Raw genomic sequence first — 59,559 nt, 5'->3', positions numbered from 1 at the left:
CATTTGGTAACGTGAATAAAAATTTTAACTGAAGTTTTATTAATCAATAAAGTCACTTTTGCAAAAAACAATGTAAACAAATATCATTTACTTAACCGATTATATTAAACAAATAAATGGTTGATTATGAGACTACTAATTTTCATAAGTATCGTTCATTTGTTTGATGTAATCAACTTAACAAACGATTTTTATTTCAATTAATAATTTACAGAGATAATCTTTATTGATCGATTAAATTTTACACAGTCAACAATATAAAATCACACAACTAAAAATATTAAAATAAAATAGGGTATGGACATGTGTATCTATACTGGTACAGACATAAGTATTTTCTATAATGAATAACCTCGACTTTGTATTTGATTCGTCATAGTTATTACGAGATGATTTATCCAAATCTACGCATTGATGAGTGATATTTCAATGTCCAACTACAATTTGGTGATAATTTTATTTTATTATGTTCATAAATCATAATAACTACGATGGAAAACCTAATCTATTATTATTGGTAATTAAGAACCTACTTTTAAATATAGGCCAGATAACGCAAATATGTAAAACTCTGCAAAAGCAGCACGCAGAATTTCCTTAATCATATTTATCCAAAGAAAAAAAAACCATCATCATCAACAATGTCATGCATCTTAATTAGTACCATGTGAATGTCATTGTCCTCACTAACAAGGGCAGCAAACTTAAAAAAAACAAACATGATATAAACACCCACGTACTCAACCACTCTTTACATGTGCTAGCCGCTAAATCGCCATGGAGGCATTAGCTTGGTGCCTTCACTGCCTTGGTCCTCTCTGACCCCTTAGCGGATGTATTCAGTCAAGATTCTAATTGATTTCTTATATTCAGTGGATTTTTATAGTTTTGACAAATTATGCGGATTGTTATAAGTCTATATAGACTTTAACAGATTCTGTCACATTATATTGACTAGATTTGTTTGGATTTCAACCGATTTTCTCATGTACATTTGAAATGTAAGTGTCCTCAAAATTCTTGGGAGCCATATCCACGACCTGACTTGTAGTGGTGAAACTAGACCATGTATGCAGATTAAAGAAGATAGTGAATTTCTCAGCCTCTCTTATTTTGAGAGACCATAACATAATTTAAGGCATTCTCTTATTTGAAACATAATATGAGGCATTATTTGACTTCTCTTCTTTGACTGGAAGCTAATATGAGTATATGACTATGGCATATATCAATTGACAAAAATAGAATAGAATATGAGACATTATTCGACTTCTCTTCTTTGACTGTAAGCTAATATGATGATTATGGCATATATCAATTGGCAAAATAGAAAACACCCAATGCTAAATCATCATAGTTATAAACCAACAGCTAAATTACAATATATAACAAATTCAAAATTGATCTTTCCATTAGACCTAGAAAGTTAAATCAATTCCAATTGAATCAATTTCACAAACTAAACAAGACCCGATTGGTAAATCAATAGTAAAGAACCATATAGAAAGATAGTTAAAAGAAAATCATTATATGCATCATCAGTTGAACTAATAACCAAGACAAATAAATAACAAGCTTTTGACCATATATTTTGTCTTTGAGAGGATAGTGGTCGAATGAAGCAGATTTGGGTACCCTATGATTGATGAAGTTTAAAGAGGATAAAGTTATTGTGGTGAAACAAGGTGACCCAAAATGAGAGAGAAAAAGAATACATCAAAATCCCACCTATGGAGGTTAGATTTCAGAAGGGATTTGGTATGTATTTAAAGCACCCTAAAACCCTACAAAATCAATCATCTCTTAAAATCCTTCAAATTCATTGCCAATTTCAATATATACCATCATATTTGTAAGGAGTTTTCAAAATCGTGATTGAATACCATCAGATTTGTAATGATTTTTTAAAATCTTGATTGAATACCATCATATTTCAAAAGAATATTGAAATACAAGAAAATCTAACAAAATCATGAATGAATACACCCCTTAGCTTATGAATTGCCAGATCGTATATGTCATTCAACTACAATAGAATGGTGGGTGCTAAAGTTAATATACGTAATTACCAAAAAAAATTATATACGTTGAATTTATAATTTTAATATTCAAATACACTTAGATCCAACTTTGGGATGTCGAAGTAATATGGTGGGAATAGTATTATAGATAATCACCTTGATATATATGGTGCAATTATATATGTGTCAATCACAAATTTTATCTTGTGTCAATCACCTTAATTTAAAAGTCCTCAATTAACCTTTAATAAAATGATGCTCGTTGGAAAATCTCTCTCGACTCTATATGTACCAACTACCAAATATATATGGGAAAAAGGATGTACATCTAAGTTGTAACCAATGTTTAGACGGAACCAATCCCATTTGGCCATTTTCGTCTATCGATACTCCCTTAACAATTTGCCCTATCTCTATCTCTGTGTATAAGCTCAGGTTGCTTTCAAATCTGCATAATATTATTCTGTAGGCATTGGACAACTCTAATCCCTTTCACATTAACCAATAGATATAATTTTTTTGATGCATGCAATGCCAATGTCAGATTCATGCCATTACCAGATTACTAGAGTTACACAGCACCTGTCGAACTATAAATTTATACTTCTTCCCTTTTTTTTAATAAAAGTCATTTTAGGTTTTAATTTTTGTTTCAATATATAAGTCGTTTTAACTTTTATTTTATAGTATTTCCTAATTTATCATTGAGCCACAATAATAACAAGAATTTTATTATGGAAATTTGTATAAATTATTATTAATTTCATTATGAATTTGTGGAAATGTATATCAATGAAGTCTTAAATATGAGTTAAATTGTTATTATAATTATTTCTTAATATGCGTGAAAACTCTTAAAACGATTTATATTAAAAAAATGGAAAGAGTATATAACAGGAGGTTGACTGACAAATCAATGCAGACTAAGCCCTAGATTTTGTCTGTAACCTATAGTAAGAAAAGAACTGTACCAATTTTGAAACTTTAACCATACCATAAAATTGGGATTCAAATTTCATATTACCGCCCTATGAAAACTTGCCACATCAACACGAAATTGACCATGGTCAACTGTAATTAAAGAGCTCATTAATTAAATCTTATATTATTATTTTAAGTTGATAATATTAATAGTGATTCTCTCTCTTCCTTGATGAGCGCAAACCAATGAAACCCATAAATCCAAGACGCATGAAACATATTATATTTCAATTACTGAGTTTTCGTAATGGATGCTCCAAACGGAGGATTGATTAAAAACTAAAACAACCCCATTGCAACATGCAAGAGATAATTATTTGAGAGAAAATGTCTCTCTAGTGGCTACTTTCTTCTCCCCATTTTCACAACGATGAATCAGACAAATGCATTTTATAGATCCAATCCCACTAAACTCGGAATTGAGATTTTTGGGTGAATTAATTCAATTACTGTATTTTATTTAGCACCATTTTTTTCTCTATATACAGTAATGAGATAGACCTAAACTGAGATTTTTAGTCGACAGTTTACCACCATCTCCTACTCCAACCTTGACACCGTCGCTGAAGACCTAGCAGAGAAGGACATTTGCCTCTCCCTAATGGCCTAATCTAAAATTGTCGTCCTCTTTATCATCTCAGTAGCTGGAGAGGATCTCAATCATGGTTGACCTGGTCATGCTATTCATCAGTAGTGGTGGCAATTGAGAGAGAGAGATATGAAGGCGTGGATTGATAAATAAAAGGAAATATTAATTAATGAGCTTAATAATTACAGTTAATTATGGTTAATTTCGTGTTGATGCGGCAAGTTTTCATAGGATTGTAATATGACTCCCTCTTAACTGTAATATGACCCCAAGAGGGAGGGTTGAGCAAATTTGAATCCATAAAATTGAGGACGACTAGGGCACTGTACGTACCCAAATTCTAATAAATTGGCTCTTAACCCAGACTTCTTTTTATAATGAATCTTAACCCATAATTTAGATGGCCCGAATCGATATTTTTGCAGAAAATTTTCACGGAAGATCACTATCTTACTTAAGGTATGTAATTAATAAATTGGAGTAATTTTCAATATATTACTATACAATTCATTTGATCAGTTCATGGTCCTTGGTTTGACAATACAACAACAACGAGGGCCATATTGTTTTTTTTTTCGATAAAGAATTGCCATATTGTTATATAATCGCTAAAAAAAATAAAGATAACCAATGCCTTTAAATATGGTCATTCAAATCATGGCATATGGTGCCCGTGTCAATTAGTATGAGTTAATAGGTGAGTCAAGGATTAACCCATGCATTGGTTGGGTTAGATAAACTCCACGTCTAACCCACCCTAATTTTCTACATGTGGATGGAGGTTCCAATCCAACCCTCGAACTGAACCCACCGTTTTGCAGCATTTGCTCTAAATCCCCTGACAGTATTTCCCGGCAAGCTGCAAAGACATGTATATAATATGATCGAAATTCTGATTTCTAAACCATACAAAAAGACCATCATGGTAAACATGTAAACAAAGTAATAAACAGAAAAATCTGCGGAGAAATTAAAATGGACGGATCATGTATCAAAAGGGAAGACCAAAAAAGAAACCAAACAAAGCGAGGGTTTCGAATAATAGAGCAGAAAGCTTATTTACTAATTATTTGGTGATCTAATGTTACTAAGGGTTATAAAATTGCCCTCGATATTTGTTTTATTTATTCAATTACCACTGATATATAAAAAAGCTGAGGCTCCATGGTCTCCCTTGGTCTTCGTTTTCAGAGGAAGGAGCATGCTCCTCTCTCTTCTATCTCCGAAAACAAAATTGCTCTCTCTTTTTTCTCTTTCTAATCGGTTCAACCGAGGGATTGCGCTCAGGTTAGATTTTAATCTATCTGATTCGTTTTTTCTTTTCGTTTTTGGTTTCTATTGTTTGGGACTTTAGGTAGATGCTGTTGCTTGGATCATTTGGTTGGAAGAATGGGCATGGTCTACAATTTTAGGTCTACATGTTGGTAATCGTTGGTGTCATATATTGCTTCGAATTTGGAATCTATTGCTTAGTCTTTATGTGTACCAATTGAGTCATGTTTCATCCTTCTCATAAACCTTCTTGTAATAAATGATAAAACATTATCAAACTTTATCGAATTGAACATTTCGTTAGTGTTCCAATAACGTTAAGGGTGGATCAAAGTAGTTTACAGTTCTCATAAGTTTATATGTTAATGAATTTATTTCATATAAATTAATAACCATATATGAAATGGAAACAATTTACCCATTCCATTGGTTTATCCTGCTATGTAGTTAAAGTAATTTGGTTATATTGCAACTCAGACTTGAGTCTTCTATGTTAAGTATTGAAGCTATAATTTCTACTTTAATCATATTCACTATGAAATTTAGAGGTGCAGGTGCATTATAGAAATTTAAAATTTACTGTTAGTTTCTGTCAATTGATTGAGCATTCCCATTTTGTTTTGCAGGGTTATTGAATAATGTGGTGTCAAGATATATGTTACTGTGTTGAACCTAGGTATCACTTATGTTATGTCATCTCAAGGGTTATTTTCAGCTTTTTTTTTTCTTGAGCTGTTTAGTCAGGAAAGTTTATGTATTTCATTTGTGTGTTTATATCATTTTTATTTTACTATCCTGACATGAACTTGGTTCGGCTCTATGGCTACTGATTTGAGCCTTAACAACAGTAATTAGTAATTCTTGGATTGTATTTTTATACTCTCTAATTTCACTACATTAAGAATGCGTATTATATAGCAGTATTCAAATTTCGTGAGCATATTTTTTGCTGACATGGCGGGTTTTTGGGGGTAAAAATTCATGAAAAATAGGTCATTGAATAAATGGATATTTCCCTCAAACTATTTTAGATATAAGTTGCTGGACTGAGAAACTCCTTTAAGATAGCTGTGAACACTTATTTTTATAGCAATATATTTAAGTTATTCTCTCTTTTCTTTGCTTCTTTATACTTTGGCTCTCCATACAATTACATAATGCGCATGTCCTGTATAGATGAAGACAATGATGCAACTGTGCTACTAATAGGAAAACAACTAGAACATTTATTTGGTTATAAGTGTGCTGATGACCAAGAGAACATGTAGAATTGAAGAAAGGTTTTGATTTTAGTGTCATGGTGCTTACAGGCATTTCAGATGCACACTTTTTTATGTAACTTCAACATGTAACGGACCACTAATCCCTTATGTATATATACTACAACATTCACTTTAGCTACAACTTCTATCTTCATGTTTTGGTCCATTTACTTATTTTGTTAGCGGTATTAACCCCGCAGCGGAGCGCGGGCAAAGTTCCTAGTTAGTTTATTTTATTGTGATAAGAAATAGTGCAGAGAGCTAGCTAGCGGCATGGTTTTAGTTGCCTCAAAGGCTAGCCTTTGAATTATTTGTAAGACAAAGAACCCTAGATCGAGGCATTGAGCTCAGCTATTGCTTCAATCCTTATCGTTACACTACACAAAATTTGGCATTAGACACATTTAAATGTGGCTAGAATGTGGGTGTTACCCATGTGGCAAACCCCCTAAAATCTCACAAAATCCCCTAAATGTAGCTTGTTAATTATAAAAACATTCTAGCCACATTTAAATGTGCCTAATGCCAAATTTTTTTGTAGTGTTAAGTGTAGTAGGCCTACCACTTGAGATTTGAGTAACACTAACATGAAGATATGAGATACATATCATCAACATTCAACAAGGCTATAATCACTTTAAGGATAAGGTGATTAGATTTTTTGGGTTGTTTTTTTTTTTTGAAGAAAAAACGAATTGTCATATAATAGAAAATGTAATATACGAAACAACATAAACAAACTCCCACTCCATTTTCGGAAGCAACGATAATCCATGTTAAACAGCGACAAACGTGGCCCATGGACCAACTGTATCGATACTGTCCCAACTTAACCACCTCAGAGGTGTTGAGTTTTAATCACATAAGGTCTCTCTACAATTGGGTAATATCCACACACTTATAAATTTTATTTTATTTGTCACTTCTTAGATGTGAGATTTCTCCTCTCCAACACGCCCCCTCACGTGCAACCTAATTTTTAGGTCTGCACGTGACAGATTAACATCCCACACACTTGGACGAAAGAAACCAAGGTCTAGTAACCAACGACACTTGGTGACTATTCAATCAGAAACCCTCTGATGACATGATAATGAAACTCAACTTGGACCCACGACAGATTGGAGGCGCGACTGGAGAGAGACTCGTTCTGATGCCATGTTAAACAACGACAAGTGTGACCCGTTGATCAACTGTACCGATACTGTCTCAACTTAACCACCTCACGAGTGTTGGATTTTAATCGCAAAATGTCTCGGTACAATTTGGTATTATCCACCAGTTTATAAACTTTATTTTATTTGTCATTTTTTAAATGTGGGATCTCGTTGATTTCTTTTGTTGATTGCGGAGTTAACATTTTTAAGGCCTTAATCTTGCCATACTGATTTTCTGAAATTTTCATGCATGCATGGCGTTTGAGTATTATGTCTCTTAAAAATACCAATTATATAAAAAGACTCTTTCCAAGTCCTAAAGCAACAACTAAATATGTATTGTCAGACCATTTTGCAAGATAGTAATAAGAATTAATCACTCCCGACAAATTGCAAATATATATAAATCAATGATTTAAACTCTAAGTTATACGTTAAACATTAATTTATTTAAATATTACATTAGGATATCACAGTTCCAAACACATGCCACTATTTTAATTTTGATCATATGGAATGTGACACTAAAACATACTGGCTGTCCTTCTCTCGAAATAGATAATCTTGTCATTTGATTTTTGTTGTGAAAATATAGCCACCATATGATTTAATTGAATTTTTCTTTGTAGTCTTGGCTAGACATTAAATTATTTTCGATTTTATCGGTATGGAAATTAAGTAACTCAAATCATAGATTCATAGAAGTACTTTAATCACGTACATAAGTAACTGGCGATTACAATCAACACCCAGTCACCACACGTGGATCGAAATTGGGTCACTGGGGGTGGGGATAATTATAAACACATGATCAAGTTCACTTGACTTGTAGGCCTGTTTGGTTTTTAGAAATGAAAGTAATACTTTGATATTTCTTATGGGAAGAGAAAGGGAAGGAAAATGAAATTTACCCGATACTTTACGGACATTGCGATGCTTGGTAACTTAAGAAAAATTATCAATAAATAAATAAAATAATAAATTATGAGTAATAAATGTAAAAAATAAAGATGAGAAACTGATTATATTAGATTTTAGATGGAACTATTTTCCCACTTTCCTTTTCTTCTTCTTTTTTTCCCTTAATTACTTTTCAGCGAAATAAACGAGAGCTTACGGATTTACTTTGATGCTGGATTCTGCATTACCTTGATTCCGTGATACAGAGGAAACCTAGAAACTATCATATCCGAAGCTTAGCATGTTCCCCAGAAAACAAAAACAAGTTGAAAGAAATCGCGATGTGAGAGCTGCGTGATGAGATCAGCTTTTTCAGGGGACACGAGAGAGAGGTACGTGCGTTGTGGGAGACTGGGAGCAGTGTGATTAGATAGATGAGGGCTCACAGAATCTAACCTGGGTTTGTGAACTGATGACGTTGCTGTGTACTCTTACGTACTGCTCTGCTTCTAAGTTCTAACATTCTTCAGATCCTTCTAGCTTAGTTTGGCCTGTTCTCATCCTTTGATATATGGCTTCATTGATTGATCAGTGCAAATTTTATAAATACGAGGGAAACTAGAGTTACAAGATGAAAGCTTTCTATATTTCTAGACAAAGAAAGAAAATGAAGAAGAAAATCTTTAATCGGGTAGTTTAGACCTGATGAATGAATTGTCCTAGCCGCTATTCAAACTAGAAAATCGAGAAAAATGTCTTAGTAGAGTAGTAGACCAAATTTAGAATTTAAGCTTCCAAACTTATAATTGGAAATAAAGGAATCCAAATAAGTCCAAAACTAAATCTCAAGCCTCAAATTAATCCATCCATATAGACCCGAGGTGTCGCGTAATCATAGATGGATGAATATATATCATCCAAAAAAAAAAAGATGGATGAATATAACTGTGGATGCAAGTAGTAGATAGGCGGATGTAGGGTAAGATAAACCTAATTATCTAGAAACCTGAACTCAGTGCAGACGGCTATGCATGGAAGTATATATTGATATGTTTGGAACATTTGTTAGGTACATCAATGGAGGATCTGCTTGGAAGATTTTACTGCCCCCACTCATTGTTTTCCATCTATAATTCTCTGCATGATATCATTTCTTCGTGTAACGGAACTAATCCGTTAGAATCCATTAATGACAATTTTGAATCCACAAAATAGAGTTTCTCGAATCCACAAGAAGTTATAGAATTTACTAAGAAAATTGAGAGAACTCAAATGTTTTATAATATGAAAGATGTCTCATTCGGCCACAAGAGGTGAATTAAATATTAAAACAAATAAAATCTAAAATAATTTTAAAAAACATTAAAAGTTGTTTTTGAAGGCCTAAATGATGTCGGATGCCTGTAAAGGCACACACATCGTGGAAAAGTGACGAGTTTTATTTATGGAGCCGTTCTCTTTCTGAAAATGTATCATACGCCATATTATGAGCTCGTAGCTCAACCATGAACAGTGTCAGCCTTCCCTTTCTTGCATCGGTCCATTTGTTCTATGTCACTTCATCTCCTATCCTTCTCGCTATGTTTATGTTTTCAGGGCAAAAAATCCACAATGGCACAATAAATATAAATACTGATATATATATATATATACACATATGCAGCACCGGCCTCGCTAGCTACTTCTTGTTGTACTTGTACATATACATAAATTGTGTTTTGTGACTTGAAACCACACTTGAACGTACATCATTACATAATTACTTAATGTGAACGGTAGAAATTTAACACTTACATGCATGAAGTGATCGATCAAGTTATTCAATGATCGATCGATGATAGTATAGTGTTGCGAGTTCGCAACTACCATAGTTAAAAATGATCAAAAGCGATCCACGACAATTTGATTTTACGCTTAACATGTATCTTTACAAACAAGATGCAATTAAGTTGTTCGGAAGAATATATTAGAAATGATCGGAGGAAGGCTTAGTTTGGTACAGCTGGGCTATGGGCAAAATTGTTTTCAAAGCTGTTGTGATTAAAGTTACTTTTGAATTTGCTGTGAGATGAAGCAGTTGGGGTGTTTGTTAAACTGTTTTTATAAGTGTTGTGGTTTTGCATAATTATCATATTATACATGAAATCATGAATGCCCAAAACGTAATCCAACAACAATTCGGCTCTTAACCTCAAAAATTGGCACACTAGAACACTCCTTGTTGATCTAAATTTTCCATAGTCCTATTTTGGATCCCCACATTTTCAGCACGCAGAGAATTTTCAACCCTAAAAATTAACACACAGACTCAAAACTCATTTCGAGATTTCAATTTAACTACACTAAAACCAATCCAAAACAACGTACAAAAATGACGTCGCAGTTTCACCGGTGACGTGGTGGACAAGCCGGCCATACGCCAAAACATGGTTGCAATTGAGCCAAACCGAACCAGAGGATCTGAGAATCCCGATGAAAAAACCATAGGCGCCACCACTGTGCGTCGCATAAGTCATCAATCGAGGAGGAGTCACCGAATCGCCGTGGTGGAGTTTTGATCCAATCAAAAACCCTAGAAAATGGAAGATTTGGGGGTTCAGTTTGGATCTAAACAGGGAGCGAATAATAATGATTAAAGAGAAGAAGCCAATCGAGGAGAGGGTTAGGGGGGATGAGAAAAAAGTGTGTGTTGTTATTGAAGAAGAAGGAAAAGATAAGAGACAATAATAATTTTTTCGAATGACTAAAATCTTAGAGAATCAATGCGTTCAAAATAGATTTTAGATCGACTCAATTCCCAGAATTCTAGCTTTTATAACTGGGCCAAACTGGGCCAAAATAAGCTCCATGACAAAGCGAAAATTCGTTTATAAACTTTCTCATCTCAAAAGAAATAATCATTTTGTTCCCATACGTGAGCGAGTTCTACCATAGAAATGGAATCGCAGAATATTCCATGGACAAGCAAATCTGACTACAAGCTATAGGAATGACTGGGGATGGTTCTAGGAGCTTCGCCCTTTGCAGTTTCTGTACGTAGAGTCATCTAAGCAAACTTTGCATCTTCAATTTGTCATTCCCATATTACACTATTGCAGCATGAGAGTGTATATGTTGATATTAGAAAAACAGTGATATATTACATATATAATTTAACAAATTGAATTATAAATAATTATAAAATAGAAATTAAACATGTAACTCTAATAACGAAGAACACGAAAATAAATTCAACTAAAATACCGAACGATTGGTGATGGAAGAACTAGTCGAGACGTGTGTGATACCACACTGTCCTTAAGACGTTTACGCCTCCTCTATCAGTGCAAAGATGCTTAGCGCTTGTCTCCCAGGATATAACGACTAAACAATTCTAGGAAGTTCCACCACTAACTAGAACCTTCAACGAATTCGAAAGGTACCTCTTTCTATCACCAGAGAATAGCTAAGAACTTTGAGAGTAGGAGAGGATTGTGTTTCGAATGAATGATTTTACAATGAAAGGATGGTAGATATTTATACCATGAGGATTTGCAATCAACAATGAATAAGATGGTTGTTATAGAAATCAAAAGATCATAACATATATGAGTTACATATGTTACAAGCACTGATTTCTATTCTGTTATAATTATCCATAACACACAGTTGTTACAAAAGAAGAATTTGAACAGTCAAGAGAATTTGAAATGTCAAAACCGAATTTTCGGAAATGCAAAAAGAATCTGCGTTCTGACCCTCAATTCGGTGTTGCATTCGTGTCCGCAGGTCGCACATGCATACACGAGTTTCCCTTGTGACCTGGGATTTGCACCCTCCCCTCCCTGCGCGTGCGCGAGAGGGTATAAGGGGGTTTACACACTTTACAATCCATACACAATAGATTCTATATAAAGTTTCAACACTTCTCTTTTCCAATGTGGAACAAATACATTTCTCTCATTCTAAGTAGCCATCTTTGAGTGACAATTTCTTATTCACCCACAAACCAAATTAAACAAACAAACATATGATCTTGTAGCCCTCATTATGGAGAACTCAAATCTATGTTCATCTTTGATTAATTATAAATTTAATTTAATTTAATTAATCAATTAAAATATAATTTTAAATGGTTTATAAACCATTTTTCCAACTATGAACACCCAAGCTAGTTTACAGTAACAGTGGCGATCATCACGATCGTCCTCGCTCAGTTGGTCCAGTTAGGTAGTCGATTCAAATGAGCTGGAGTGCTGGTCCCGGACACCTATGTATGCATCAATAGGAACATGCATTCAGGGTCTCAGATACGCATGATACGCACAATTTTCAATTTTGGATACATATTTATATTTCTCATCTATTGCTCATTTATTGCATGCATATCTGCATGCATATCGAGTACTAGTAATTTTCATCACCATGGTTACAACTTAATTAGTAACTAATTACAAGTTACACCACAGACTCGACGCACACTCGAACTCCATCAATTAGAAAAATCTTATACAAACAGATTATGTATGTGTTCGGGGTTTCTTTGTCTCAAGGTGCCAACCAACCTGTGTACCAAAAAAAAAGGGTGCCAACTAACCTGTCCACACTTGATTAATATTTAATGCTTCATAGCTAGCTTTGCAGTTAATTAGTTGTATTTTTAATACTACACCGTGTACTTTGCATGATTAGTTTGTTAGGCGGAATTTGTTAAGAGACATACACTGATGACAAACCAGCATCAATAATTGGTGGACTCTAAGAAGAGGCGTCTGATTTTTTTGTTCTCTTAAAATTACGATTGATCGGAAACAATTTTTTTTTATAATCTTCTTGTTTACAATTTTTAAGCACATATAGGTTATATATTACACCGTCTTATCCCTCATGCTCGGTTCCTGTAAATAAAACTTATAATTACGGTTTATAAATACTTAGAGTATATACACCGATATTGTAAATAACAATGTTTAAAAGAGCAAAGACGTGAAGTTGGGCGTTTTGTCGAATCCTCAAGCCTTTGAAGTATTAAAGCGCCGAGGCAAAACTTTTGTGCTTTATAAAAAAAATTTATAATATAATAAAATAAATAAATAAATTTAAAAATATAAATTTTTGTCCTTCAATTTCTTCTTTATTCATCATTAGAACCTATTAGTTCCACGTTCTTTCATATTGTTGTTTCATTTTAACGTCCGTCGCCTTTCGCGTAAAGAGCCTGTGAGATGAAACTTTAAAGTGATATTGAAACGCCTTGTCTTAAGGCACGCCCTTTTTAAATTTTGAGGCACAAACATTGGTAAGTAGGACAGTATACAGACGACTATATAAGCGGGTTTGTAAAGTACGTGCATAAATGGAGGAGGTTCTTGTCGCAAGATAGCCCTAAAGATCTTGCTGTCCCTACTCACAGTCACCTGTATAAATTTCTACTCGCACGTACAGTCTCTTTCTTTCTGCTAATTTGGCTTGTCTATAAATCTATATACTAGGGAAAACTGGCAAAGCCACAAAAATGCTGGCATGCTGCTACGAATTTGATCCTCTTCTTCTTCTTGTAAACTTAAACTGAATTGTGCTAATTGAACAGTACAGATCGCACATGCACGTACATTGTGAAAATAACGTGAATATGCATTAGACTTGTATTTCGGCATTAAAATTTGACATTTGCTTGCACGCACAACTCATTTCTGTAAAATTGTAAGGTGGTAACAAGTATAGACTCCACTTGACTCTATTTCATTTCATTATCCTTAAATTATTAAGTTATACAATAGATTCCATATATTCATTAACTATTGAAGAAAAGTACCACGACTTAATGATCGTATATGTATATGATCTCGAACCTGCGAGTTGGCGTACATTTTTCCTTACAACTCAAGAGGGACGTCCAAGTCATAAAATGTCTTGTTAAAGTATTCATCTTCGACATCATTTTACATCATCTTATTCCAGAAAACTTGATTACAAGATATATAGACGTTACATGCATGAAACTATTTATGATTTCAATCCTGAAGACAATTATCAATAGGCCTGGCGAAATTGCACACGACACGATCGATAACGACACGAACACAAACAAAATTATAAGGATTTGGTTTAAGGTTTATAGATTTGGTTTCATATAGGGTCACCACGATAAAAACACGATTTGTAATGGTTTAGTTTAGGGTTAAACCGGTTATACGATAAAACACGTTAAGATAAGGGTATTTTATACTTTTAAATTTTATTGTCTACTACATAAATGACACCTAGGGCAACTCTTGCTTTTCTTATGTTTTGTTAGTAATAATTACATCTCTTGATGTGTAATTTTAATTTTAGACTAAGTTACTGAAGTCATTATGACTTTTTTAAGTTTGTCAAATTGGAGTTTGAGTCTTTGGTTAATTGTGAATTTTATGATATATTTATTTGTTATAATTAATTAATTATTTCTTAAACTATTTTTAATGGTTAACATGATAATTTATCGTTTGGTTATGGTTTATCATCAATTCATCATGCCCACAATAGCTTAATGATTTTTTTTTGTGTTGCACAATAAATATACAAAACAAAGTTAAAACGACACGGACATGACACGGTGTTTTACCAAGTCTAATTATCAGGTATAAAAGAATCGAGTTGAGGGCTTCTAATTTAGTCAATGCGCATCATGATATGTATCATGTATGCATGCGTACCACACTAGTTTTCAAATCGATTCAGGTTTAGATCACAGACATGGAGATATCCACATAGATCATTTACTGAACAATATGATTAAAAATATATCTCACTCGATTATATGTAATTTTAGAGTTGACTATATATATAGAAGTTAAAATTCAAGTTATATGTGACGTGATAAAGAAAAAAGTTATATGTGACCTCTGGAATTATTCACTTTTACTCAGGGTGGAATCATTTCCCATCTCATGTAAAATTCTAAGTCCATATACATAATACAGGACAACTAAATTGATATCTCAGATTTTCACAGTCTGCAGGTTGTGAACTTGTGATGACATCCTAAAGGAAAAACCGGGGTGCCATTTCAAAAGGATAATCATTAGGCATTCTCCGGCCCTGTACACCTTTCTGCACTTGAAATTTCACATTTCCTATGAGATCAATTATATATGCGGCTATGCTTATTAAGGAATAAGGATATGATCAAAATTAAAGGTCAACCAAATGACCCACCATGCATGACCTTAGTAAATAGCAAGCATCACCAACCTCAGAATCTCAATTCTAATACTGGTTGAAAATACGTAAAAAAAAAAGGATGCTGTCTAACTTTATATATCACCTTGGTCTTCTCCTACTGCTACTACAGTACTAATGAATCATGCTTATCGCCCACTCGTGCATACATGCAATCTACACCCATCAGTCAGCTCACATATATATTGGGGATTCAGTACTCGAAAAAAAGAAGAAGAAAGAACACCATGATTTTTCTTAAAGGACCTTAATGATTAATGTAGGATATAGTGATGTAAAGGATCTTTACTGAACAATTGTAATGGGAGATCGATTTACATCCTAGCTAGATCCTTGAAAAGAAAGCAGTGTCCAATGTCCACAGAGTACAATCAAATTCGTCTTAAGAAATGAGAGTTTTTAACAAAAGTTGAAGACGTAACAGTATAATAAAACCTACATTGAAGACTGAATATAGCTCTTGGAGAATATCCAATCTGATCGATATATGGGAGAGTCGTCTTCTCATTTCATTATCAATTAGCGGCAATTATTCCCGTATCACTCGATTATTGTTGGAATATCAACAATGTAAGTATATATAACTATACATGAGGTTTTTCTTAAAACCAACAAACAACATGCAGCTATTTAACCAGAAACCTGCGAAGGTGACATCAATTACTCAATTGTAGAGCAAGCAAAGTTTGTTCCTCTACTCCATGTTTGATTATCAAAATATCACTTACTCTAATTTTGCATATTATAACATGAGAGTATCAAAATATACATAACTTTGTAACCCTTGCCCTGATGCATGTAGAGGGGAGGGCGACTGCGTTCCGATCCGGTGGCTCTCGCATGGCCAGTTTCACAAGAGTCGTTACTCGTTAGCTAGCATATAATAGAGAGAACACTCTCCTAAGCTCCTGGCTATGCATAATGGATTACTCCAGTACTGTAATCCTCCATGCCTTCACAGCTTCATTAGCAGGGCTGAGATTTAGAATTAGGTGTCAAATAGAAAAAGAAAAAAAGTTTTGGAACATGCATTAGCAGCCCAAATAAAACCCATTGTGTGGAAAGTTTTCCAGGTTGGGCTCGAGCCTTTAGTCTATCACATAAATATGAATCATCGATAATTGTCTTAGATTGTACGATGTGAACCTTCTGCAGCTAGCTTAAGAGAACGTACTTTTACACCGATCGACATACATGTAGCATTACTCCACTCATGAATGTAATATACTATCAGTCTCTCTCTCACTCGAAGACTTGCACCATCATCCTTATTAACCTTTTCAGTTCATGATTGAAGCATGCATGCATGCTTGTTTCCAAAGGGTGGCATAGTGACTTTGATCGCACTCCTCACTTTATTAAGTTATTGCATTGCCAGTAACTTTCTGCAACTACCAGGTTAGACAATGGCAAAGTACGGTATTATTCATAGAATGGGCAATCTAGAGAGATGTTTTGTTAAATTATGTTGATATTATTATGTCGGTGTTCGTTAGTGGACTGGGGAAGTTAAAAGAAAGAAACGAAATCATTCGAAATCCACCATTTACCATGAATAAATTTATAGCCTTGCATATGACGCAGCTAGACTTTCGAAGAACAACAAAATTAAAGGGTTCACCGGTAAATTGCAGACACAGAAAGCTCCAGTTTGTGAACCCATCTCTTTTGATTTCTTTTGTCTTTTAAAGTGGAGAGATCTGAAACAAAGGACATGCTTGCATATTGCATGTCTTGTGAGAAATGTTTATCCGATCACCAGCACTAAAACTAAGATCAGAACATGTATTACTAAATCATACTAGCTAAAAGTCATGCAGTAAATCATCAAAGAGACGATACTTGTTCAAATCTCGGGCACTTCAAGAATCTTCGCTTGACAATTTTTTCCTCCGTGTAACATGGTTTAGTCGCGAACGTTTGTTTCTGACAGGAGTACACCAGCCGTGAGCGTGACCATCAGCCATTTTGGCTTGTAATCTCTTGTACTCTCTCGACCTTAAAACTCCCTCCATAATGTTTATATCTTCGCGAATTTCATGCCTGGAAAGAGATGCCAGACCAGGAAGTATATCCTTCTGAAAATCTTTCAATCTCCTTCCCCTTCTCAACTTTAAACCGACATCCTTCGCTTCTGAGAGACTTACTTCAGAAGGATTTGAAGACACAGAATAATCATCCACACTGCTTTCAGTAAGTGTTAGTGTCATCAACTCAAAAAAATCACAAGAATACTGTTGTGTCTCACTCTCCTTTTCGATCTTATTCAATTCTCCTACTTTGCCAGCACAGTCTTCATAACAAACGGAGCTCTCCAATGACATTTTGAAAAGTGCTTCAGCTGCCTCTCTGGTCAAACCATCCATTGCAGCTGATTCTTCTTCCCTGTTGACGAATTTGTGGTTAGATTCACTACTGTCAGAAGATCTTTGGTCCTGCTCACCCATAGATGTTTCTGAAACTTGAGACCCTACATGTGTTGCTGAAAACTGATCAAGAGCAAAAGGGTTCAAGTTTCCTAATTCAACCCCAGATAGTATACTGTTCGCACTACCTAAATCATTATCACCAATGCAGCTCTGCTTACTTGCAGAAGAAGATAAATTCCCATATCCATCTTGATTCGTTTTTCTCATATGACCAGAATATGGAAATGCAGGGTCTTCTATATTGGTGTTCTCCAAATTTTCTTCATTAGAAGTTGCACATGAATGAGTTCCACTGCTTAGAAGTTTCATGACGAACCCATCAGTTCCATTTTTAGGGCCATTCCTGCTGCAGCCAACTGCTTCACAAAGGTCTGATTTAGCTGTCTCCAACGCTACACGGTTCATTTCACATTTTGTGAATGCGTTAACTCTCAACTTCCTGCTCATATATTCTGCCTTCTCATTTCCCCTAGTGGATTTCGGGGAAGAAAGATTTTCACCACAATCCTTTTTCTCAGTAGAGAAACAAACAGTGCCATATTTTATCTTGTCAGCTAACCCACTGAAAGCAAGGGTTGAGCTCGCTGTTGAAGGATGGACTGGCATAGGATCATTTGAGAGACAGGAAGAATCATCAGGCTGGGTCTTATTAAGGTCAAAAAGCCCTGCTTCATATAAACTGAATTTCTGGCTCCTGGTGGATAACTTGTTAATTGAGATACCTCCAGAACATCTATTTAATCCTGAACAAAAGAGACAAATACAAAAGTGCACATGCTTAGAAGTCCAAGAATCGATAAATGGTCATGCACAGGCAATGAAACTTACCGTGATCTAAGGGATTCCTGTCACTTTCATCATCTTCTAAATCAATGACAATTGGTGAGGAGGAATGAGATCCTACATCAAACAAATTTCTCTTGGTCGTCCCCTCCCTCTTGCCGTCCTCTCGAGTTCTCAGAGAAAGCTTCAGCTCCACTGGATCTGTTAATTTAAAACAACAAAGTAAACTCCTCAGTTCTAGAGACACTTTCAAGTGCTCACAGTATTGTTCAGAAGATGCTAACCAATTTGTTTGTTGCACGGATCCAAGGGATGTCTAAGACCAGCAGTCCTCGGCTGAAACTTATCGCATACATTCTTGTGTCCATCAAGCAAGTCCTGCCATGCAGAATGTGTCAAGTAACTTAATAGACAAGCACAAGCGCACACATGAGAACCATACATCAATTTTTTTTGAATAAATTAAGACTAGATATAAAGTCCTCTCTCCTCAGCAATTAAAAGTGCAGGATCATAACGACTGAATTGGCTATATTTCTCATCTGTACCAAAAGACCAAATAATTTCTGATATATGACTTCTTGCTGCAACATTTAGGTAGTCAGTGCTTGTCTTACCCTTTGTTCATCTCTAGTAGAATTTGTCCAATCGGACAGATTTGACTTAGCACTCGCGTTGCTGACATTGTATCTATGATACTCTTTACAGTTGAGATTCTGCATAAGTGACCTCTGTGTCCTATACAGATGGTGGAGTTCACGAACCTGAACAATAATAAACAGTATCAGCAAACTGAGACAAATAGTACATGGAGCAAGGAAGAAACATTTCATTTATGAAAACAACCGTATGGGCCTAAGTTTCCAGATAACAGAACATTCAAGTATTTATAGAATGATGAGCGCATTGATCCAAATTCTGCAAATTCTGGTTGTTGAGACAAAACTCGTAATACCTGGTCTTTAAATACCCGCTCCTGCTTCACCATTGTGTTCCTCAAGACATCTTTCACAGAACCGGTATTCGCTTGTAGCGAATTTAGATCAAAGTCTCCTTGCATCAACATTTTCCTCCTGAAATCACCATCAAGATTAGATTTGCATCTCTATTCGATCATACAAAGCATAGGAAAGCAAAATTCCCAAACTTTAATTACATGCAGTACAATACACACACCACAAACTATATCCATTTTGATCACAAGCTTGTAACAGTAATACCACAAAGATTACAATCACCAGTTTCACACAGTGAAAACATTGTTTCATTTCTACAATCTGGGAAAATGCGGCAAAAGTTTATGTAAGAAAAGAAAATGGCCCATCAAAAAGCACAAAGTTCTTTCGAGTACAAAGAAAAAGAAAAAGCAGAGAAGATGAAAAAAAAAGCTGAGAAAACCTTACTTGGTAAGAACTCAAGGAAGAAAGAATCTGGGTATGAACAGAAAACCAGCCACTTACTATTGTAGCTTACAACAAACAGTCCCCAGGAAACAGAAATCCCACACAGCACAGATTATGAAGTAGCTTACAATCCAAATTCCAAAAACAGTCCAGACCCCAATGTATGCAACTAAGTAAATATATATGGAAAGAAAGCGAGGTTACCAAGATGTAGAAACCCCAACCCCAAAAGCAGAGAGCTTTCTTCACAACAAACTGGTATCTGCTTCTGCTTCTGGGGGCTTCGGCTTCTTCTTGAAGGCTCCACTAAATTTTCATTCTTGCAGAGAGAGACTATGATCCAATGATATCTGAGAGAGAGAGAGAGAGAGAGAGAGAGAGAGAGAGAGAGAGAGTCGGATCACAATGGGGTCGTCAGAGAGGAGTAAAGATAATTGTGAGAGGAGGATGGAGAGTGAGGAACAAGCGCTGGAGGAATGCGCGTGTGCCCGGAACCCAACATCATCGATGTTTCTCTTTTTGCCGATCTTTTTCCTTTATATTTCTGTCTCTTTCTCTTTCTCTTTCTCTCTCTCTCTCTCGGTCGTTGGGATTCTCTTTCTTCTTTTTTGTTTTCTTTTTTTTGTTTTTGAGATAATGGAGAGAACTATTGGATTTCTGGTTTAAGGAGGACCAGTCAGTTGGTCACATTAGTCAGATTGATGCTGCTGCGGACAGTTTCAACTGCACCTTTGTTACCCCAGAAGCCTTGCTCTATTGTACTCAACTTCCTTCCTTCCTTCCTTTTTCACCGTCTGATCATCTCTCAAGTCCCACTTTAAACCTGATTATATATCACGACCCTATATATTTTCGTATTTATGTATAAATTTCAGTAATTTTGGTTTCAAGTGTTGGAAGATACATTATATATGGGCGGGCCAACTATTGCGAAAAATTATTATCAACCATTAGATAATGGTTTCAAATGAAGAGACTCTATATATTGTCAGTTAAATCAGTCCTGCCAACTATTGATCCAATCTCTAAATTTCGTCAGTTTTACACTTTTACTCGACCTGATTAATCTTCAAGCATACAATTTGACGTGACGACCACATGTACATAGAGATTGACGGAACATGTATCATGTACATACCAAACAATGCCCCTAGACACTAATCAGTATACGGATGCCGTAACGGAAGTTTGAGAAGAGTGGAAGGGAGGAAGCGGTTGTGCCGTTGTGCTCTAATCAGTGAAATGAATTAGAGTAGGCAGCGGATGGCCAGGATTGATGGCTCAAAATTTTAGAGTAGATGTCAACAACAGGCTGTCCTAGTTGTAGATATATTTTATATGTTGCAGCTTGCACATCCCACTTGTCCAACAAATGGGATTGGCTTGCTGCCCACATTTCTTGTGCAACTGGAAATGCAGAGGGGTTGCAAGTCATCTTCACATTTATTTAGTTTAGGAGAATCTGGTGGGTACGGTCATAAAATAACACAACAATAGTTAGACATTTATATTGATATATCACAGTAGCTGCCAAAAGTTCTGATCCAAATACTATTTAGTCTACCGCATAGTTTTATCTTTTGCACGCGAGAGGTTGTGAGTTCAATTCACGTCATATTTGTTGTAATAATTGAGTTATTTACCTTTTTTTTTTTAAGTTCTCATACAGTAGTAAAGATTTTTCTCTTCTATTTCTCAACAATTGAACAAAATTAATTAGCCCTCGTCAGTGAATCCGTGATTACGTGATATGTCGATGAGTTGAGATATTAACACTGTGGACATCACAAACCATATGTCAAAACTAAGACCTCCAAGTTTCGTAGATTAACACTTAGTCAACTCCAAATTTGTAGACATCATACCACATATGATTGTATGAAATATACTCAATTTTTGTCTAGGCTGCCAAGTAGCCTACCCAATAGATGCCCCCTGATCACTAGCATCATATTTGAGAGGTATAGATGAAGACTAAATGACAATCGAAAACTTTTGTATTACCCCAAATTATAAACAATACTAACAAATTTAAGATAGACAATAATTTTTCTTAATTTTATATTCTCTAGTTTAACCAAATACATGTATACATATGTAACATATCTAACACAAATGTATATATTACATAGAAAACGATAAATATGCCCCTTATAGACTATATTACATAATAATCAATGACTTTAATTGAGAGTATTATATTAGATAGATATGGAGCTACGTTGCTATTTACGCATATGGTAAACTGTTATGCATCAAAGGTATTATTGTGATGCTTAGGAGCGAAGTTGACTTGAGTATATGATAATCCTTCATATATTAGAGTTGCTGCCAAGTTGGTCAGTCGACATTACTGGCAGTTTGATTGCGTAGTAGTCTCCTTTATTGGCCTATGTGACCAATATTTCAGCCTTAGGTATATGAGTATATCTCTAGAAGAAATGTACCCATTTCAAGTGGGTTGAACGCCCGGATGAATACTCTATTAACTCAAATTAGTTTTTATTTTTTGATTAAATAATACAACAATGAGAATAATTCTAAGATTAATCACTACTCACAAAATGGGTGTTCATCAAATGACATGTGTTATTGGTGTTTGCATTCATGGCCCCGGTTGCCTTTCACTCCATATCAGGATTAGCCCACACAGTATCCGACCCATGCCTAACCCAGACCAATCATGTCCAGGTCGATGCATATTTTATCGGATGTACCAGAAGGGACCGGTCGATGCATACATTGGTCTACACCTCATTCCAAGTTTCCAACCAATGATATTAACCCTTTGCTGCATATGCTGTTAGGTATATTCAGACCTCATGATTCAACCCAAAATTCAAAATCTCCCAGATTTTTTTTATATATCATCCGATATTTTAAAAAAAAAAAACGATATATCTTATGAATAAATGTCTTATTTTTTCATGTATCTGCGATATTTCTCCGATAACATAAAATATCTTCGATATTTCTCTGATATTTACGATATATCGGATATATCTTCGATATTTTTGAGAAATATTTACAAGTTTTCACTTAAATTTTTTAATCTCAATTTGAGAATGTCTCGGACTCTCGGAAATGAGTTTTTTATTATTATTAATCACCTCAAGGATATCAAAAAGATGACTAGAAGAATAGTCTCTCAATCGGCTAATTTTTAATTTTTCGTAAAAGATAACTGGATGATGAGTATATGTTCAAGTCTTAATACTTAAGAGTCAAGTCATATCAGTGACAAGTGCTCTCATTGACTTTGAAGGAATCCAAAATAAAGGGTCGTAGAGTAGTCACATGAAAACCATAAGAGGATATCCAAAATTCTAGATGAAAATGGAGCTTTTGAGTAATTTCAGTAACAAGTGTTCTTCTCGAGTAATATAGAAAGAGTAGCAGTCTTTGTCTCCTTGATGTCCCTTCAAAGGATATCTAGATAAGGAGTGTTCTAATCAAGCACTATTTAGGAAAGTAAGAAAAGATGAATTACATTATAGTTCATTGTCTCCTTGAAGTCCCCTCATACATTCACATATTGCTAGCAACCCGTGAATCCATCATGGAAGGATGACACAATTGAAATTTGCCTCCTATGCAAAAGTTGTAAATGTAAATCAAGCATGATGTGAATCTAATATGGTGGTGGTGGTGGTGGTGATGGTAGTGGTGGAAGTCGACAAGGTGGTAGAGATACAATGTTTGAATATGAACAATCTTATGTAGGTGGATGATTTGAGCAGTTTACTTGTGAAAGTAATTGTGATCATGAACAATTGTATATTAGTCCAAGACTCGAAGCGAATGAGTCAAAAGATGTCATTGGGTTGCAACTCGATTACTCGAAGAGATTTGCAAATGGTGCTCAGTTTAGTACAAAACTACAAAATAATCAACAGTGGACAATTATGTAGGATTTGATTCCCAAAAATAGAATTATTGGGGGCATTCCGAGAATTGAACTCGGGACCTCTCGCACCCTAAGCGAGAATCATACCACTAGACCAAATGCCCAATTTGATGTACCACCTGTCGATCTCTTATTTGTCTGTTATGTAAAGTCCAGCCAACACTAATCAAACTTGTTGGTTAATTATGAGTATGACTAGTATTAAGATCATGAGCCATATATACATGTCTGAGATTCATCATTTCTTGAATAATAATAATAATAATCTGTGCCCCAAATATCGTCTCATTCCTGCGTTTTATCCTTAATTAATATATTATAGGTAAATTACAGTACATCGGCAGGTAAATTATAAGGCTCGATCTATCAAATCTTTGGTTTGAATGAATTTGGATATATTATCTACCGGATAATATAATTAAGTAATATTTTGGTTCAGCTACTAAAGTTCTTCGGCTGCTCGAGCTAGCTGGTTAACGTTATATATGATTAAGATTCAAACAGCGAAACTTAGGATGAAGATTCGGCATGCTCACTTATTTGGATCAAACAAAGGAAAACAATACAAAAACCAAAGAAGTATACGTTCATTTAGAGAATCATCGGCCACCGATTTTTGTAGTACAAAGATGACTTTACAAATGACAGATTTAGATTATATACATTTTTTTTAATTTTGAGAAATACGAATTGCATCAAACAAGGTACGTAATTCGTAAATATTAAACAAAGACGTGAAGCATAATATATTATCAAGCAAGACTGGCGCTCTTTAGCATATTTGTGCCAACAATGGCTGATGCTAGCTCTGCTCTTTCGGCTGCAATGCATAACATATCTCGCCACGTAGCCGTGATCGGCGCAGGTGCCAGCGGTTTGGTGGCGGCACGTGAGCTCCGGCGGGATTGCGGGAAGGTCACAGCGTCGTAGTGTTTGAGCGAGGGAACCAAATCGGTGGTATGTGGGTTTACACTCCTGAAGTGGAGTCCGACCCGCTTGGTCTCCTCCCAAACAGAACCATACTCCACTCGAGCATGTACCAGTCTCTCAGAACCAACCTTCCCAGAGAGATCATGGGGTTCCGGGACTACCCATTTGCGGCCAAGGAAGACGATGAAGAGAGAGACCCGAGAAGGTTTCCGGGTCACAGAGAGGTGTTGAAGTACTTGAGTGACTTCCCTAAGCAGTTTGGGATCTGTGAGATGGTGAGGTTTGGGACTGAGGTGGTCTACGTTGGTTTGATAGAGAGTGGCAAATGGATGGTCAAGTCGAAGAGCAAGACAAGTGATGAGGGTTTGGAAGAAATTATTATGCTGTGGTTGTTGAAAAATTCTAGTATACATCAATGTATGCTATATATCCTACATCCGACGGTCGATATTGTTTTATGAGTGGGGTCAAAAAAATAATATCCGTTGTCAACCGTTGAATGTGAGATGTATAACATACATTGATGTATACTAGATTAACCGGTGATTGTTTGTTTGTCGTGGACATTATATTGTGCCTCGTGTTACAGAAATTCCAGATATGAATTAACATCAATGATTTATATTATATATAGACTTGTTATATTATGAAAGTATACTTGTATTGACTGAAGGGATGTCAAATGACAGACCTTCCCTGATCGTTGTGACCATCTCATTGTTTTTTCACTATTGGTAATCTTGATATCTCCCTATAGTATTTACTATTTCCCTCCAAAAAGGATTGGGCTTGAAATGGATGAAACTTGTGTGATATATACTTTACCTCAGTATAAAACAAAATCGTGCTGCGTATACTACTATGAGAAGATGTTTTCTCAGTGCCATGCTTGATTCAAGTTTAGTATTCAGTATTCACTTGCATGTTAGATTCCAATAGTTCCTGTGAGGTACTAACAAAAAAAGTATAAGACAGTATCAGGAATCATCCACGACTTCAAATCTCATCCTAAAGACTAGCCAAACTACCAAAGTACCAATCTCTTTTACTAAAGACTAGCCAAACTCATCTACCATGCAACTGGCCTCCCTCCAAGTGGTAGTGATCGGCGCCGGAGCTGCCGGTCTAGTCGCCGCACGCGAACTCCGGCGAGAAGGCCACAAAGTCGTAGTCTTGGAGGGAGGAGACCAAGTAGGTGGCACTTGGGTCTACACTCCAGAAGTGGAGTCTGACCCAATTGGGATCAACCCAGATAGAGCTATGGTCCACTCGAGCATGTACCAGTCACTCAGGACCAACCTCCCACGAGAGGTCATGGGATTCCGGGACTTCCCATTTGTGGTCAAGGAAGGAGATGAAGAGAGAGATCCGAGAACGTTTCCAGGTCACAGAGAGGTGTTGATGTACTTGAAGGAGTTCGCTGAAGTGTTTGGGATATGTGAGATGGTGAGGTTTGAGAGTGAGGTGGTGTTTGTGGGTTTGGTGGAGGGTGGGAAGTGGAAGGTGAAGTCTAAGAGCAAGAGAAGTGAGATTGTGGAAGAGATTTATGATGCTGTAGTGGTCTGTAATGGACATCACACTAAACCTCGTTTAGCTCAGATTTCAGGTATGAATGTCATTTTCTTTTTTATTTTGATATTCGTTTTGGTTCATTAGGATTTGGATACTGTACTGGGATTATTATTTAAAAAAGTTTGTGCCTTCATGTTGGTTTAACAACCCTGTTGGTTCTGAGTTAGGCTAGTCGGTAATACAGGGAGGAAATTGCTTTATGTATATTACAATTCGTGAAGATATTAATGAGAGGAGCTTTTGAGGTACAGAACTGAATAGAAAATGAGGAAATGGTAGAAAAGCATGCGTTAATGAAATTTAAGTTAAAGAGAGGTTTAAGAGGATTCACTTGTAGCTAATTTATGAAAATGATACTAACATTTACTCAGAGATGAGCCAGGTTATTGTAACACATTTGCAGCAAATAGAGTAGTCTAGCTATCTAGGTAGTGCTATTTGCATTACCAGTTTCTCATTGTTTACTCCTATAAGTGTCTGAATTATTTATTTGGAGTGCCTGATGGAAAACTGAGAGTTGAGTTGAAAGGGAATCGGAATTTGAGTCTTACTTTTTGTCCTCCAGGCATCCATACATGGAAGGGGAAGCAAATTCACAGTCACAATTATCGTACTCCCGAGCCATTTAGAGATCAGGTCTGTGCTCCTTTCTGCAGCCTGTAGAAACTTATGCATTGTGTTGTCTAAGTTGATGATGTCACGTACGTGCAACAATGCAATTTCTCGTAGTGGGGAATCATAGAGTACTTCTGTTTTTGTGCTCTTTCACCTCTTTAGTAGTTAGCTAATTTTGGCTCGTTCCTGTTTTGTGTAGGTTGTAATTTTGATAGGCAGTGCTGCTAGTGCTGTTGATATTTCTCGTGACATAGCTGGAGTTGCTAAAGAAGTTCATATTGCATCTAGATCTGTTGCTGATGAAACCATTGAAAATCACCCTGGCTATGATAACTTATGGCTTCACTCGATGGTAAAACAATTCACGAATGGACTATGTTGATCAGTTTGTGAAGGAATTTCAGTTTCATTCGAGCTCTTATATCATCTAATTCTACCGCAGATCCGATGTGTCTATGAAGATGGTAGTGTTGTTTTCCAAGATGGAAGTGATGTCCGTGCTGACATCATTCTTCACTGCACAGGGTATGTGCTTGATTACTCCTTGTTACAGACTTACCTTCATGCTTTAGGTAGCACCGTAGCAGAGTCCAATTAGGAATTCTAATCTTATTTGTCGTTCATTAAAGGTACGAATATCATTTTCCTTTTCTCGAAACGAATGGCATTGTGATTGTGGATGACAACCGTGTTGGTCCGCTGTATAAGCATGTCTTTCCCCCAGTCTTTGCCCCTTCACTTTCCTTTGTTGGCATACCTTTTAAGGTGTTTATCGATCTGGAACTACATGCTCTGATTATGGTTGGATCTTTTGGTTCATTCTTTTGATTGTTGAAGCAAGTCTTTGCATGCAATCAGGTTGCTCCTTTCTTCATGTTTGAGCTTCAAAGCAAGTGGATAGCTGGTATTTTGTCTAATCGAATTGCACTTCCATCCCAAGAGGACATGATGGAGGATGTTAAAGCTTTCTACTCTTTACTTGAAGCTTCTGACACACCTAAGCGATACACTCATAGTATTGCTGATCATCAGGCAAGTTCATTCTCCTTTTCTTTAGCAAATAATAAATTCAATTTCTATGATTGTCTGCCTACATTCTTCATTTCTTTCATCCTTACTGGAAAGTTCTTTCTTTATCAGTTGTTGAAGGGAACCATCTTTGAAACAATTTCTATATGAAATTTTGTTCCATACTGACTTGGCTGGATCCACACGTGATAAACAAAGACTATTTAAGCACAAGTCTCTTGTCTAAACATAGACTGCCAGCTCCTTAAGAATTGACAAATGGGGTTCTGCAGAAGTTTCATATCTTTCAGTCTGTTGAGGCCTTCAATTTTCACTATTAAATGCACACCAGGGAGATCAATGAAGAAAAAAAGGACCGGGAAGAATTATGCAATCTTTGTTAATACTAATTTTTTTGTGCTTACATATTATTATTATCTGCTTAATTGAAAGCCAACAGCTTCATTGACAATTCCAAATCGTAGAACTTTCGTTAGCTATTATATCTACTCTCTCACACTCAATCTAGGCAGCTGTGGTGTTTTGAAATGTCATGTATTGTAGTAGACCAAAACTAATAGTTAAAGCTACAAGGTCTTCTAGCCACTGTTCAATATCTTTTCAGTCCAGTTGTTCTAGTCTCTGAGTTTTTATATCACGAACAAATAAACATTGAAGTTTTACATTTTGCAGTTTGGATATGACGATTGGGTTGCAACTGAGTGCGGGTCTCCAGTCTCTGAGGAATGGAGAAAGCAAATGTTCTATGCAGCTATAGAGAACATGCTAGCCAAACCAGAGACATACCGAGATGAATGGGATAAATATATCCAATTAGTATTGCAAGCTCGTGAGGACTTCAAGAAATACTGCGCAAACGGACATATAATTCTTGACGAGAAGGACTCGAACATGTTAATGGGCAAGTGAAGCCACATGATCTCTTTCCCAGATTGATCATTGTGAATATAGTTGGCACAAATGTGTTAAGAAATGTGGTGCATTCCTTATTGTTGGTGTTGGTACACATGAAACTGGAGCTAAATAAAATCCCACTACCATACCAGAAGAATAAATGCCTGGTACGCTCTTCTGCTGAAGGATCGAAACTGCTTGATCGGATATTATTGTACTAAAGATATGAACAATTCATAATGTATCAGTCTATCAGACAAAATTTAGTAGCTGGAACAATTCTTTCGGAAGCTCTTTGGTCAGAACACATCCTGTTAATGGCTAATTCTCATGGGACAGCCTTCAACCTTGAACTCTTAGTCTTGAATTGTTGGAAAGAGGAAAGAAGGAGAAGTGAATTTATAAATAGACCAACTGATGGGGACTTCATCAGGACTCTTCACTTCTGCAATTACAAGTTTTGCAAGCAAAGGCAGCACCAAGAGCTCAAAATTGAGACATTGCTTGCAATTTAAGTAACAACATCACCTGACGAAGAACATGACATCTTCACATACCATTAACTCCCTACTTTCTCATTCCACATATACACTTCTTCTCTCTATCTCCTGTTCTTCTTTGTTCTCCTCCTTCCTCTTTACAAACAAACAAAAACTTCAGAAACAGTCGAGAACAAACAAACAAAGATAGAAACTTTTAACAAAACAAAAGGTCAACCCAACGAAATAGTAATGATGACAATACCGTTTTTAATCCAAAGAATGACAACCCAATCTCTACTCTCCTTCACACCCAAACCCACAACCCCAATCCGCCGTGTTCTTCTCTCCACATCCGCCACAATGCACGCACCAACCACCCGCAACGTGGCCGTCATCGGCGCCGGAGCCGCCGGCTTAGTCGCCGCACGTGAGCTCCGGCGAGAAGGCCATAAAGTTGTAGTCTTTGAGCGAGGAGACCAATTGGGTGGCACCTGGGTCTACACTCCCGAAGTCGAGTCCGACCCAATTGGGTCCGACCCAGATAGATCCGTAGTCCACACCAGCCTGTACCAGTCTCTCAGGACTAATCTCCCGAGAGAGGTCATGGGTTTTAGGGACTACCCATTTGTGGCCAAGGAGGGAGATGTGGAGAGAGACCCGAGAAGGTTTCCGGGTCACAGAGAGGTGTTGATGTATTTGAAGGAGTTTGCTGAGGTGTTTGGGGTGTGTGGGAGTGTGAGGTTTGAGAGTGAGGTGGTGTTTGTGGGTTTGGTGGAGGGTGGGAAGTGGGAGGTGAGGACTAGGAGTAAGAGAGGTGAGGAGTTTGATGAGGTTTATGATGCTGTGGTTGTTTGTAATGGTCATTATACTGAGCCTCGCATTGCCAATATTCCAGGTAGTGATGATCACTCTCATTAAGTCTGTAGTTCAGTTGGAATTATAATTTTGGCCAAAGTTTGTTCTTTATGTATTGACATGCTGTGTGTGAGCAACTTAAATACAATTTGAAATTTAGTGTAGGGTAAATGTGGCTTATGGTAGAGTACAGAAGTTAGTTCTTCTCCTGTAGTGTTGATGCCATGGCATTATTCTCAGGCATTCTTTCATGGAAATGACCACTCATTTTTTTTTAATTTGGTTTCTTTTTGTATTTGTATGCTGTGTTTATGTAACTTGGTACAATTTGAAATCAGTGTAGGATAATTGTAACTTGGTCCTTCTCTCCTTGTAACATTGATGTACATCATTTTCAGGCATTGACACATGGAAAGGGAAGCAAATTCACAGCCATAATTATCGCACGCCTGAGCCATATCGAGACCAGGTCTGTCTAACTTCTGCATCCTATAGAATCTTTTATATTATGTTCGATCTGTGTCTGACCATAGAAGTGAATTAAATCGAGTTCTGAACTTTTGATGAAGCAGGCTATAGTCAATAGGCTAATGATCGCTATAGTTTTGTGGACTTTTACCTCTATTCAGTGGTTTGCTTGTCTTTTATGTTTTGTGCTTTACACAGGTTGTGATATTGATAGGGAGCTCTGCTAGTGCTGTTGATATTTGTCGGGACATTGCAGGAGTTGCCAAAGAAGTCCACATTGCATCTAGATCTCTTCCTGATGAAACATTTGAGAAGATGCCTGGCTATGATAATATGTGGCTTCATTCTATGGTAAAAGAACTCACCCATGGTAAGATTGGGGTGGCTATGATGATAATATAGGATTTTTATTTGATCCTTATCTTATGTAATTTCAATGTTCATAATTTGACGCCATGCAGGTCAAAAGTCTGACGGAAGATGGTGGTGCTGTTTTCCCAGATGGGAATGTTGTCCGTGCTGATGTTATTCTTCACTGCACAGGGTATACTAGCTTTGGCTTGTTTGATAATGTGCGTAATGGTAAGTGCAATAAAATTTAGAGATTGAATGGTAATATATTTTTCTTCCTTTTCAAGGTACATTTATAGTTTCCCGTTCTTGGAGACCAATGGCATTGTGACTGTGGATGACAACCGTGTGGAGCCACTTTACAAGCATGTCTTCCCACCCGCCTTGGCTCCGTCACTATCCTTTGTTGGGTTACCATGGAAGGTGATCTTCTCTGCTTAAACTTATACGATGTGTTGTGCTTTATTCTTTTGTTGGTCAAAATAACTCTTAATCTATCTTGGTGCAGGTTGTTCCTTTCCCCTTGTTTGAATTACAAAGCAAGTGGATAGCAGGTCTCTTATCTAATCGAATTACACTTCCATCTGAAGAGGAGATGATGGAGGATGTCAGAGCCTTCCACAATTCACTTGAAGCTTCTGGCATACCTAAACGATACACTCATAACATGGCTACTTATCAGGTATGCTCAATTTTTTGTTTTGTTCTATACCATTTTCTTATTAGAATTATGCATAGGATGCTAGTTGTTCTTATGTTTTTGGGCTTATTGATCAGCATCATTATGATTCCTGCTAGATTCTCAATATAACATCAATGCTATCAGCCGCTAGTTTTGCAGATCTCTATTTAACATTGCTTAGCATGACACGTTGTCCATCTTTAAAATCTGGGGTTTATCTCTTTTGAAGCATCTGCCCTTTGTGTTTCCATACGCAATAACTTTGCTAACAGTCTAGCTTTTGAATATGGTTAACATGGTATGAACAGAATAAGTACTTGATATTTTTGCAGTTTGAATATGATGATTGGCTTGCTGCTCAGTGCGGTTGTCCAGTGTCTGAAGAATGGAGAAAGCAAATGTACTCAGCAGTTTCGAAGTATAGGCGTGCTTGTCCAGAGACATACCGGGATGAGTGGGAAGATGACCAATTAATATTGCAAGCTCAGGAAGACTTCAAGAATTACACCTGACTTCATTTGGTCATGAACAACTGATAGCAAATCAGTTGTATAATCTTGTTGTGTTCCTTTCTTCTATGTTTGGAATTGAGTTTCTCCATATAGTATTCTGGGCTCAAGTCACAATGTTGTATTATGTACCATTTCTTCTCAATAAGATGTTGAACACGAGTAACTTGTAGATGAAACACATAAAGGTCGAGCTGCTTTCTTTGTTTGCTGTAGACTATAAAGTTTGAGTAACCTCCATTGCGTCCATTCTGATTCTTCTATGCACTGAATGTATGTTACAACTGCTCAGCTAAATGAGTTTACGAATAGTATGGATTCACAAAACATCAAATCAAATATGAATTGGATACGGTACAGATCAAAATTCAAACCAAATTTACTAAAAGTGGTTGGTCGTTAACTTGATATTGGTCCAGGGGAAACAGAATCTTTTTTTTTTAAATCAATACTGGAGCCATTCGATTGAAAACAAGGGCAGAAGCCACAGAAAACAACTTACAACGAAAGTAAAGAGCTAAACAGCAACTAGAAACAACTAAACTAGACAGAGACAAAAACACAGACCAAAAGAAACAGCAAAACAGAAAGCTAGCAATAGAATCATGAAACCACTCTAATATATCATTTTGTACGATTTTACTTTACCTCTCCTTTAGTCATACAAAATGCATTTACAATAGAAGACAATTGTCAGATATAAATCTATCAATTATAAGTTCTAAACTAGTTTCTTCTTCTCCTTAGACAAGGCATTTTTAGGTTTCTTCCGAGATCGATCTTCAGTGAAGAGATAATTGTACTTCTCCAACACCCTCTCTTTCTTTTCAAGCCTGCCTAATATCTCATATGCATCCGCCACTTTCCTGACTATAGATTTCTGTGGAGGTTTACGATCAAAAGCTTCCAGCCCCTCAAAAAGCTTTCAAATGCACACACAATTATGGTTAGTTGTATAATCTAAAAAGTATTCCAGAAAATATTTAAAAAAAATAAAAACTGAGAGTGCCTAACATCAATCTACCATAGCATGACCCATATGCACAAGATAAGCAAGTACCTTTACGAGATTCTCCAACATGTTGTTTCGATAATACATAGAGATCATGCTTTTGCATAACTGCCACGGAACTGCATGCAGATCCATGCCAATCTTCTTCTGCCAGAACTTGTGTGCTTCTTCTGGTCTTTGGTCCATATCTAATGCACGTATTAGCTGCCCATATGTTCCCATGGTGGTTCCCTGTCCCTTGCTTACCATCCATTTAATTACCTAGAGACAGAACAGGGATAAAGTTCAGAAATTTATGGCTTAAGTAAAGTAATCTATCCTGCATTTTTCTCTTCCCATAGTTGGTTCTCCCGGCAAGTTTCTGGCAAGGATTCTAAGAATATGTTTGGGGGATAAGGAATCTGTAAGAAATTTCGCATCTGGTGAATGTGATCTACCTATAGTTCCAAATCAGACAAATGCACAACTTTTAGTTCCTCAAATTTTGACATTATATCAAATTGTTTTAAAAGTATGTGTCAAACTGAATATTTTCTATAGGTCATACCTCAGATCATACATTTAAAGCACTAAATTCAGTTTGACTACCTCAACTTTAGGTCTCTCATCAGTTCACTCCCTCAACTTTCATTTAAATTATTGTCAAACTGAATATTTTCCATGTAAAATAACCTCAATTTTCTAAGCCCTAGGAAAAATTGAGATTTAATCATACCTGAATAATGCGGTGCCATTGCTGTTCCTTCTCAAGAGCAATCAATGCTATCCTAAGTTTTCCTATAGGGAAGTCTTGTTCCCATGCAACCCATCCATCGAGGGTACCATAAACATCCTCCTTACTATCATTGAGATTAAGTAGCTGCAAAGGTGGGTTTAACTCAACAACTTTCCTAATAGGACTTGTACGATAAACTTAGCAAAAGTTCCACTCCATACATTGTGGATGACAAAGAGACAATTAAAGTTGGCATTTTTTAGAATGTTCTTAACCGTACAAGAACACACACAATAAACCTTCTAACTATAAAAAAATTATAGCAGGGTCTGAATATAGATAAGGCATTTAAAATAGGGGGTTTAATATATGAATAAGATTAGAGTAGAGTTGTAATGCAGGGGTTTAATATATAACACGTGCATTGGAAAACCCTCGTGAAAACTAGAAAAGGGGGGGGGGGGTTTAAAAACGGATATGCCAATTTCACTTCCCTCATAATATTTCTCCATATAATATCAATCACACTAAAGTATATGAAGAAATTATTGGCATGCATAGGTGCGATAAAATCAACTTCATGAATTTTTTTCAATATATATTATCATGAAGTGCACACGTTTGATCAGTATACACATTCAGTATCCAACTGTCTTTCTAGCTCAGGTATTTCACTCTGAAAGTGGCAGCTCATGTAATCCAAATCGACACTAGATAAAAGTTTCTACTTTGCCATGTCCCCCTCATCTGGGAGCTACCTCAGTTAAAGTTTGTTATTTATTACTACCAAAAGATTTATAATCAAAATACTATTAAGAGATTGCAGATATAAAAAGTCTAAGGGCCCGGTTCCATTGATACATTACAGAAGTAGCATCACAAACATTTGTCTCTGTCGATACAGAATTACAGATACATCATACATTATAAGAACAAGCAAGATTGAGATATAAATACTTACTGTTTTGACAAGAAAGTTGATCTTATCCTTTCTCGAAACATTCCATCTGATTTGGTTCCTGTTTTCACCTCCAGCATTTTTCTCAGGAATCCGACTGTTAACTTGGTTGTGGTGTTGATCCTATGCGATTGCACATCAATCAGCCCTCAATATATGAAGCTCTCATGTCGTGTCCAAGGCAAAAAGAATAAAGATAAACACAGAAAACCTTCAAAATTGTAAATGACTGCTCACAAGAGAAACATTCCAATCTAAATTCTTTCCCACAAAATAACAATTTGGACACGAGATAATATTCATCTTTAGCTATAGGGAATATATTAGCAAATACTTTAATTTTCGTAGAGAGTAGTATAAGGAAAGATAGTTACACCAACCTAACATTTTTATTTGCCATCACCATTTGTCTTAATCCTTCCTTCATTCTTGTTTACTCAGACTTAAAGCAGGCCAGCCATCATCGTTTTTTTTTTATCCAGACAGAGTTTCCCTTAATACAACATTATCGTTCTATCTTCATTGAGACTCAGAAACTGCCAGACTTGCATTGCAGAATCTGAACCCTTCTACCACCATATCAATACATGTGCAAAAGAAGTTTAAGAAAGAATTCAAAGTACCTCAGATGACACCACAGCCTTCCCTTCTCTAAGGTTATATACTTGTGCTTGTGACACAGTACTGTATGAAGAACTCAGAACTTGGGCCCTAATAACTCCAAGCTGAGTTAAATGGCCAACCTGGAAAAGATATCAAAGCACAGAATTCCATGAATGATTCTGTAACACTTAAAAGGCATAGATGAAACCAAATAAAATTTCAACTATATAACCTGCAGTATTGTGAAACAGCCCAAATCAATTATCCTCACAATTTTTGAACAGAATCAGCACTTGTGTAAACCAAAATACTTGAAATCAATCCAGCACTTTGGACTGTATTCTTCTTTTAAATATGTGTCTTACATTTACTCATTGGGCTGTGGTTCTACACAGACATATAGATTGAAATTCAAGAATTTTCTCAGTAGCTGAACTCCAAACTCACCAAATAAGCTCATTAAGTTTCCTACTAAACCAATGACCATCAACATTGGCAATCTATCACCCCACTAATCTTTCGGGTTTTCTCTCCTTAAAAAATTTATGAAGTTATTGACTTTCTAATACAATTTGCAGAAAGAAAGTGTCTTTTCAGATGAAAATGAAGTATTACAGAAGACGAACAGCTCAACAATCCAAACTTTGGATGATCTGTACAAGTGAAAACCATATGGAAAAACTACAGACATGGTTAGTCTTTGGGCATGAAATCAAACCAACATTATCAAAAGTGAAGAAGAAAAAGAAGATGAAAGGGAGTAGTAGAGACTCACCAGATAGGATATGGCAGGTGATTTCCACATTAGTACAAACTCAGAAACTCTCAGTCTTAATAGTTAAACGAAGAGAAGGCTAAGGCGAAAGAGAGGAACATATTTGCGGCGACCAAGCGGCTCGCCAACAAAGGGGCTTTGGTTCGAAGAGTGTATGAGACTAACGAGAAGCAACTGCTTTGCGCCTTTGCGGACTTTACTTTTTAATCTATGAGGTCGGGTGAGTTTGGTGCCGCTCGGCTTTATATGAGGAAATTGAGGGATCTATTTACAAAAAGTCTTGGTAATGTTTAATTAGTAGTTGGTTAGACTTACTTTCTGGTCAGACTTTTGCAAATTAATCAGGACGTGTTTTTCTTTAATGAAGAAAAGACATTACAACGAAAAGGAAAGAACAAGATTACAAAGAGAAGTCCTACAATCTAAAACATGGAAATTGAAACTAAAAATAGTGATGGAAGATAGTGGAAAAGCATATATATGCCAACCAACAACAAGGTTAGAGTGACCAATGTCGACAATCACATTTGCGAAAGTTTATTTCACGCTAAATGTGAGTAAAAGTAATTGGAGTGAAGTTTTTGACAAGACAACTAATATTATTGATGACTATTATGATACGTCAATGAGTGTAGTTATTGATAGAGTCAATGAGAATTTTATAATCATCCTCAACTTTAAGTTTGGTCCTTTTTATTAAATAACTCACACACCGTTACATATGTTAATGCGGTTTGAACTCATGACCTCAACGTTGTTAGTTAAACTACCAACCAGACCACGGCTCACCGATGCCCATATGCAGTAAGAATAGCAACTCTCAAACCCAAAGCTTCAGCCAAAAGGATATGTGTAATATATAAAGATTTGGCTAAATCTACCAAAGAACTTTAGTTATAATGTTGCAACGATTGCCACGCTTGGTAAGAATTTTCCAGTCTAATCACTAATCAGGATGTTGGTAAAATATTGGTAAGGAAACTTGAGATTGCAAATAAGAAACAAAGAGCAAATAAGTGTTATCGAATACTTGTGCTATTACTCTATTAGCCGAACATGTTTCACCAAACCCAAATTACTAGCTCGTATCAAAAGTTAAAAACTCAATCCTAGCTTGCCTAATTTTCATAATAGAGAGCAAAGTAATGATTTTCCTGAATTCATATGTTAAAATAATGTTACGTTTCTCTAATATGATTTTTAATTTGCACCATATATAATGTAACATTGGGTCAATTTCATTTTACACGGATTTAGATATCAAATGTAAAATCACTTTATTCTAGCCTTCTTTTATTGTTCTTCAATGTCATATTATGATTTTTTTTCTTTTTTGAAAATCGAAGGGAATGATTTAAATTTGATCTTTGGAATGCTGCCTTCTCCCATTGGAATTGATCCCAAATTTCACAATAAAGATGCACAACAACTCAACAACTAACAGTTAGCTAGCAATTCCCAAATGGAAGTAGTGATGGATGTGAGACATGGAAGTACAACTAAAACTAGTTTAGCTCTGTGTTTCTTTCATCTTAACACAAACCCCCGGGCAAGTGCCCACTGGATTTTGTTATAAAAACAGCACCTTGAAAATTGGTGACACAGAGCCAAACCAAAGCATTTACATGACTCCCTACTCTCTCTCTCTCTCTCTCTCTCTCTCTCTCTTCTGAACCTGACTCACTCTCTCACCTCTGCTTTGCTTGTTCACAAGGGCGGGCAGACAGAGAGAGAGAGAGAGACGGACTTTAAGGCTTTAAGCATTGGAGTCTGCTCAATTTGGGTTTGACATAATCGCCCACGTTCATTTCAATTACTTCTTTCTTTAAAGGTCCGAGCTTTGGAGCCTCCGAAGAAAGAAGGGTCTCTCTGTGTCTCCGTCACGCCTCTTTAATTCATGGGTTTCGTCCACTGCTCTCTTTGCATGCTTCTGTTTCTCATTTTCTAGCTCAAAGATCTCACCTTTTATCCAATCTCTCCGCCTTTCAATCTGTCTGGGTTTTCAGAGCTCTGTTAGAATATGGCAAATGCATCTGGGTTCTTCACTACTCCTTCAGTTCCGAGTCTGAGGAGGAAGGTTCGGCCTTCATTGGCCATTTTTGGATCTGGGTTTCGCGCCCCTGAGGGAATCTCCAGGAGGGTAGTGTTCTGCTCCAGCGCTGAGAAGCAAGCTGGAGCTTCCTCCTCTTCTGAATCTAGAGCTCTCAGGTCAGTTCACTACTTCAGCTCCCTGTTTCCATTTGGCCCTTGTTGTATGATGAATTGGGTTGTAGTTTGTAGCTGCGTTTTACTTGGACTATTGGAGTGCTGAGCATTGGTTGATTGGTTTTAATGATCTTTGCACTTAATGCAAATGTTTGTTTTGCTTAGCGTGATTGTTGATCCAGAAAGAATGTCAATGCATAGGTACTTAGTGTTGGAAAGATGGAGATTGAATTCTCAAATATGTGTATAATGTATACTATGTAGATTTCATGTACTTGAGCCGTAAGCTATTATGAGCTTCTGTGCTGGAATTTCTGTGTTGCCGGCTTTGCACTATAGAGTTTTGCAAATGAACAAGAGCAAATTCAAAACCTTTGAGGCTCTGATACATTATCAGTCACAGGTTGTACTGATTCTATCTTAATTGAAAGGGAGGAGTATTTGACACACACGTAATCTGATCGTATATCAGTTGCAATGTATTTTGGAGTGAGGAAGACTGAGGTCATTGCAATATTAGTTTACCTTATTTGCCAGTTTGCACCAAAATTAGGAGTGACTTCTGTTTACAAGTACAAACAATTTTACAACACCAAAGAAGTAGGGAGTCTGGTTCTACTGAACTTATTGTTAAAATGACCTTTTGAAGGTTAGTCACAAGGTGCGTCAGTTACTTGGTTAGCAAATTTATCTTTATTTTTTGGGACAACATTATAGTATGGAGGACTAATGTGAGGGTACAATAGTATGAAGTTCAATAATCTCTCTCATGTAAGTCAATTTGTGGGTGAGCATTCTAGCTTATCCAGCATATGTACTGAATTCTGCTAGAAGTGCTAACGACAAGAAAAATAAAAATCTCTGTGGGCGTGAGCTTCTAGGTTATCCAGCATTTCGACTGATGTAGTCTAGAAGAGCTCAGAGTTTATTAGACTAAGTTCTATGAAGGAGATGAACAGGCCTGCGCAACTGGGTCTCATTATTTATACCAGAAGGTAGACCTCATAATTATGCGGAGATTGTTGGCACTTTATGCATGAGGTTACACTGGTACAGTATCATAATGTTATTTTGGGTTTGCTTGTATCATGATTTTTTTTCAAACTCTAACGGATCAGTTTATTCTTCTTTTTGGGTTATGATCAGTTGATAGAGATTTTCATCTTGCCTGTTGTCATCTGGTTATGTTATAATATGCTTTTTTGTCGTGTCTTCCCATTGCATTGCTATGCTTTCTGTATGGCTATGTATTCTATATACTAAACATGGTGTCCTGGAACATTAGTCATGTTGGTATTCATATTGTGTTTTGGTTATTTGGATGCGAGTTCAAACTAGTAAATGACAATCAGCCTGATTATAGATTTCTGTGCCTATATTCAATGCTTGAAAAATATACTTTACAGGCTTGTCAGTAGAGGCTGCAAGTTAGCCGGGTGTGGCTCAGCCGTTCCCAGTCTTAAGATTTCAAATGACGAGCTTTCAAAAATAGTAGACACTAACGATGAATGGATATCTGTTCGCACTGGGATTCGTAATCGACGAGTTATTTCAGGTCAGTTCGTACACTCTGCATGATAAAATGTCATAAATCTAGTAAATATGAGCAATCTGAGGTTGTTTAGTTGTTTACCATGCACTGAGCCTCTTAATCTCGTGCTTGTGCTACTACCTTAAACATACGATATGCATGCATGAGTGTTGATATGTTTGACATCATTAAACCATATGAGGTGGCATTGCTTGCTTAAGCTGAGTCTCTTAATTACAGTGTGCATGCTCAATATAGGAAAAGCCACTCAGCTTAATCAGTATTGGCTTACCCACGGTCAATTAGGTTAGCTAGCTGCATGTATCATCCCTGTTAAAGAATATCTGTGTAGTTATTGGTTTTCCCAATGCTATTTGGAATGCTTAAGTGATGAAGAATACAATGGGGTTTTAGCTGGTAAATTTTGCTGGTATATTATCTGAGAGAGGTTCTTCTCATGGCTTTGGTGGATATATTAACTGTTATATATATTGTCTTTATTAGTCCTTGAGTTTATGGTGCTGGAGATTTTAAAGTTATCTTCTCTGGATAATGACATCATCCTAATGTGAATTATTTACAGGCAAAGAAAGCTTAACCTTATTAGCAGCTGAGGCAGCAAGGAAAGCTCTTGAGATGGCACAGGTTGATGCCGATGATGTGGACTTAATCTTGATGTGCACCTCTACACCTGATGATCTTTTTGGCGGGGCTCCTCAGGTATATACATTATTTGTTGGCATAGAATAATAATATTATTAAGTGGTCGTATATGAAGGATTGAGCTATGTCTTTAAAAGATAACTTCAGTTTTAATTTTTTTTAAAAGTCTTTATTAGTTTCATTTTCTACCTTCATTGAGACTAATTGTGTTGGATAACCTGATTCACAGTGGCTGAAGATATTTAAATTTGAGTTGAGTTGAATATAAAACAAATAAGCGTTTATATAAGAAGAAATGGAGACATCATTGATTGAGTTGCGCAGTTTTAGAAGGGTTTTAGTTGGGACAGAATTTGTTTCTTGCTTTCTTGTGAACAACTGTGTCTAAGCATTTTACTCGTGTTCCCTTTCATGTAATTCACCTCGTATTGTATGGGTATGTGGGTGCGTTTAAAGAATTGTATCTATAATGTTACTTGCATCATATATATTTAACAATATGTATTTGATCGTTATTGGGTTTTAGATGTCATACTCTGGACCTAGAACTCTAATTGATTGTTTTGGTCAACCATTTCACATCTGAGCAATGTCAGTCAGCTTAATTTGTTTGATTCAACATGTTTATCACATGTAGTCTCTTTTGCTTGTAAAGCTACTTAGTGCAGTATCTAGATTTGACTGTCTCTTTCCAGCATCAGGTTCTGGAGTATGAACTTGAATAAAAGCATCTAGCCTGAGCCGGGGATGACTACTCTGGTATAGTCTTTTTTGTAGGGCTGGAAGTCTTGATCATAGACTTGAAAATGGCAATTTGATTCTTGATGAACTTTCTTTGCCTGATTACAATTATATTCTGAAAACCTCCCAATGTTCTTTCCCTTAACTAAACTAACTTGACGAATTTTCAAGAAATGAGCTTGTATTGGCCAAGTAATCTGGTTATTGTGTGTGCCTCTTGAACTTAGCATTGCTTTTGGTGTGCTTGGCTCAATCATTTGCTAAAGCTGGGATGTCTTGACTTACAAGTTATTTCCTTTAGTTTTCCCGTAAACTTTTGTGCCAGTTAGGCTATATTGTAAATGACTTAGATAATAATCTTGCTTACAAGATTTCGCTGCCCAAGTGCTTATAATGATCTATTCAGTATCGTTACTGCTAGAGTTTGTAATCTCATATTGCTGCAACTTCAGGTTCAAAAAGCACTTGGCTGCAGAAAGAACCCCTTGTCCTATGATATTACAGCTGCCTGTAGTGGATTTGTATTGGGTTTAGTATCAGCTGCTTGTCACATTAGAGGTAAGGAATTTACTTTGATATGAGACAACTGTTAATTAGATGCTCGATTGATTAAACTGGTTTGCACAAACTACAGGAGGTGGATTCAAGAATGTTCTAGTTATTGGAGCTGATGCTCTTTCTCGGTTTGTCGACTGGTCCGACAGAGGAACCTGTATTCTCTTTGGAGATGCTGCTGGGGCTGTTTTAGTACAGGTTACTTTATGGCACTACTTGACATGTATTTGCTTAATATTTCATCCACGTATTTATCACTGCATTATGTGTAGGCCTCTGACATTGAGGAGGATTTCTTACTTGGTTTTGACGTTCATAGTAATGGTGACGGAAGCAGGCACGTCTTATCTTCATTCTTTTTCAGTTCTTCACTATTTTATCAATTGCCATATTTCACAGTTTTCCTGCTGGTTATAACTTGCACTTATTCTCAATTTTCCCCAGTCATATGTGATTGATGACTCTCTGTCTCTAATTGCAGACATCTAAACGCTACGTTCAAAGGAAATGAAACAGATAGTGAATTGGGTTCTAATGGTTCAGTCTTAGGCTTCCCTCCAAGACGATCTTCATATTCTTGTGTTCAAATGAATGGAAAAGAGGTATTTCGGTTTGCATGTCGATGTGTGCCACAATCAATCGAGAATTCACTTGCAAATGCTGGAATCCCTGCATCTAGCATTGATTGGTTACTGCTCCATCAGGTATGGACAAAAGATATCTGTTCACATTCCTCGGGGATCTGAGTTTAGATGGTTGAATGATTGCTCTGCTCTACTGTCTAAGTAAAACCCCTGAGTAATAAAAGAGGAGTCTGTCCATATCAAAAGGCAAACAACTTTGACATTTTTTGTTTTTGAGAAAAAAAAAACGTAAATAACAACTTTGACATTATAGTTATACTCATGATAGAGGATGTGTGAAATTGCTTAGTTCTTCTCTCTAACCTGGAACTTTTTACCCAAGATAATTTCCTAGGCGGTTTCCTAATTGTATGGTAGCAAGCTTGTTGGTGTAAATTTTTTTTTTCCTGATAACAGGTATAGGATAGAATGGATTATGACCGAGTTAAATGATTGCAGGCAAACCAGAGGATTCTTGATGCAGTTTCTAGTCGCTTGGATATCCCATCAGAACAGGTTATTTCTAATTTGGCGAACTACGGTAATACAAGTGCCGCTTCGATTCCTTTGGCATTAGATGAATCTGTAAGAAGTGGCAAGGTGAAACCAGGCCATACAATAGCAGCTGCAGGCTTTGGAGCAGGTCTCACATGGGGTTCGGCTATTTTAAGATGGGGCTGAAAATCTCATCCTCTTGTCAATAGAAAGAAGAGTATATGCTACGAAGCGCAGTTTTGCAATTCTTGCTTCACATTTCTCATGTATCAACATCATCATCAAATGAACAAACCTCAGCTCCCATTTGTTTGTTTGCCTTTTTCTTACTTCTTAGCTTTGACACCTTCAATAAAATTTGTATTCTTTTCCTCCAGTCCAATAATCTATTTGTTTCTTGAGTCACAAGCCATGTCTAGAATAACAATTCTGATGCTTAAACCAAGACAGTAATATGTATCTCTATTGAACATTTCCATACAGAAGAGGCTCTTGAAATTGAATCAAGTAGGACACATTAATATCTAAACAAAGACTAAGCAAGTTAATAATTACACTTCATAATGACAACAATTGAAAGCAAAAAAATTCAACTATGTTACCGAACAAAAACTTGACCTCTATGAACCCTAGACCTGACCCTCTGCAACACACCTTCAATCGCAATGTCGAAAGCATCTTTCTTAGTTCTTAATCCCATAGAACTCCCATGCTTTCTATACATGATCCTTGGTATCAGCCCCAACACCTTCTCCCTCATTTTCCTAACCTTAGCTCTTGGTATATTCCTAAGCACGTCCAGAATCCTTGTGTCTCCGAACACCACATCCTCCTTCGGTATATACACCGAAAACTCGGGGTACTGATCCGCCGGCATGTGCCACCCGTACTGTGTTCTCGCGGACATATCCTCGAAGAGCACGGGGATACACCCCGCGAGAATGCTGTCGAAAATAGACCTTCTCGTCGGGGTGTCCCCAGGTGGCTGCAGACAGAAACTCGCCTGCAGCATTGGCTTCATGAACCTAATAGGATCATGCTCACAAATCCCATTAGAGCAATCCACAACGTCACACAGCTTCAGATACCCGCCGGCCCCGCCGTACAAGCCGTTCCCGTGGACATTGTGTGTCACATTGCTCGTGCTATTCTCGCACTCGCTCCTAATACTCCGCCTAATATTGGGGCTACCCGACCCCACGCCTCCGCCGCCGGCAAACATCATCAAGCAAGTGCGCTTTGACCTTCTTGTCCTCTGTATCCAGCTCTGGAGCAACGACAAATTCGGCGGATGAAACGACGTCGGATAAGGCACGGCCTGCTCCTGCCACGGCCAGGCGCGTGCCTCCACCGTCAGGGCCGTGACGTTGAAAAACTGCGGCAGCTCTAATAGCGACGTCCCCCAAGTCGGCGGGTCGGAATCCAACGGCTGGGAGAAGTCCCAGGCGGGACGGGCCATGACCATAAAATGATCATGACCCGAGTGCCGGCCCCACACCTCCGGCGAATCCTCCTCCCGCAAAAAGCGGTACAACTCTAGCCCCTGATCGGCGCTGGAGTTGACTTCGGGGCCGTAGAGGTACTTCATTGCGTCAATTCCCGAATAGTACGGGAGATACACGGCGTCAGCCTGGGCGGGATCTGACGTCAGGCAGGGATACTCGAGCATCCGACGGTGGAAAATGAGCTCCATCATGAGGGAGTCGGTGCGGTACCAGCTCTGGGAGAGGTTGTGGGTCTTGTGGCCGAGGCCGTGGTTGGGTAGGAAGGGGCAGAAGTCGCCGAAAATGGGGTAGGCGGAGCAGTTGGAGAGGAGATCGAGATTGAAAGTGGAGGGGAGGCGTCGGATGTGGATCCAACGGTCGGCGCAGTCGGTTGGGTTTGTTTCGGCTTCATCTATTAGGGGATCGGAAGTAACCAAAGCGAAGAAGAAGAGGAGGAGGAATGGGAGAAGTGAAGAAAAGTTGCAGGCCATGGTGGAGAGAGGAATGAGAAATGGAGAAGTGAGAGATTTGGAGTTTTGGGTAGTTTTGGATTTACGGTGGAGTGTGGCTCTCCTCCATGGCGGTGAGTGTCAAGCGTGGAAAATTGGGTTTTTTACGAAATTAACTTCGTCTCAGTTCCGCCGTTAATGGAAGCGGAGGAGTTGCTTTAATGGTGTTTTTGTTTTAAAAAAACTTTTTAACTGTCTTTTTTGTTGGCTGGGACTCCTGGGAGATTTCTTTTAACTGCGCTTGACCCGTCAATGTCGGTGGTCAATTTACCTTTTTTTGGCGCCTCCTCCTTTTCTTTTTCATCATGAAGTTGTTTTGATGGGCAAGAATGAGTCTTCGTCTGGTCATTTGGGAAAATGTAAGGAGAAATTCATGGGGTGGGTTGAGAAACTGAAGGGTGGATAAGACTTAGACTAGGACGTTTTAGTCATCTCTCAGTTTATCGTTGTCGGATAAGGCGGTTGTGTTATGTGACATGTTTGGTTAACTAATAAAATCTTAATGAAGAATATTAATAATAATGGTTCAAAATGGTTCGACTTGTGAAGATAGGCGAATTCGTTAATGATAATTTTCATTTATGAAATTTTGTTGGATGAAGTAGATGTCATTTTTTTTTACGAAAAATATATATATATATATATATAACCAAAAAAAATTACAATAGATGAACACTCGGTGGTGGAATTAAATTCCCCACATTCCGTCCGAGTAACAAAACTAGTCACAGGACTATCGCAAAAGCAATAGACATGAGCCAAGAAGGCTTAATTCCGAACCAATAAAAAACCTGATTCTAAAAGTAGTTGATAACATACTCGCCGCTAATCACAAGAAGAGAATTGCTCTAATCATCACATACCAAAATCTCCGACATATTTGCATAAACAAACTCCCTATTACATTGACACAAAAAAAAACCAACTTTTAAATAATCTTTGGAAATGACATGCACCATAAACATGTGCACTCAACGACACGATTATACCATACCAAACGAAAGCCGGAACCCACGCTCAATGAGCAGGGACGAGAAAAACCACTTAAAAACTAGAAAACAAAAAAAAAGTAAACAGACTTGGGTTAAAAGACCCAAGCCCACCTAAACAACCTAATTGACCCAACCCAGGCACAATGACCCAGGTCCACCTCCCTTGAATATGCAGAGAAATAACAAGCTGTGAATAACCAAATCTCCGCTGTCTTTCGATCACGGGATCGTCGATCTTCGATGCAAGCCACCACTAGAGAAGCTCTGACCATGTTTGCGACATAGTAGCAGCGCCCTACTCGTTCAAATCTAGCCCAGTACCGAGGCATCAAAAACCAACCCGGACAAAACCAAAGAATTTATCGTCGCCGTCGTCACTTCCCCTTCTTTGATCTCCACACAGACCCCGCTCCAACTTCCAACACAATCATGCCCATCGCTTCATACGTTAGTAAAAGACAATTGTACCCCTCCCTAGATTTTATTTGGGCCGCTAGTCCTTAGTTTTGCTTCTCTTCTTGGGCCCTAATGTTTTTACAGAAGAATATTAATTAAAGCTCCATCGCCCCTTTAAAATCCTTCCCTTTCCCTCCAGCTCTGAACCTTTCTTTCTCCCCCAAAACAAAACACACCAAGAAGAAAGAAAGCAGCAAGAATCTGCAAGATGCTGAAAGCCGTGGGACTCTTCGGCGGCCGCGCCAAGAAAGGCCCGCCGCTCTTCAAAGACTACTACACCGAATGGTTCACCACCCTCAAGACCTCCCTCCTCCCCTCCCTCCACCAATCCCTCTCCGACACGTCACACCTCCCCCACCTCTCCCTCCACGTCGACGCCCTCCACCGCCACTTCCAGTCCTACTACGACTCCCTCGACGCCGCCGCCCACCACGACGTCGCCCAGATCCTCATCCCCGACTGGCGCAACCCTCTCGAGAAGCCCTTCCTCTGGCTCGCCGACCTCCACCCCTACCTCTTCACCAACCTCCTCCGGCACCCTCGTCGTCCAGCTCACCGACCACCGCCCCTGACACGTCGCCACCGCGTGGCGCAGCCCTTCCAACTCCCTCGCGCAGAAGGTCGACCAGGTCGAGTGCGGCCTCCGCCTCATGGTGCCGGCGCTGGCGGCGCGTGCGAGGGAGGCTCAGGCTGCGTTCGTGGAGCGCGTGGCGAGGAACTGGGAACCGTACGATGGCGGGAAGAAGGAGGCGGCTAGGGCGGTGGTGGCGGAGGCGGTGGAGGAGATGGTGGGCGTTGTGGTGGATGCGAATCGGCTGCGGCGGAGTGTTCTTGCTGAGATTCTTGGGGCCATTAGTGTTTACCAGGCCGGGTTGTTTCTTGAAGGCCTGGCCCAATTTCTTGTTGGGTTCAGAAACCCGGAGTTGCTGGCTCAGTTTGATCAGTGCAAGACTCCTCTCAGTAAACAATGCCGCTTGGCAATTTGATTCAAGGGTCAGTCTTTTCACTATTTTACTTTCCAAAGATCTCTGCTTTTTTGGGTCAGTTTGATTTTGCTCTGGGTTTGTTCTGATTGTGCTGTTTCTGTGTGAACTTTGATGCAGGGAATTTGATGACCTTGTTGGTTCTTAATCTGGTAGAGAAGGCTTAAAGGTTGCAGTTTCTTTGAGGGGAGTGGACACATTCTCTCTGTCAATTGTGAGTAGTGAAGTTTCGTTTTTTCGATTTGGTAATTTGCTGTTGTGTAGATACTCATATGACCAAGATGTGAAAGACTGAATCTTTGTGAATGTGAATTGATTTGGTGCTGTAGTGAGTGGTCTTTGTAATCAAGTAGTTTTGATCATTGAGATAGTATTGTCTGGAGATGAAGGCAGATAGTAAGATGTGTGTACTGTAGAAGCTATTGCAAACTTATGTGGTGTGTGGATTGTTTGATGCCAGAAATTATTTTGATAGTAGCTTTAGTCCAACATTTTGCCATACTTTTATCAGGTGGATTATGGGATTAGTAGATATTGTGTTATAGCTTGCATTGTGGTTCAGTTGTGCATTCCAAATCATTATATTGGACAGAAGTACCCAACTAATTAAACTTCTAGCTTAGGTAACAGAGGAAATTTGCGAAATTATTAGAGTGGTTAGATCCTTTGATGAGGCCAGAAAAGTATGATCACAGGAAATAGCACAGTAAAAAGCAGAGATGTATGAGTCCTGTTCTTGTTAGGAAACAATTTCCTCAATATCTTAAATGGAAGTAAAAGCTCACAGCTTCATATGGTTATCTGCTAGAAAATGTTTCCTGGAGAATAGTTGGGGTTTATGTTATTGTGTCTTTTATGTGGCTGTATTATGCAATGCTGCTCTTGGATAAGAACATGGATTGTAACTGGATACCAGTCATTTTCTACAATCTGGTAGAGAGACTGAATCGAGCAGAGAATGGGCTTTTGCATATCAGTATGGGGGGGCTTTTACCTTCAGGGCTTCTGCTTATAAGTCGATCACAGTATTCGTTTATTGACGTGTTCATCAATTGTCGCTTGGGAATGTCTCTAACATCTGTAACTCACACATATAGCTTCATCATGGGCTATCTTAAAGCTTTCAAATCATGTCGAGGGAGATGTGAATGTGTGGCTTTGCAAAATGAAAACCCAAATGAGTCACTGCTAAAACAAATCCCAAACATAATCATGTCGAAGCTGGTCTTCTTAGGCTTCTTCTCAAGCCCATCTCAAGGATTCCTTTGGGCAGAACGTTAATTTCATTTAGTTTATCAATTTATGGTCCATTTCTATGTTTGACTACCTGTTTCACGTTTTCTGATTCCTATTGTTGGGGATACTGATATATGACCTGAACAATAACAGAAAGTAGATTACAGCAGGTATGTTCATGCATTGAACAGAAGCAAAGCATCCGGAAATTGCTTTAATATGAAGTTACTAACTCACTACCTCTGTCCTCCTTAGCTCCCTACTACAAGCAGTTAGTAAAGGATATAGACATCCGGATTTAGTACTTGATTTCCAATTAGGCACCAGATTTGAGCTCCCTTTTCAGCATGTGAAAATACGATAATGACGAGCCTCACTATTAATTAAGTCATTCTCATTTGTGAGCTAGGATGCCAAATAAGTGCTAATGTTTAGCAACTAGATGGATCATATAGGAAGGTTTAAGGTTAACCCATATATCTGCAAGTTGCTGCAAACCCAAATGGCATAACTAACCTATTAGTCATCAGTTTACTTATAAATTTGGAAGATCGTTGACCGATGTTGATCTCAACTGCCTCGTCTTCCATTAAACCATGTGGTCCTCTTAAAGACAAGAATACAACTAGCACCCTAAATTACTTAGTCTGCATATCATATTACTCGTTTGAAGATATCACCTGAAAAGCATGGAGACTAATATAGTCTAAAGCAGTTGCCTAGGAGATCGAGGGAGCAAATTTAGTCGTGTTAGTACTTATTAGAACAATTGTATCAGAAAGTACGCATCGATTTGAGAGTGACTATATGTATTCTATATATGATTATTTCTTGTTTAGATATTAGGGTTATCAACTGGAAACAGTAATATATATATATATATAGCTCCTATCCAGAGTGAAGTTTCATTCTGAAATTACAGAGTGAAGTTCCAATTTTGGTACACTTTTCGGTCAACTTTTTTCACCATAAGCGATTCAATATTTAGGTAGGCTATTCAAGATCATCTCTACACAATTTCATCTAATTCAGACATCGCTAAGGTATTGAATTTAGATTAAATCAATGAATGAATTAAAATTGTTTAACATGAACCGTTCGTGTAAATCTCAATTTTAAAAGCTCAAACCATTGTCAAATTAGATGAAACTTTGTAAAAATGATCTTGAATAATATACCTAAATATTAAATCGCTTATGGTGAAAATATTTGACTGAAAAGTGTGTCAAAATTGGAACTTCACTCTATAATTTCAGAATTTAACTTCATTCTGGATAGAGACTATATATATATATATATATATATATATATATATATATATATATATATATATATATATATATATATATATATATCAGTGTGGCAGAAGTACTGATGATCTACTGATAGCATGGATTATGGATATGTTTCCTCGGCTTCGCCCTATCTGATCCAATGTTGTCAGCAAATTGATATTTGAAATCATTTATGAACTGCAAATGTATGAAAAATCTGTGTAAGAAACTAAGAACTAATTAACGTGTGCAGCTATGGCTAGTTGTCCAAAGAAATCGGGGAATTCAAATATAAAATTGACTGAACTGCTATTCCATTAGTATATATAAGCAGCGTGAACTCCAACTCATTTTATGATATACAAAATCAAGTATACATGCATATTTATGTTGTTTCGATTCATTGAACTTTGATCTCTGCAGCAGAAGTGCAGAATCAGCTGGTCAACCAGGCTTTGAAGTCATTACTTTTATCGAAGACATAGGCCATGTGTCCTGCTTGATTGCAACTATTTGTAGTTTTAGCTCTGCAACTTAGATAGAGTAAACTATAACTCGGAAGTTTAATTTGTCTTCATAAAATGTTTGTTTAATAGTCAAGTTGCTAACTATCAAACAGTTACTGTTGCAATCTTCTGATCGATTCGAGTTGAAAGAAGCATTTGTTTCTTCTCCAGTTTTAATATGTTATCCTTTCCCATGTGTAGTTTCTTCATCTTATCCAGATGAGCTACTTGCCTATTTGTAGTTTTATCCATCTCTTATCTCTCAGTCTCTGTTCTTTATAATCTGTTTAACTTATGCTAGTTAGTACTGTTCTGCATTAGTCATATATAATCTTTATCTAGCAAGAAGTGGTACTTGTTAATTCTTGTTGGTACTTGTTAAATGTTAATGATGGAAACAATAATTAGAATATAATCAAATCATTGTTGCTAATCGTTCATATTGATAATTTTAGGAATGCATCCGACTGAAAAATGTACTAATGCAGTGGTTTCAGACTATTTAATTAGAGCTACAAAAACCTGGAAGCTAGGACGTCATTAATCGAAGAACATGATACTGTATATGATGCAGCGTCTGGTGGCCGACACCATAGTGCTCAAATAATTCAATTATGGAATATATGACAAGGGTCGAGTGTTAGAGTATTTCTATATAGATACAAGGTGTCAGTTTCCCAGTAGTTTTTTTTCTTCCCACTAGTCTCAATATGTACTGTTACCAGTCATTGCATTTCACAAGTTGGTACATAATTGAAAGTTTGAAACTAGGTTCTTAAATGGCTGGAAAATTGAGATGCAATTATCAAAAGCATGTTCAATCAGATTGTAACGATCCTAAAATTTCGAGCTTAAAAACTCAAAATATTAAAGTCGTACAACACTAAAACAATCTCAACGAATCGAAATCATTTTAAATGCACAGCGGATCATCACTGAGTTCTCAATACAGCTCAGAAAACCAATTGTTACAAACCAAATTTATAATTCAGCATTACATAAAATGGAAATGTAATAATCCTCACAATCTCTCACAAAACTCACCAATAAATCCTCACAAATTCTCACACACAATTCTGAAATGAAAACCACACCACAAGCAGGATAATGAATAACTTCGAGACTCCGAAGTCGTCTCTCAATCTCCAGTAGTCAACACCTACGGAATTATCCCCTACACCATCGAATTGGTGCACCGGGATTGTAAACACAAACCCGCTAAGCTTATAGCTCGTATGAGTAAAATGAAAATATAATTCGCATATCAATATATACGAAAAATCACAAATCAATAAATATAAATGTACTCATGAGTCAATGGACGACCCATCTGGTTGTCCCAAAAATATATAAAATGAAAGTGCTCATGAGAAATCGGGCAACCCTTCTGGTTATCCAAATACATTTATAATACGGGTACTAATGAACGCTGGTACACATCTGTTACCCCTCAGGTAGTACACCGCCGATATTGGGTAACCACCCGCTACCCAACATCCAAAACAATATGAGTACTCATGAGCCGATAACCACCCGTTACCTCACATGCAGTACTCCGGCAGACAGACTAGAGCTCTAACTGTATAGTAACTTTCGCCCGGCCAAAAGCTAGGTTCCGACTTGCCAAACGCGTACAATAATCTCACATCATATTGTACAAAAATCAAGTCCGAAGACAAATCAACATTTTAACAATCTCTATGTTAAAATCACGTACAATAATCACACCTCATATTGTACAAATCAAAACCACATGCTTGATATATAATCTCGTCATCAAAATGACATCATCATGATAAAATCATAACAGTATATTATATAGCAAACTATATATATTTGTACCTATTTACCATTTATACAATATATATATATAATCCGCTATATCCTATACATGTCATATTTCATAGACACGTCCGAAGACAAAACGTTTTAACCAACACCATGTTAATATTATGTACAATAATCACACCTCATATTGTACAAATTAAATCACATGCTCAATATATAATTCTCGTCATCGAAATGACCAATTCCAATGAATTCATAACAGTATATAATATAGCGAACTATATATATGTACTTATTACCATTTATACAATATATATATATATATAATCCATTATATCGTATACGTGTCATAATTCAATATTAAAAATCTTGAATCTCCGCAAGGGTAGATTCGTAAATATGTGAGATTTTACTCACCTTATCGACTCGAGCGTAATTCCATAATTTCCGAAGATAATTTCTTCCCTTGATTTATCGATCACCTTGAAAAGATAAGAAAAGAATTTAGAAACGTTTCGTAAACCTTTAAATGCCGAAACAGTAATAATCGGTTACTGTTCAGCAATCTTCGGTTTTACGAATTTTACTGTTCACTGAGACTATTCATTATGTACTATTCACGTATTTACTATTTATGTATTACTGTACAAATACACATCCAATACGTATTTCTGTACGAGCACATACTGTTTACGTATTTTTGTATGTATAAATACTATTCAAATGTACATATTGTCTCAGTAAATAATAATTACTGAATTACCCTTCCAAAATTACTTTTTACATTTACATTTACCATACGTAAATAAAATTTACTTTTACCGTACGTAAATTACTTTTACATTCACTGTATGTAAAAATAAAATTTTACAATTTACTGTGTCAGAGTTACTGTTCACGCGCCGCCGCACGTGGCGTACATGCGCCACTCACCGGCGACCGCGCATGGCGCTCAGGCGCCACTCACTGTGGCAGCGCGTGGGGTCCACAGTGAGTCCCACCAACCAAGGCGCGTATGACGCCACCGCCTAGCCACCTCAACGCCTCCACATGCGTCGCCTAAGGCGGCGGTGTTCATCAATCCTCCGATCCCGCAAAATCAACCCAAATCCAACAAATTTCAATCCCACAATCACACACAAGCATCAATCACTTCAATTCTTACCTAGATCATACGTTGGAGTTGTTGGAACTCGTCGGAGAGGGATGGATCGTCGGTGGAGCTCGACCCTTCAAGGGGGGCTTGCATCGGCTCGAGTTGCGTAGTGATAGCTCACATGCGGCGTCGGAGGGAGGAGAGGGGTGTGGATCGTGTGCTCGCATCGGTGGAGGGCTGCTCAAACGGTGGAGGGCTGGAACCCATCGTTGCTGGCTCGGTGAGGTTCGACGATACTTCGTGGCGACGCTGGAGCTCGTGCCATGCTCGGTGGGTCGTCGCGTCGAGCTGTTGAGCGCCTTGGAGCCGGCGGTGAGGAAGACCTCCCTCGGAAGAGGGAGATCGAAGGTGGAAGCCGAGAGAGAGAGGAGAGCTCGGGTGAGAGGGAGAGAGAACGAGAGAGAAGAGAGAGAAAGTGGAAAAGGGAGGCGGGGTGAAGGGTTTCCGAAAATGGAAACCCTAACCCTTTAATTTTTCCTTTTATACCCTTTTTCCAAATCGGAAATTAACTTCCGTCATTAATAACTTTTACGTACGATGTCCGATTCGAACGCGTGACGCGTCCACAAACTTGTATCGACGAGCTCTACAACTTTCGTGAAGGAAGTTGTCGCAACCGAGCGACGGAATAAAAGTCGATATATACGTTGCGGTAACGTTACGTTTTTCAAATTAAACGTTCCGAGAACGTTTCCGTTTCCGTTTCGTAAATTCGCAAGCAATCAAATTCATTTTAATTGAATTTCACAACTTTATAGAATTCAAATCAAACCAAATATTGTTTTGAAAAATAGGGTTATTACACAGATGCATGCATGCATTAAGCATGTTCTTGCAATAAGGTTAGCGCATTGCCGGCATTGGCAATTTATAATATAACAGCTTAGTAGAGCAGTGGTATTTGGTTCAAAATTCAATATGATTCAGAATTCTAAAATAGTGTTAGCTATATAGCTCTTGCATGATCTGCTAGTCGTTAAGTATTGAAAGGGGTTGCTTGCAAAGAATAGTGCAGTCACTTTGATACATAATTAGTACAAAACACAAACTGATTTCCGATAAGCTTATTAGGATAGGACAACAATAAGCAAGAAACGTGTTCATCATCGAGAATGTATATATATTGTTATTCCATAATAAGAACTTAACGTTTTAGAGTTGGATTTGTGTCCCAGACTCCCAGTGATTCAGGATTAGTATACATTGTTGAAACTATGTAGCTATCTTGAGCATGAAATTTTATGGCGTGTTATCCCACCCACAGACACACACAAACACATCAGGGAGGACGTAGTGACGTACGATGAAACGAGACCGATAGGGTATGAAACAGTAAGACTAGCTAGGACTTCACCAGCTGCTCCAGTGTAAACTAACCATTATTTTGACTTGACATTAACAAGGAGCCAAACGACGTAGTAATCTCAAAACCAAACTGGTTTCTGAAACTGAAAGCAACTGAGTGAAGACTAACTAAAAGCAAGTCTGTCCTGATATGAAGAATTAATCAAACTGGTTTGTCTTGTTCCGTTCCAGACTTCCAGTCAATAATAGGGGGAAGTCAATTACGTACTTTCACTACCAATTAACTAAATTTGCATGGGGTGTAGATTGTTGAATGCTGCTTAGTATCAGACAAATTTACTAGCTTCCTTGCATGAATGAAGTACCATTAACTAAATTTGCATGGGGTACATTTAGTTGAATTTTACATAGTATCAGACAAATTATTACTTCTTTAAATGAATGAAGTTCATCAATCGATCATATTTTGATATTATTTTCTGTTACGTGGTTGGAATATACAACTTAGAGTGCAAGAATTACCTAATGTGATCATTGATGATCAAAATCGAAACTTTTTTAAAACTAACAATAACCACCTAATTGACTAATGCTATAGTTAATTAGTTACACTGAATACATATTTCGAGCACTCAATTTATGGAGTTTATAGAAACTTTGGACACGACATGACTTATTGATCGACATGCACGTACTTCTTCTTCTTCTTCTTCTTCTTCTTCTTCTTCTTTGTGTGTGTGTGTCTCTATATATATATATATATCCTACAATCAAACATGATGTTGCTGATTCTAATCATCTCAAAAAAAAAATTAATATATGCTCGGCCGGCGCATCTGCTTCTAGAAATCTAGGGTTCCTTCAATTTGGGGCAACAAAATATGTGGGTGGCCAGAGTGAGATCGGGATATATACGCACACATCTATTCAAACGATCAAACGCCCTTATTGATATGACAATAACATAGAGCCTCTGGATCCTTTATAAGGCACTCGATCACCGGTCACTAACTTTGATTCATTCTTCCAATAGCAGTTCCAGATGGAACTTTGACCTCTTCCCCTTACCCAAACACCATATAATTAGATATAATAGCACATGATCAAGTCAACCTTAACTAGCCACTGATTCAATTAGGATTGGTTAATTATCCCTGGTACATTGTCGACTTAGACCGCCGTTCTCTTTGCGTATAAGCTTTATGCGCATTACATAATGCTATGGATCGAAGACTGAACATTTTTAAACCACTACTATTAGCAGTATAGTCAACAATTATATGTAGTTTTAGAGGTAATGGTATAAATAGATCCGCCCAAGTCAATTCCACGTACGTAATTGTTCGGGGTTTGTACTGACATACAAACATGATATTAAAGCTCACAATAAACTCAATTTGTTCATCAATGATTGGAAATATAAATAAGAATTCTATATTTCATTGACCAGATAGAATGGGGCTGAACTTTCTACGTACTCCTCCAATGTATATGCCCCTTAATCAACTGATCGAATACGTACCATGGTAACCATGCATTGTCGACTACACTCGTCTTCCCTAGCTAGATACACCCATGAACTGATTAATGAACATCACCTAGTTAGCATTGCTGCATGACAAGATCAAATGAAAGTGATTGAGAAAATCCATCGAATTGAAAACTATAATCCACTGCTTAAAGTCCATGCATGGCATCCACCGAATGTAAAAACAAAGTGCTAAAGCAACTTCATGATAGCAGATTTAATTAGCAGCCTCAACTTTCCTTCCACGTCCCAGTTCGCTGGAACTTGCGCGCAGGTCCATTGCTCCTTTCAAGACAGTCGTTGTTGGGTCGCCAAGTCAGGCACTCGTCAGCTCCGACTCAGCTCCCGGCCTACTGTGTCAATACCACGTCATGCATTCCTTTACATCATACCATTCATACGGATTGGTACATTGCTCTTGTTTTTGGACTGCCGGGCAGGTTTCCGGCCACGTCATCGGGCAACGACGATGACACCATTGATTGGTTAATGGGGGAGCAAACCCAGCAAAGCGTATCGGGGGGCCAAAGCCGAAGGTGGATTTGTCTTCGACAAAGACGACGAGGTTTTGCCTCGTGTATCCGAGGTGGTTCCAGTTGACTTTAGTGCCTCGTCCCTACCTTTACGAGCTGCTTTCATTTGAATCTTTCCATTATTTCACACACGTTTCCTTCCTCCCTTCTTTTTAACTTCGCTTTCATTTTTTCGACCAAAAAAAAAGAACTTCGCTTTCATTTGAATCTTTCCATTATTTCACACAAGTTTCCTTCCTTCCTTCTTTTAACTTCGCTTTCATTTTTTCGACCAAAAAAAAAAAGAACTTCGCTTTCATTTGAATCTCTCCATTAGTTTAACAATGGTGGAGCGTAAAAGGACGGACCGACGGATATGTAACTTAACCAAGTCACCCCGGTTGTAACCAAAAAAAAAAAACACTTAACCATGTCTACTGGATTGCTATACAGTGTGAGTTGTTTCATTAGTAAATAAACAATTACCGATAGGAGGAATACATAATTGAATTTTGGAAAATGTTTTAGCGTCATAATATAGCGTTAAATCCGGCGCCGCAATCTCAAGTGGCATGTCAAGTCACCTTGTCATGTCAGCAATTACAATAATCACAAAATGTCATTTTTGAATGAAAAAACAATCATATCCTTGTTAATCTAACGGCTCTAGATTATTATATAAAAAATTGTAGTTCTTTTTTATATCATTTATTTTTTCAAAATGCTTTCAAAATGTAATTAAAAATGATATATACAAAGTACGTTTGAAATATATAGATATATATATATATATACAGATTTTCTCAAATAAGGATTTCCATTTTTGAACCACTTTTCGGTCGGATTTCCTCATCTTCACCGTCTAGTATCTAGATAATATTGTGTAGATCATCTATGAAAATTTTCAGCCAATTTAGTGATCGTTAAGGTCCTCAAAATCGAAAAACAATTGGACGGATGGAATTTTATCAAACATGAACCGTTGATATTTTTAATAGAAAAACACAATTTTGAGGACCTTAGCGATCACCAAATTAGCTGAAATTTTGCTGAGATGATCTACACAATATTATCTAGATACTAGACGGTGGAGATGAAGAAATTTGATTTAAAAATTGGTGCAAAAATGAAAATCTGCACCAAAACAGTGGTGCGGACCTCATTAATATGTGTGGGTGCCTATATGATAATTGTATTAATTAATTATAGTCATTAATTAATTGTAAATGTAAATTAATTAAATAAGAAAGTCATGAATCTTGACATATTTGTCAATAGAAAGATTACCGACATAATTGTATTACATATGATATTAATTAAGATATGTATACTCTAGGAAAAATAACATTCATTACCTTACATATCCCTTAAATTAATTATACCCTAACAAAAGAATATTCTATTTCAGAAAAAAAAACCAAAAAAATCTTATCAAAAGTTTTCATCTAAATATAAATGTTGTAATTACCTTACATCGTGTGAAATATAAAAATAAATATATTTTGTGCATATATATATATATATCGCGCGTGCACACACATATTTCAAGCATATTTTCATAAATTTCAATTTTTTAAATTGTATTGTAGAAGCATTATTGTGATGAAAAAGAAGAAATGATAAAAATATATTTTTATAATAATTTAGAATCGTTTGATTAATAAGGATATGATTGTTTTTTCATTTAAAATAATATTTTTATATAAATTTAATTATTGATGTGGCAATATGACGTGACATGCCACCTTAGAATTGTGGTATCGGATTTGGTGTCATATTATGACGCTCTAGCACTCCTCTTGAATTTTACAAAATAAATGGTAATGTTCGTGGAAATGAAATAAAAGTATAATTAAACAAGTAGCCTCGTAACTGAGTGATGCACGTGATATTCATTTCACGGGGTTGCATAACTTTATTTTAAGTGTTATCTTAAAATGTAATTATTTAATTTATGTAATTTTATTTATAACAAATATTAATTTTAGCAAAAAAATATTGGTGAAACATTTGAATTTTTACGTATTTGTTCATCAGTCTATTTGTGAGGAGAAGATAATAGAATGGCAAATGTGTCAGTTCTTAATTAGTAGCATTATGCGCTGCTTGATTTTATAATAGTAAGAATATACATAATTGGGGGAAAAAATTATATCATTATAGGAAACTTGAGATTCTTCCTGGCATACTGAGGATATCGATCACACAACTAAATTTTCTAGAACGCTCAATTGGTCTTAATAATTAGTTAATCAAGCAATTGGTCATAATTTCTGGTTTCTTTCATTAATATCGGAACAAACCCATCTTGTAAACGATATGCTGAAAAGTTACTGATAACAAAAATGCTAGTTTCCGACTGTTGAACTTGTACCAAATTAACAAAACCACTTCTAGCTGCTAATGTTTAGGGTTAAATCTTCACATTTCCAATGTTATGCTTATATACAGTACTCGGTGGAATTCTAAGAAAATTGTGGAAGACTTGGTTACCTCGATTCAAGTACGTACCTCAGTACCTGAGGGCCGGCTTACATTTATATGAATTTCCTTGACTTAAGACAGTTGAATTGAAGAAGTTCTGATTATGGTACGTAGCTAGCTAGTAGTGTCCTCCAACAATACAAATCATTTTTATTAGGAGAAATTTCTTCACATGT

The 59,559-nt window shown here is 37.1% G+C and overlaps 7 protein-coding genes and 1 non-coding gene across 8 annotated transcripts; 4 read left to right on the top strand and 4 right to left on the bottom strand.

The window, feature by feature from the left end:
- Positions 1-17,035: 17,035 nt before the first annotated feature.
- On the bottom strand, positions 17,036-20,361 carry LOC126794049 (uncharacterized). Its single transcript, XM_050520694.1, has 6 exons — positions 20,205-20,361; positions 19,553-19,670; positions 19,215-19,361; positions 18,882-18,975; positions 18,643-18,798; positions 17,036-18,557 (listed from the first exon to the last, which is right to left on the bottom strand). The coding sequence occupies exons 2-6, from the start codon at positions 19,661-19,663 to the stop codon at positions 17,248-17,250; spliced, it is 1,818 nt and encodes a 605-aa protein (XP_050376651.1). The 5' UTR covers positions 19,664-19,670; positions 20,205-20,361; the 3' UTR covers positions 17,036-17,247.
- Positions 20,362-23,939: 3,578 nt separating this feature from the next.
- Positions 23,940-24,011, bottom strand: TRNAP-AGG (transfer RNA proline (anticodon AGG)). Its single transcript has one exon. It is a non-coding gene; the product is annotated as a tRNA-Pro (tRNA).
- A 1,703-nt stretch (positions 24,012-25,714) lies between these two features.
- LOC126794052 (flavin-containing monooxygenase FMO GS-OX-like 4) lies at positions 25,715-29,289 on the top strand. Its single transcript, XM_050520697.1, has 7 exons — positions 25,715-26,443; positions 26,975-27,045; positions 27,224-27,376; positions 27,467-27,549; positions 27,654-27,789; positions 27,883-28,056; positions 28,726-29,289. The coding sequence occupies exons 1-7, from the start codon at positions 25,912-25,914 to the stop codon at positions 28,960-28,962; spliced, it is 1,386 nt and encodes a 461-aa protein (XP_050376654.1). The 5' UTR covers positions 25,715-25,911; the 3' UTR covers positions 28,963-29,289.
- A 423-nt stretch (positions 29,290-29,712) lies between these two features.
- Positions 29,713-32,546, top strand: LOC126794054 (flavin-containing monooxygenase FMO GS-OX-like 2). The gene is made up of 7 exons (XM_050520699.1): positions 29,713-30,324; positions 30,683-30,753; positions 30,951-31,103; positions 31,214-31,296; positions 31,391-31,526; positions 31,612-31,785; positions 32,118-32,546. The coding sequence occupies exons 1-7, from the start codon at positions 29,790-29,792 to the stop codon at positions 32,295-32,297; spliced, it is 1,332 nt and encodes a 443-aa protein (XP_050376656.1). The 5' UTR covers positions 29,713-29,789; the 3' UTR covers positions 32,298-32,546.
- Positions 32,547-32,868: 322 nt separating this feature from the next.
- On the bottom strand, positions 32,869-36,543 carry LOC126794060 (pentatricopeptide repeat-containing protein At4g18975, chloroplastic). The gene is made up of 6 exons (XM_050520705.1): positions 36,358-36,543; positions 35,603-35,722; positions 34,983-35,102; positions 34,022-34,165; positions 33,355-33,567; positions 32,869-33,216 (listed from the first exon to the last, which is right to left on the bottom strand). Exons 1-6 carry the CDS (start codon positions 36,385-36,387, stop codon positions 33,016-33,018), a joined length of 828 nt encoding a protein of 275 aa, XP_050376662.1. The 5' UTR covers positions 36,388-36,543; the 3' UTR covers positions 32,869-33,015.
- A 1,427-nt stretch (positions 36,544-37,970) lies between these two features.
- On the top strand, positions 37,971-43,546 carry LOC126794055 (3-oxoacyl-[acyl-carrier-protein] synthase 3 A, chloroplastic). Its single transcript, XM_050520700.1, has 8 exons — positions 37,971-38,565; positions 39,969-40,117; positions 40,677-40,813; positions 41,950-42,055; positions 42,132-42,250; positions 42,325-42,389; positions 42,534-42,756; positions 43,135-43,546. The coding sequence occupies exons 1-8, from the start codon at positions 38,378-38,380 to the stop codon at positions 43,354-43,356; spliced, it is 1,209 nt and encodes a 402-aa protein (XP_050376657.1). The 5' UTR covers positions 37,971-38,377; the 3' UTR covers positions 43,357-43,546.
- Positions 43,547-43,606: 60 nt separating this feature from the next.
- LOC126794053 (probable xyloglucan galactosyltransferase GT19) lies at positions 43,607-45,262 on the bottom strand. Its single transcript, XM_050520698.1, has one exon. It carries the CDS (start codon positions 45,143-45,145, stop codon positions 43,769-43,771), a length of 1,377 nt encoding a protein of 458 aa, XP_050376655.1. The 5' UTR covers positions 45,146-45,262; the 3' UTR covers positions 43,607-43,768.
- A 1,523-nt stretch (positions 45,263-46,785) lies between these two features.
- On the top strand, positions 46,786-48,028 carry LOC126794061 (protein INAPERTURATE POLLEN1). The gene is given in 3 exon segments (XM_050520706.1): positions 46,786-47,145; positions 47,147-47,604; positions 47,715-48,028. Coding segments are annotated over 2 exon segments (777 nt in total). The 5' UTR covers positions 46,786-46,819; the 3' UTR covers positions 47,598-47,604; positions 47,715-48,028.
- Positions 48,029-59,559: the final 11,531 nt, after the last annotated feature.

The sequence above is a fragment of the Argentina anserina genome, chromosome 5, assembly GCF_933775445.1.
Source record: "Argentina anserina chromosome 5, drPotAnse1.1, whole genome shotgun sequence".
Classification (NCBI taxonomy): Eukaryota; Viridiplantae; Streptophyta; class Magnoliopsida; order Rosales; family Rosaceae; genus Argentina; species Argentina anserina.
Note: the sequence above shows the minus strand (reverse complement) of the source record. Positions and strands in the feature narration are given on the sequence as shown.

What these genes read in the sequence shown, in the direction of transcription:
- LOC126794054 (XM_050520699.1), top strand. Translation starts at nt 29,790, where the DNA reads ATGCACGCACCAACCACCCGCAACGTGGCCGTCATCGGCGCCGGAGCC. An exon ending in ATATGTGGCTTCATTCTATG is followed by an intron (nt 31,104 to 31,213) that starts GTAAAAGAACTC and finishes GACGCCATGCAG; the next exon opens with GTCAAAAGTCTGACGGAAGA. An exon ending in ATAACATGGCTACTTATCAG is followed by an intron (nt 31,786 to 32,117) that starts GTATGCTCAATT and finishes ATATTTTTGCAG; the next exon opens with TTTGAATATGATGATTGGCT.
- LOC126794060 (XM_050520705.1), bottom strand. Translation starts at nt 36,387, where the DNA reads ATGTGGAAATCACCTGCCATATCCTATCTG. An exon ending in CACCTGCCATATCCTATCTG is followed by an intron (nt 35,723 to 36,357) that starts GTGAGTCTCTAC and finishes TATCTTTTCCAG; the next exon opens with GTTGGCCATTTAACTCAGCT. An exon ending in TCAACTTTCTTGTCAAAACA is followed by an intron (nt 34,166 to 34,982) that starts GTAAGTATTTAT and finishes CCACCTTTGCAG; the next exon opens with CTACTTAATCTCAATGATAG.
- LOC126794055 (XM_050520700.1), top strand. Translation starts at nt 38,378, where the DNA reads ATGGCAAATGCATCTGGGTTCTTCACTACTCCTTCAGTTCCGAGTCTG. An exon ending in TAATCGACGAGTTATTTCAG is followed by an intron (nt 40,118 to 40,676) that starts GTCAGTTCGTAC and finishes AATTATTTACAG; the next exon opens with GCAAAGAAAGCTTAACCTTA. An exon ending in AGCTGCTTGTCACATTAGAG is followed by an intron (nt 42,056 to 42,131) that starts GTAAGGAATTTA and finishes CACAAACTACAG; the next exon opens with GAGGTGGATTCAAGAATGTT.
- LOC126794053 (XM_050520698.1), bottom strand. Translation starts at nt 45,145, where the DNA reads ATGGCCTGCAACTTTTCTTCACTTCTCCCATTCCTCCTCCTCTTCTTC.
- LOC126794052 (XM_050520697.1), top strand. Translation starts at nt 25,912, where the DNA reads ATGCAACTGGCCTCCCTCCAAGTGGTAGTGATCGGCGCCGGAGCTGCC. An exon ending in ACTTATGGCTTCACTCGATG is followed by an intron (nt 27,377 to 27,466) that starts GTAAAACAATTC and finishes ATTCTACCGCAG; the next exon opens with ATCCGATGTGTCTATGAAGA. An exon ending in TTGTTGGCATACCTTTTAAG is followed by an intron (nt 27,790 to 27,882) that starts GTGTTTATCGAT and finishes GCATGCAATCAG; the next exon opens with GTTGCTCCTTTCTTCATGTT.
- LOC126794049 (XM_050520694.1), bottom strand. Translation starts at nt 19,663, where the DNA reads ATGTTGATGCAAGGAGACTTTGATCTAAATTCGCTACAAGCGAATACC. An exon ending in CTACTAGAGATGAACAAAGG is followed by an intron (nt 18,976 to 19,214) that starts GTAAGACAAGCA and finishes TCTGCATGGCAG; the next exon opens with GACTTGCTTGATGGACACAA. An exon ending in CAGGAATCCCTTAGATCACG is followed by an intron (nt 18,558 to 18,642) that starts GTAAGTTTCATT and finishes TCTTTTGTTCAG; the next exon opens with GATTAAATAGATGTTCTGGA.